The sequence below is a fragment of the Neoarius graeffei genome, chromosome 20, assembly GCF_027579695.1.
Source record: "Neoarius graeffei isolate fNeoGra1 chromosome 20, fNeoGra1.pri, whole genome shotgun sequence".
Classification (NCBI taxonomy): Eukaryota; Metazoa; Chordata; class Actinopteri; order Siluriformes; family Ariidae; genus Neoarius; species Neoarius graeffei.
This window is the reverse complement of record NC_083588.1, coordinates 46409006-46481094: the sequence shown is the minus strand read 5'-3', so window position 1 is coordinate 46481094 and position 72089 is coordinate 46409006. Positions and strand designations below refer to the sequence as shown.

At 41.7% G+C, this 72089-nt stretch overlaps 3 protein-coding genes across 7 annotated transcripts in view; 2 read left to right on the top strand and 1 right to left on the bottom strand.

The window, feature by feature from the left end:
* The window catches only part of asphd1 (aspartate beta-hydroxylase domain containing 1), an 11037-nt gene extending 5136 nt beyond the window's left edge, over positions 1-5901 (top strand). Inside the window, exons 3-6 of the mRNA XM_060902647.1 lie at positions 2006-2212; positions 2770-2977; positions 5533-5646; positions 5792-5901. Of these exons, the coding sequence (XP_060758630.1) occupies positions 2006-2212; positions 2770-2977; positions 5533-5646; positions 5792-5901 (639 nt within the window). The remainder of the gene's footprint in view (positions 1-2005; positions 2213-2769; positions 2978-5532; positions 5647-5791) is intronic.
* Positions 5902-26979: 21078 nt separating this feature from the next.
* Positions 26980-55933, bottom strand: pitpnbl (phosphatidylinositol transfer protein, beta, like). Its single transcript, XM_060901832.1, has 11 exons — positions 55833-55933; positions 55139-55169; positions 54701-54846; positions 49796-49887; positions 42796-42803; positions 42532-42606; positions 42298-42381; positions 33840-33917; positions 33619-33726; positions 33286-33408; positions 26980-27938 (listed from the first exon to the last, which is right to left on the bottom strand). Exons 1-11 carry the CDS (start codon positions 55850-55852, stop codon positions 27891-27893), a joined length of 813 nt encoding a protein of 270 aa, XP_060757815.1. The 5' UTR covers positions 55853-55933; the 3' UTR covers positions 26980-27890.
* Positions 55934-67606: 11673 nt separating this feature from the next.
* The window catches only part of LOC132868717 (uncharacterized), a 15209-nt gene continuing 10726 nt past the window's right edge, over positions 67607-72089 (top strand). For 2 of the 5 annotated variants that reach the window (XR_009650877.1, XM_060901830.1), the window contains exon 1: positions 67607-68373. Coding sequence is in view for 2 of the 5 variants with exons in the window: in XM_060901830.1 (XP_060757813.1) it covers positions 67664-68373 (710 nt within the window). In the remaining 3 variants the exon portion in view is untranslated. Of the gene's footprint in view, positions 68374-68504; positions 70826-72089 lie in introns of those variants that run through there. The other 3 variants (XR_009650879.1, XR_009650878.1, XM_060901831.1) reach the window with 3 other exon arrangements.

Below are 72089 nucleotides of genomic sequence, written 5' to 3'. Positions count from 1 at the left end.
CAATAAGAGGCTGGAAAAGTTAAAGGTACAAAAAAGGAACAGCTGGAGGACCAAATTGCAACTCATTGGTCAATTGGCAATAGGTCATTAACATGACTGGGTATAAAAAGAGCATCTTGGAGTGGCAGCGGCTCTCAGAAGTAAAGATGGGAGAGGATCACCAATCCCCCTAATTCTGCGTCAACAAATAGTGGAGCAATATCAGAAAGGAGTTCGACAGTGTAAAATTGCAAAGAGTTTGAACATATCATCATCTACAGTGCATAATATCATCAAAAGATTCAGAGAATCTGGAAGAATCTCTGTGCGTAAGGGTCAAGGCCGGAAAACCATACTGGGTGCCCGTGATCTTCGGGCCCTTAGATGGCACTGCATCACATACAGGCATGCTTCTGTATTGGAAATCACAAAATGGGCTCAGGAATATTTCCAGAGAACATTATCTGTGAACACAATTCACCGTGCCATCCACCGTTGCCAGCTTAAACTCTATAGTTCAAAGCAGAAGCCGTGTCTAAACACGATCCAGAAGCGCAGACGTCTTCTCTGGGCCAAGGCTCATTTAAAATGGACTGTGGCAAAGTGGAAAACTGTTCTGTGGTCAGACGAATCAAAATTTGAAGTTCTTTATGGAAATCAGGGACGCAGTGTCATTCGGACTAAAGAGGAGAAGGACGACCCAAGTTGTTATCAGGGCTCAGTTCAGAAGCCTGCATCTCTGATGGTATGGGGTTGCATTAATGCCTGTGGCATGGGCAGCTTACACATCTGGAAAGACACCATCAATGCTGAAAGGTATATCCAGGTTCTAGAGCAACATATGCTCCCATCCAGATGACGTCTCTTTCAGGGAAGACCTTGCATTTTCCAACATGACAATGCCAAACCACATACTGCATCAATTACAGCATCATGGCTGTGTAGAAGAAGGGTCCGGGTACTGAACTGGCCAGCCTGCAGTCCAGATCTTTCACCCATAGAAAACATTTGGCGCATCATAAAACAGAAGATACGACAAAAAAGACCTAAGACAGTTGAGCAACTAGAATCCTACATTAGACAAGAATGGGTTAACATTCCTATCCCTAAACTTGAGCAACTTGTCTCCTCAGTCCCCAGACGTTTACAGACTGTTGTAAAGAGAAAATGGGATGTCTCACAGTGGTAAACATGGCCTTGTCCCAACTTTTTTGAGATGTGTTGTTGTCATGAAATTTAAAATCACCTAATTTTTCTCTTTAAATGATACATTTTCTCAGTTTAAACATCTGATATGTCATCTATGTTCTATTCTGAATAAAATATGGAATTTTGAAATTTCCACATCATTGCATTCCATTTTTATTTACAATTTGTTCTTTGTCCCAACTTTTTTGGAATCAGGGTTGTATATGGAATTATGTGGTAAACAAAAAAAGTGTTAAAAAAGTAAATTTGTTTCATATTCTAGATTCTTCAAAGTATCCAGCGTTTACCTTGATGACGCTTTGCACACTATTGGCATTATCTTAACCAGCTTCATGAGGGAGTCACCTGGAATGCTTTTCAATTAACAGGTGCCTCGTCAAAAGTTAATTAGTGCAGTTTCATGCCTTCTTAATGCGTTTGAGAGCAAAGAGTAAAAAAATAAATAATAAAAATACAGTAAATGGCCCTATTCTACAACTGTAGTAATCCATATTATGTCAAGAACCGCTCAAAAATCTAAGAAAAGGAGAAGCAACATCCATCATTACTTTAAGGCATGAAGTGTCTTTTAATTCATAAAAAAAAGAAAACCTTTGAATTAGAAGGTGTGTACAGACAATAGACTGGTACTCGAAGTTATTTACATCTGCTACAGGAGATAGAATGCAAAACTCTAACAAACTGTGATTGTACAGGACTGGAGTCCAAATCAGGAAATTCAGGGCCCTTTTTACTTTTGATATCAGACAAACTTTAGAACATCTGAACCCTACCCCCCCCCTCTCTCTGCTTGACTCTATGCCTTCATCTTATTTAGACTAGGATGAATGATCGCTCCTCCATTCAGAAGCCCCACCTCTTCTACCTTCCCGATGTTCCCAGCATCCCTTTCTTCCCTCGAGATGCTCATCGCCATGACATAGAGGTCCTGGAGGCCAGCTATCCCATAATCCTTGCTGAATTCCAAGCTGTATACCAGAGAGGCATTGACACAAAGCTGGGGTGGATATACCAAGGACCTAAGGTAATAATAAAAATATATATAATAAAGTATAATGTAATTATATAATGTATAATAAAGTCTTATACTGGCTGTCATGCCAGGTTAGAGGATTCAAGCAATACGATAAATCCTTCAGAAATGCTTAAATAATTGAATAACGATTGTGGGCTTGAAGTAAACTGTCATCTTTAGCACAACTTTTCGAACAAATTTCATTTTGAGATTGTCAGCGATCCAAAGTTCCAGGTTTAATCTGCTGTAAATGTGGTTTGGTGGCAAAACTAAGATCTACTAAATATGTATTGAATATTTATTATCTTCATATTATTATTTAATAAGCATCTATCTATCTCTTGCTCTCTCTCACTGTTAGTCTCTCTCCTGTTTGCTTTCACTCACTCGCTTTCATTTACGTCCTCACCATCTCAATCAATAGCTGCACTGCACCACTGAAGTTTTCCTGCGTTTGCTTCATTGTACATGTAAATTCCTCAAAAAAGCTTCACTGGTGTTTAGTGAAACGCCACCTGGTTCTTTTATTCATAAATCATGTTTATGTTTGTCATTTGACTTCTCAGGGTCAAGCACTGTTTCCACTCTACAATGCTGGAGTGTGTGTGGCAAGTAATTGCCGCGCGTGCCCATGTACGTACCGTACCCTCCTCTCCCTCAGAACTTTCATCAGCAGTAACTCCCTGGGCTCAGCAGGGTTCTGGCTTTTGGGCCCTGGGGCCTCACTGGGGGGAACCTACGGGCCCACCAACACACGCCTCCGGTGCCATCTGGGTAAGTGCTAACTCCTTATATACAGTGGAGGAAATAATTATTTGATCCCTTGCTGATTTTGTAAGTTTGCCCACTGGCAAAGATATGAACAGTCTATAATTTTAAGGGTAGGTTTATTTCAACAGTGAGAGATAGAATATCAAAAAGAAAATCCAGAACATCACATTTTATAAAATATATAAATTGATTTGCATTTCGTTGAGTGAAATAAGTATTTGATCCCCTACCAACCATTAAGAGTCCTGGCTCCCACAGACCACTTAGACACTCCTAATCAACTCGTTACCTGCATTAAAGACAGCTGTCTTAAATTGACACCTGTATAAAAGACACCTGTCCACAGAATCAATCAATCAATCAATCAATCAATCAACCAGACTCCAACCTCTCCAACATGGGCAAGACCAAAGAGCTGTCTAAGGATGTCAGGGACAAGATTGTAGAGCTGCACAAGGCTGGACTGGGCTACAAAACCATAAGTAAGAAGCTGGGTGAGAAGGAGACAACTGTTGGTGTAATAGTTCGAAAATGGAAGAAATACAAAATGACCATCAATCGACCTCGGTCTGGGGCCCCACTCAAGATCTCACCTCATGGGGTATCAATGATCACGAGAAAGGTGAGAGATCAGCCTAGAACTACACGGGAGGAGCTTGTTAATGATCTTAAGGCAGCTGGGACCACAGTCACCAAGAAAACCATTGGTAACACATTACGCCGTAATGGATTAAAATCCTGCAGTGCCCGCAAGGTCCCCCTGCTCAAGAAGGCACATGTGTAGGCCCGTCTGAAGTTTGCCAATGAACATCTGAATGATTCTGAGAGTGATTGGGAGAAGGTGCTGTGGTCCGATGAGACCACAATCGAGCTCTTTGGCATTAATTGAACTCACCGTGTTTGGAGGAAGAAAAATGCTAACTATGACCTGAAGAACACCATCCCCACTGTCAAGCATGGAGGTAGAAACACTATGCTTTGGGGGTGTTTCTCTGCTAAGGGCACAGGACTACTTCACCGCATCAACGGAAGAATGGATGCGGCCATGTACCGTAAAATCCTGAGTGACAACCTCCTTCCCTCTGCCAGGACACTGAAAATGGGTCGTGGATGGGTCTTCCAGCACGACAATGACCCAAAACATACAGCCAAGGCAACAAAGGAGTGGCTCAAGAAGAAGCACATTAAGGTCATGGAGTGGCCTCGCCAGTCTCCGGACCTTAATCCCATAGAAAACCTATGGAGGGAGCTGAAGCTCCGAGTTGCGAAGCGACAGCCTCAAAACCTTAATGATTCTAGAGATGACCTGCAAAGAGGAGTGGACCAAAATTCCTCCTGACATGTGCGCAAACCTGGTCATCAACTACAAGAAACGTCTGACCGCTGTGCTTGCCAACAAGGGTTTTGCCACCAAATACTAAGTCTTGTTTGCTAGAGGGTTCAAATACTTATTTCACTCAAAGAAATGCAAATCAGTTTATATCTTTTATATGAAGTTATTTTCTGGATTTTCTTTTTGATGTTTTGTCTCTCACAGTTAAAATAAACCTACCATTAAAATTATAGAATGTTCATTTCTTTGTCAGTGGACAAACTTACAAAATCAGCAAGGGATCAAATAATTATTTCCTCCACTGTAGGGCCATTTACCCCACACAACGGCTAATGCATTAATCATGAAAGAAATAGGTGATTCTTTCTTAGAATATCATAAATAAAGAAACATATAAAAGATGTAGATTTTGAATCTAATTTGAATTCAGAATTACAAGAAATCTCTGTAGCTATTTGACTAAAGCCTCCGATTTTTTTTTTTTAACATAGCTATATGTCCATGAAGCAGACCGCCCAAAAGTGGTTATTTTTCTATACCAGCATGTCCCAAGGTGTTTTATTCCTCATATAGAATAGCATTTTTCCAACTTTCATAAATTCAAAAAATGTTCATCATATTGGCGGCATGGTGGTGTAGTGGTTAGCGCTGTTGCCTCACAGCAAGAAGGTTCTGGGTTTGAGCCCAGTGGCTGATGAGGGCCTTTCTGTGTGGAGTTTGCATGTTCTCCCCGTGTCTGCATGGGTTTCTTCCGGGTGCTCCAGTTTCCTCCACAGTCCAAAGACATGCGGTTAGGCTAATTGGTGGCTCTAAATTGACCATAGGTGTGAATGGTTGTTTGTCCCTATGTGCCAACCCTGTGATAATCTGACAACTTGTCCAGGGTGTACCCCGCCTCTCGCCCATAGTCAGCTGGGATAGGCTCCAGCTTGTCTGCGACCCTGCACAGGATAAGTGGTTACGGATAATGGATAGATGTTCATCATACATCATATGTTTTATCTATTTCCAATTACATCTGTAGCATTAAATACACATAAGACAAATGTCATGTTCACCAAGAAACAACAAAGCCATCCATCCTGACAACTTGCTTGTGTAGGAAAAGGTAAAGGAACAGCTTTACCTCTGACTATTACAAAGGATCGACATTGGCGAGGCTTTCTAAGAAAACATCATATCAACAATTACACGTTTATATTAACAAATCCCACATGTCCCTCAGGTCTCCAGACTCCTGCACAGTGTGAACTGGTGGTAGGGGGTGAGCCGCAGTGCTGGTCTGAGGGACACTGCCTCCTAGTGGACGACTCCTTCCTGCACACCATCTCGCATAATGGTAAGAGCTGAAATGACGACCGAATTAAAAACCCAGAAATAATAAGTAAACATCATTAAAATGTCAATACAGGTCATAAAAATGCATAGATGCAGCATTAGGTCTGTTGAACCTTGGACTATAGGTGTCCTATTGTGTCCACTAGGTGGCGCTGAAGATGGTCCAAGGGTGATTTTCAGTGTCGATCTGTGGCACCCAAATGTTGCTGCAGCAGAAAGACAGGCTCTGGACTACATCTTCAGTCCTGAACAGTAATCAACTACATATCTCCGAGTTCACCAGTTACATGCAGAGATGGAGCCTAAGTGCATCTCATTCAGTTTCAGCTGATCTCTTCTCTAAACTACCAAAAAGAAATATGGAGACAAATTGGACGTATCTTTCCATTACGTGATACGTTGACTGTATGTAACAGTACTGTATTTTTCCCAAAACGTACCGAAAAAGAAAAGTTTCTCTTCCCGATGAAAGTTCCTCTAGGTAGAAGCAAGACCAAGCACACATTTGTATCCAACTAAGCCTCTCTCTAGAGCTCTTTATCTAACACTTTCACAAAACCTGCGAACAATAGACCAGCTCGACTTTTCAATATCTTCATATCTCTTTTTGCTTTGTGCCTGTCTCGATAACTCCAATCTCCTGTTATATCATTTTGTGCCTGATTTGTTCACTTGATCGTGACCTTTTTCTCTGATATATATACTGTGATTCAAGCTATTCTGTCAGTACTGTATGTACAGTAGTGCTTGAAAGTTTGTGAACCCTTTAGAATTTTCGATATTTCTGCATAAATTTGACCTAAAACATTGTCAGATTTTCACACAAGTCCTAAAAGTAGAGAAAGAGAACTTAGTTAAACAAATGAGACAAAAATATTATACTTGGTCATTTATTTATTGAGGAAAATGATCAAATATTACATATCTGTGAGTGGCAAAAGTATGTGAATCTTTGCTTTCAATATCTGGTGTGACCCCCTTGTGAAGCAATAACTGCAACTAAACGTTTCCGGTAACTGTTGATCAGTCCTGCGCACCGGCTTGGAGGAGTTTTAGCCCATTCCTCCATACAGAATAGCTTCAACTCTGGGATGTTGGTGGGTTTCCTCACATGAACTGCTCGCTTCAGGTCCTTCCACAACATTTCGATTGGATTAAGGTCAGGACTTTGACTTGGCCATTCCAAAACATTAACTTTATTCTTCTTTAACCATTCTTTGGTAGAACGACTTGTGTGCTTAGGGTCGTTGTCTTGCTGCATGACCCACCTTCTCTTGAGATTCAGTTCATGGACCGATGTCCTGATATTTTCCTTTAGAATTCACTGGTATAATTCAGAATTCATTGTTCCATCAATGATGGCAAGCTGTCCTGGCCCAGGTGCAGCAAAACAGGCCCAAACCATGATACTACCAGCACCATGTTTCACAGATGGGATAAGGTTCTTATGCTGGAATGCAGTGTTTTCCTTTCTCCAAACATAATGCTTCTCATTTAAGCCAAAAAGCTCTATTTTGGTCTCATCCATCCACAAAGCATTTTTCCAATAGCCTTCTAACTTTTCCACGTGATCTTTAGCAAACTGCAGGCGAGCAGCAATGTTCTTTTTGGAGAGCAGTGGCTTTCTCCTTGCAACCCTGCCATGCACACCATTGTTGTTCAGTGTTCTCCTAATGGTGGACTCATGAACATTAACATTAGCCAATGTGAGAGAGGCCTTCAGTTGCTTAGAAGTTACCCTGGGGTCCTTTGTGACCTCGCCGACTATTACAGGCCTTGCTCTTGGAGTGATCTTTGTTGGTCAACCACTCCTGGGGAGGGTAACAATGGTCTTCAGTTTCCTCCATTTGTACACAATCTGTCTGACTGTGGATTGGTGGAGTCCAAACTCTTTAGAGATGGTTTTGTAACCTTTTCCAGCCTGATGAGCATCAACAACGCTTTTTCTGAGGTCCTCAGAAATCTCCTTTGTTCGTGCCATGATATACTTCCACAAACATGTGTTGTGAAGATCAGACTTTGATAGATCCCTGTTCTTTAAATAAAACAGGGTGCCCACTCACACCTGATTGTCATCCCATTGATTGAAAACACCTGACTCTAATTTCACCTTCAAATGAACTGCTAATCCTAGAGATTCACATACTTTTGCCACTCACAGATATGTAATATTGGATCATTTTCCTCAATAAATAAATAAATGACTGAGTATAATATTTTTGTCTCATTTGTTTAACTGGATTCTCTTTATCTACTTTTAGGACTTGTGTGAAAATCTGATGATGTGTTAGGTCATATTTATGTAGAAATATCGAAAATTCTAAAGGGTTCACAAACTTTCACGCACCACTGTATATTATATTTATGTCTGAACTGAAGATCTTGTTTTATCATATGGAGTTTTATTTTCAAGATGGATTTTATTTTCAGACGCATTCTATGAAGCACACAGCAAACAAAAGTATTTGATCCGACTGCATGCATGTGTTGTGAAGCCTGACTGTACAGCCAATGTGATGCATCGGACCCATCTCCCTTGCAAAGCAAATGTGTAATCAATTAAAAGTGTATTCTTCAAATAAAGATTTTTTTGTCAAAGCAAAAAAAAATGTTCATTACGCTACAGATAATATCTTAGCATAATTAAATGCATAATTTGGAGGTTTTTGTCAGGTACATAAAGCCACACATACGTTCAGTGGGGAAAATAATTATTTGATCCCCTGCTGATTTTGTAAGCTTGCCTGGTTACAAAGAAATGAGTGGGCTATAATTTTTATGGTACTTTTATTTTAACAAATAGAGACAGAATATCAACCAAAAAAACCCATTATATAAAGGTTATAAATTCATTTGCATTTGATCGAACGAAATAAGTATTTGGTCCTGAAGCAAAACATGACTTAGTACTTGGTGGAGAAACTCTTGGTGGCAAGCACAGAAGTCAGACGTTTCTTGTAGTTGGTCACCAGGTTTGCACACATCTCAGGAGGGATGTTGGTCCACTCCTCTTTGAAGATCCTCTCCAAATTCTGAAGGTTTCAAGGCTGTCGCTTGGCAACTCGAAGTTTCAGCTCCCTCCACAAATTTTCTATAGGATTGAGGTCTGGAGACCGGCGAGGCCACTCCATGACCTTAATGTGCTTCTTCTTGAGCCACTCGAAGTTTATTTGTTGCCTTAGCCGTATGTTTTGGGTCATTGTCATGCTGGAAGACCCATCCATGACCCATCTTCAGTGCTCTGACTGAGGGAAGGAAGTTCTCTTCCAAGATCTTACAGTATATGGCCCCGTCCATCGGCCCCTGAATGCAGTGAAGTCATCCTGTACCCTTAGCAGAGAAACAGCCCCAAAGCATAATGTTTCCACCTCCGTACTTGACGGTGGGGATGGTGTTCTTGGGACTGTATTCAGCATTTCTCTCCCTCCAAACACGATGAGTTGAGTTGATGCCAAAGAGTTCAATTTTGGTCTTATCTGACCACATCACCTTCTCCCAAGCCTTCTCTGAATCATTTAGGTGCTCACTGGCAAACTTCAGACAGGCCTGTACATGTGCCTTCTTGAGCAGGGGGACCTTGCAGGTACTGCAGGATTTCAATCCATTACGGCATAGTATGCTACCAATGGTTTTCTTGGTGACTATGGTCCCAGCTGCCTTGAGATCATTAACAAGCTCCTCCCATGTAGTTCTGGGCTGATCCCTCACCCTTCTCATGATCATCCTTACCCCACGAGGCAAGATCTTGCATGGAGCTCCAGGCTGAGGGCGACTGATGGTCATTTTGTATTTCTGCCATTTTCGAATAATTGCACCAACAGTTGTCTCCTTCTCACCAACTTTCTTGCTGATGGTCTTGTAGCCCATTCCAGCCTTATGCAGGTCTACAATCTTGTCCCTGATGTCCTTTGAAAGTTCTTTGGTCTTGCCCATGGTGGTGGAGAGGTTGAGTCTGTTGACAGGTGTCTTTTATAACCATAACGAGTAAAAATTAGGAGTACTTTCTTAAAGTGACAGACTAATCTGTGTGCCTCGTGGGCACATACAGTAACCGGTCTGTAGGAGCCAGAATTCTTGCTGGTTTGTAGGAGATCAAATACTTATTTCACTTATATCAAATGCAAATGAATTTATAACCTTTATATAATGTCTTTTTTCTGGACTTTTTTGTTGATATTCTGTCTCTATTTGTTAAAATAAAAGTACCATAAAAATTATAGACCGCTCATTTCTTTGTAACCGGGCAAACTTACAAAATCAGCAGGGGATCAAATAATTATTTTCCCCACTGTATGTGATGTAAGTGACAGTTATTTAGATTTCAGAGAAGTGAATGTGAAGTTAGCTTTCACTAGCTGTTGGTAAACTCTTTCAGTGTTTTCTCCAAAATATGTTCCCAAAAACACATGCATGTGTGCTTCCTAAACTTGAACTTTTTAATCCCAAGGCAACAAAAAGGATCTCTGATTGGTTAGATGTTGATGATCCAGGTCTTTTCTTTTCCTTGGAGCAGGTATTTTGACAGCTGCCAGAATGTGGGCTTCACTTTGAGTCCATATCTGAACGTGTTCAAGTAGGAAGAAGGAAATCACATTTTTATATAGTTTGTTTGCCACTTGGCTAACATGAACTAATGATTTTTACACCATTTTTAAGATAAGCTAAGATGGGCAGCACGGTGGTGTAGTGGTTAGCGCTGTTGCCTCACAGCAAGAAGGTCCGGGTTTGAGCCCCGTGGCCGGCGAGGGCCTTTCTGTGTGGAGTTTGCATGTTCTCCCCGTGTCCGCGTGGGTTTCCTCCGGGTGCTCCGGTTTCCCCCACAGTCCAAAGACATGCAGGTTAGGTTAACTGGTGACTCTAAATTGACCGTAGGTGTGAATGTGAGTGTGAATGGTTATCTGTGTCTATGTGTCAGCCCTGTGATGACCTGGCGACTTGTCCAGGGTGTACCCCGCCTTTCGCCCGTAGTCAGCTGGGATAGGCTCCAGCTTGCCTGCGACCCTGTAGAACAGGATAAAGCGGCTAGAGATAATGAGATGAGATAAGATAAGATAAGATAGACTTTCTTCATCTCTTGGTGGGGAAATGTACATGTTCCAGCAGCTTACAGATAGAAAGAGTCAGGAATAGACAGTAACAAAAAAAAAAAAAACCCAGAATGCAATAAAAGTATTTAATTAAATAAATAAATAAATAAATAAAGTGAAAAGTAAAAACACAAGCCATGTATGTAATATACATAACAAAATAAGAATGGAACTTAAATAAGAGTAGTACCTCACCTGAAGTAGCAATATTGCGCTCGTCGGTTGTCCATCGCTAGCGATGATGACTGCTTCATTAGGATGCACAGAAATGCAGATGGGCTGAGAGGCTTGCACCAGACTTATTCTCCTCTCCTAATGAAGCGTCTTGCACAGTAAGATAAGACAAACAATGTCATGCCCCCCATCATGTTGTCTCTCTGGACGTCTAGACCTGATGCCAAGTGGCACACAAAAGTGCCACAGACCTGACAGGTATGGAAGTTGCCCTGCAGTGACAACTGACTTGCTGAGTGATGCCATCCATTGGCTATTTGAATGGCTCTTTGCATGCCATCAGGTGGTGCGCCATTGATCCTGTTGGGTTCATGTGCCACATTGCACCAAAAAGCGCCCTGTCGCCAGCGCCTTACTGGTGATGTACTATTTAACCCATAGCTGGAACCCAGGAAGGTGCTACCACTCTGGGTCAGAGCGGACCTGGGAGCAATGGTGATTAAGGGGTAACTCCACTTTCCCCCAATACTCAAGTCCTCCTAGACCTGAGACTCGCCACCAGGTGTAGTTTAAAGTGCATATCATGGGTAAATTCAGGAGCAAGATCAATGTAATTCTCTTATTTTATATTAAACTTTGGTCAAATATCTGTAACATTCTGCATTCTCTGGAATTTTTTTACCTTGCGCAATACCAGAAAAATTCAGTTGAAATCAAGCCATTTGAGGTGAATTGGTCCGCGTCTGAAAAAGCTTGGCATTTGGATTTCCCGGCAAACATTGATTTTCGTGACGTCACGTGTGGGACGCCTCCCTCTGAATCCTATGTCAGCGCTGGTTTGTTTATGAGAAAACGACCTGGTGGTTTTCTGCAAATTTCTTCAACGTTATTGTGTAATTATTAAAATGGTTAACAGATGTATCGTAGGAGGGTGTAGCAACACCAATCTTGATGGGACTAGTACTCATCGTTTTCCAAAAAACTGGACAAAGAGAGAGAAATGGGAGCGCTTGGTCTACACAGGCTGTGCACTGAAACTGTGCAAAGCTCGAGCAGCCTGCTGGCGCTTCCGCAGGTAACGTCATGAATCTGGCTCCAGACTCCCTTGGGATTTTTCCAGACGTGTTTTGGTTTTTTTGGTTTTTTTGCCGTAGACAGATGGCCTTGTGCAAAATTACCCTTCTGGATGAGTGTGTAAAGGGACATACTTTCATATTTAAAAAAAAACAAATTGGTCCAGAATATGCACTTTAAAGTCATAAGGACTAAGCAATAACAAGCAAATAGAAATAGAACTATTGCACCAGGTAGTGAATGTTATTGCACAGCATAACATAACTAACGAGGATGGAATATGTGTGTAAAGTAACTAATAAATGGCCAAAAAAGCACGTAATTGTAAAGAACAATTATAAGAGTGAGAAATCTCATCATCTCATCTCATTATCTCTAGCCGCTTTATCCTGTTCTACAGGGTCGCAGGCAAGCTGGAGCCTATCCCAGCTGACTACGGGTGAAAGGCGGGGTACACCCTGGACAAGTCGCCAGGTCATCACAGGGCTGACACATAGACACAGACAACCATTCACACTCACATTCACACCTACGGTCAATTTAGAGTCACCAGTTAACCTAACCTGCATGTCTTTGGACTGTGGGGGAAACCGGAGCACCCGGAGGAAACCCACGCGGACACGGGGAGAACATGCAAACTCCACACAGAAAGGCCCTCATCGGCCACGGGGCTCGAACCTGGACCTTCTTGCTGTGAGGCGACAGCGCTAACCACTACACCACCGTGCCACCCAGAGTGAGAAATGAATAAGAAAATGAAAAGGATATTGTACCAAATAGTAATATTGTTGCACAGCACAAGTCGATGATGGCGATGGGATGCAAATAAATTACACCATATTCTTAAATATTCTAAATATTCACTGCTAAAGCTGGGCAGCACAGTGGTGTAGTGGTTTGCACTGTCACCTCACAGCAAGAAGGTTTTGGGTTTGAACCTCACAACCGAAAGGAGCCTTTCTGTATGGAGTTTAAGGCTTGAGGACAAAGGTTTCTCTGAGGATCCATCTTATATTTGCCAATACTACAAGTAAACAGTATTGGACAGAGTTTTGCCACAAGAAGTGTGAGAGTTATCAGTTGGCTGATACTCACTGATCATTTGGCAGTAATGTGGTCAATGTCAAGTCTGTGCTTGCATTTGACCAGCATTAAGATCTCTGTGATTACTGGCATCTCTAATGCAAACAGAAATACCCTGAAGCTTACTGGATAGGCCTATTAGCAGTTACATAATACAGACTATATATAAAGATTTTTTTTTCTCTCTTCAAATTCAGTTCCGGTATTATTCACTCATTCATGGAAATGAAAAAAAAAAAAGGTTATACACATTACACATGCACTGAGTGATAGGTTATTTTGAGATTATACATAATGGGCTTCATTTTATTATTTTATTATTTTCTATTTTAACCGTAATATTTTTAAACTATAAAACTAGCTATTTTTCTTCCGCATAACACTGGTTTCATAATCATTAGTGCCCACACTAAATATCCTGTGAAGCCTCCACTAGAGAGAATAACACTGAGCATCTTTCTGTGATGCCTTAAAAGATTGTATAACACTTGTAGGCCATGTTGGACCACTCATCTCTGCAGAACATTAATATCGCTTTTGAATAGGATTCAAATCTTGACATTGAGATCGCCAGTGTGGGTTAAAACTGTGGGTTAAAACTTTCTGGCAACACCAGCAACAAAAACACCTCAAGGGCACAAAGCATTAGTGATCTACTTCCGTATTTTACAGTGTTTATGGAGGTTTTTGTCCCATTTTTCAAAAGTGGACAGTAAGTTAGTGTTTACTCTCATTTGATGACAATTTTTAGAAGTTTGCCCTCAAAACTAGCTTGTTGTGATGGTGGCATCTAAAAATTAATTTGAAATGAAAATTCATGAGGCGGCACGGTGGTGTAGTGGTTAGCACTGTCACCTCACAGCAAGAAGGTTCCAGGTTCGAGCCCAGTAGCTGGTGAGGGCCTTTCTGTGCGGAGTTTGCATGTTCTCCCCGTGTCCGCGTGGGTTTCCTCCAGGTGCTCCGGTTTCCCCCACAGTCCAAAGACATGCAGGTTAGGTTAACTGGTGACTCTAAATTGACCGTAGGTGTGAATGTGAGTGTGAATGGTTGTCTGTGTCTATGTGTCAGCCCTGCGATGACCTGCGATGTCCAGGGTGTACCCCGCCTTTCGCCCGTAGTCAGCTGGGATAGGCTCCAGCTTGCCTGCGACCCTGTAGAACAGGATAAGCAGCTACAGATAATGGATGGATGAAAATTGATCTTAAAACTGATTTTCAGGGTTCCTTATTTTGTTTATGCATCCTCTTTGTTGTTAAAGAAAATGTACATGATAAAAATCGATTTTGTATGATACTTTTTATTCTGTCCACATTCACTGGATATGAGCAATCGTGCGCTCTGATTGGCTACTCTACTACTAGGATATCAGGTCATATACCATGAGTAGTAAAAAACAAAATGGCAAAGCGCGTTGCTGAACCAACGAAGGACGAAATAAAAACTCTACTCGAAAACAAAACCCCAAAAATACAAAAAAAGCAACAAAATATGGAATAAAAGTATTTAATGGTAAGAACGTATTTTATTTTTATTTTTCAAGAATTATTATTATAGCATTTTTCACAAATTGCTACTGCCATTTCGCTGGTTTGTTTACATTTTAAGTGGAAAATGTGCAAAGTTCTTATTTATTGAATTTGCAAAAAATTAAAATAAAAATGCTCTGTTTCTCAAAATCCAGTGAAGGTGGATAGAATAAAACAGTTATTCCACTCAATCTCGTCATACATGGCTTATAGCCGACTCGGCGTTCCGTGCCTCGTCGACTATCAGCTCATGTACGACTCGATTTCATGGAATAACTGTTTGACACACGAATATTTGTCGAATGGTATTTTTAAAATATTGTGTCCTTATATAAAGTAAATATGAGATGAGGAAAATAAAAGAAATTAGAATAGATTGCATTTTTACCTCTTAGATGTGACACACTGTATGTATCATAGTCTGGTCTACACCAAACAAAATCCATCACAGTCCCAGAATCCTGCCTCATCTGTCCTATGCCCAATCAGATTTCTTTCTCTCTCTCTTCCACTTTTCCCTCTTTCTTTCTCTCTTTGATCATTTATTGCTAGCATACAGACAGAGATCAACGTCTGATCATTTGCTGTTCAACAAAGTTCTAGCAAAACAATAAATGGGAGAATTCATCTCTGGTATAGTGAGATTTTGAATTGACAAGTGAGTGACAGGTTTCCAAAAGAAATTCTGATTCCATCTTTGGCAACTTTACAAAGATTATACTAGTGCGGCGGCTACAGTTATCGACAGGCCTTAATTATCGACACCTTTTCAGATTTACCAATAAAAAAACAATTTTACAAAGGTGAGTTTCAGTTACAACAGTTATTATTGGTTAATTAATCAACCGGAAGACCCCGCCCCCTCGCCCTTTGATCTTGTCGTCTGATGACACAGCTCGTTCCCTGAGATGGAATTTTTTTTTTCAGCACGATCAGCAATTTGAGGAAAACCTGGACGTTATCATTGCAGGTAAGCATGGTGGAAAGATCACAGACATGTTTTTACTTCTCAAATTCACCGACATTTCATGATCTCCTTGTCGAAACCTACTTTGTTTCTTAGTCTTTCATTTGACAGTCGCCATTTTGTATCTCAACGCAAGTTTGAGAAGTCACGTGAGGTGCCGATAATAGTGATCACTTTCACCGGTGTCCACCATTATCGACACCCTGTGGAACTAAGTGACATTTACAACTGTTATGGATCGATCTTTGTGTAACATTGTTGAAGTAGATGAAGTACTTTAAAAAAAAAATAATAAAAGTGCTGTGATTTTATAATAATTTTTTTTCTGATTCATAACAGAATGGAATGTTTATAGAGTATTTGGAATCCTATTACTCATCTCATCTCATTATCTCTAGCCGCTTTATCCTTCTACAGGGTCGCAGGCAAGCTGGAGCCTATCCCAGCTGACTACGGGCGAAAGGCGGGGTACACCCTGGACAAGTCGCCAGGTCATCACAGGGCTGACACATAGACACAGACAACCATTCACACTCACATTCACACCTACGGTCAATTTAGAGTCACCAGTTAACCTAACCTGCATGTCTTTGGACTGTGGGGGAAACCGGAGCACCCGGAGGAAACCCACGCGGACACGGGGAAAACATGCAAACTCTGCACAGAAAGGCCCTCGCCGGCCCCGGGGCTCGAACCCGGAACCTTCTTGCTGTGAGGCGACAACGCTAACCACTACACCACCGTGCCGCCCATCCTATTACTTCCTAGCATATAAAAAATGACATGCTTGAAATATTCAGATTTTTCTATTCCATTCAGAATTTTTTTTCAGTTTGTTGTAAATATCTACCACATATTACAATATCAATAGACATTTTATATTTTTGGCGGCACGGTGGTGTAGTGGTTAGCGCTGTCGCCTCACAGCAAGAAGGTCCTGGGTTCGAGCCCCGTGGCCGGCGAGGGCCTTTCTGTGTGGAGTTTGCATGTTCTCCCCGTGTCCGCGTGGGTTTCCTCCGGGTGCTCCGGTTTCCCCCACAGTCCAAAGACATGCAGGTTAGGTTAACTGGTGACTCTAAATTGACCGTAGGTGTGAGTGTGAATGGTTGTCTGTGTCTATGTGTCAGCCCTGTGATGACCTGGCGACTTGTCCAGGGTGTACCCCGCCTTTCGCCCGTAGTCAGCTGGGATAGGCTCCAGCTTGCCTGCGACCCTGTAGAAGGATAAAGCGGCTAGAGATAATGAGATGAGATGAGATGAGATTTTATATTTTTAGATATAAATTTAAAATTTCAATTTTAAAATATCGACCTTTGACCTGGATGTTCATGCGGTTACAATGCCAATTGCCTGTTGATATTTATTGGTAAACTACAGAGCTAGAAATTAATACAAACAACAAAGAATGATTAACAAAATGTGATCCACGAAAATACTTAGAAAGTGGAACAAAAAGATTTTCTGACGCAGGTTCAACATTATCAGTTCGTTTGTTTACAAGCATTAGAATTACTTCCTCATTTACGTAAGCACCGACATTGATATATTTATATAAAAGATATTTTGTACCAAATATAAGTCTATGTAAAAGAAATTTTAAATAAAAACTATGTTTTGTTAACTTCATACTGATTATTTTTTATAAATAATCATCTGGGTGTTGATAATTGTAGAACGGTGTCGATAATCGTGGAACAGTGTCATGTGATCTGATACACTAAGTAATCGGGAATCAACTCGTTTTTTTCCAGTGGAAGTTTAAGTAACTATTCATGTACAATTTACATATTGAAAGTCTTTTCTACTTTTGCAACAGCCAAAAGATTGTTACGGTGTCGATAACTGTAGCTGCCGCTCTATTTCACAAAATTATGAAGTTTATTTTATTTGGAAGTGTTTCTTTAAATATAACTAATGTCAGCTACATTTTTTTTATAAATAAGTGTGAAATCTTCTAGCATCTTTCTTTGAAGTCGACATATAAGGCATTTAATTCTTGACACTATGAAGAGTTTATGTAAATGAAAGAAAGCTTTATTTTCATAATTAATACCTCATGATATATTAGCACCTCATGATAAATCTGTAGTTAGATTTCTTTAAAAGAGGTTATTTGTTGTTTCTTTGTGCAGAAGATTGCTAGCCAATTTGTATTTGTAATCATACAGAATCCATATGGAAACAAAGCTATACACCACTGTTCAAAAGTTTGGGGTCACTTTGAAATGTCCTTATTTTTGAAAGAAAAGCACTGTTCTTTTCAATGAAGATCACTTTAAACTAATTAGAAATCCACTCTATACATTGCTAATGTGGTAAATGACTATTCTAGCTGCAAATGTCTGGTTTTTGGTGCAATATGTCCATAGGTGTATAGAGGCCCATTTCCAGCAACTCTCACTCCAGTGTTCTAATGGCACAATGTGTTTGCTCATTGCCTCAGAAGGCTAATGGATGATTAGAAAACCCTTGTACAATCATGTTAGCACAGCTGAAAACAGTTGAGCTCTTTAGAGAAGCTATAAAACTGACCTTCCTTTGAGCAGATTGAGTTTCTGGAGCATCACATTTGTGGGGTCGATTAAATGCTCAAAATGGCCAGAAAAATGTCTTGACTATATTTTCTATTCATTTTACAACTTATGGTGGTAAATAAAAGTGTGACTTTTCATGGAAAACACAAAATTGTCTGGGTGACCCCAAACTTTCGAACGGTAGTGTACATGTCCACACACTCGCTGTCTCGGGGCCAGGAGGAGTCAGGTGTGTGTCTGGGCCCAGCTTGCGTCTTTCTGAGAGGGAAGAACATTGTAAGACTTTAAACATACTCAAATCTCTCTGTTTCTCGCTGAAATTATGGTTAAATGTCAAATTAGATTGCGTGTATGTACAGTACCCTGCACAATTATTGGCCCCCTTGTAAAGATGAGTAAGATTAGGGTGAGAAAAAAAATCCACCTTTTTTGAAGTAGCTTAATCTCACACTGAAAAAAAAGAGGAAAAAAATCCAAGTCAAGTTTATTTGTATAGCGCTTTTAACAATAGATATTGTCGCAAAGCAGCTTTACAGAAATTTAAGGCTTTAAACATGAGCTAATTTTATCCCTAATCTATCCCCGATGAGCAGCCTGTGGCGACGGTGGCAAGGAAAAACTCCCTCAGACGACATGAGGAAGAAACCTCGAGAGGAACCAGACTCAAAAGGGAACCCATCCTTATCTGGGCAACAACAGATAGTGTGATTATAAATAACTCGCTTCTACAGTATAAGAGTGTCCTACAGAGTCACAAAGTGAAACCAGGAGATTCATTACAGTTTAACATGAAGTCTGTTTTGTTGAAGTTATAAACTGTTCATTGATGGAAACTTGAGTGCAAAACTGTTCATGACAACTGCAGTCCTAAAGTTAGCAAGTCAACTGTCGTCCTCAGGCATAAATGTATTACCGTAAGCGTCCAGAGCCGTCTTCCAAGTGCGACTTTCGACTGTCCATATAGGATCTTTACTTGGAATAGATTTATTCACGGAAAAAAAATCCCTCATCAAGAAATAATAATTTTCAACAAAAATCACATGTGCCACAATTATTGGCACCCCTGAATTTAATACTTTGTACAGCCTCCCTTTGCCAGTAAAACAGCACTGAGTTTCTCCTATAACATTTTGATAAGGTTGGAGATATAGAGCAGGACATCTGAATCCATTCCTCTTTACGCAATCTCTAAAGATCATCCAGGGTCCGAGGCTCTCTCTTGTGCTCTCTCCTCTTCAGGTTTTCAGCGGGGTTCAGTTCAGAGGACTGACATGGCCATGGCAGAAGCTTGCTTCTGTGCTCAGCTAACCATTTTTGCGTTATATAAATAAGTTTATATAAAAGTGAGTTTTATAACTTGACTAAGACTTTTTTTTATCAGTATATTATATACTGTATTTCTCTTGTAAAGAATCAAAGTTGCATTTCTATTCAAAGACTATGCAAACAATGTTTTATTTCATCAATGCGTGCGCCGTGATTGCTGCTGCTAGTTGGGTGTTTTTAAGTCAGTGCCATATAGTAGCTACATACCAGATTTGTAATTTGTCTTTCTTCACATTCACCCAAATCTGGCTTTTTATATTCTACAAAGCTTATACACTTGAGAAGGAAACAGATTTTTTTCCATTGAATGTTCTTTTAATGAAATGTGGATTAAATATTAGATAACTGGGATGAACTACTGTAAATCTCTATAATCAGACTGCAAGACCAGAAGATCCTGAGAAAAAAAGACAAAAAAAAACAAAAAACAAATAAAAAGCCCTAATAATCATGAAAATCCACTGGAAGGGATATCTGTGACAGTTTCAATGTAACATCTCCTAATAACGTTGAACATTCTGTATTAAGTTAGAGGATTTATCCTGATTCAGACCAGGATGAACTAAATCTCTGTAATCAGACTACAAGACCAGAAGATCTCATCTCATCTCATCATCTCTAGCTGCTTTATCCTGTTCTACAGGGTCGCAGGCAAGCTGGAGCCTATCCCAGCTGACTACGGGTGAAAGGCGGGGTACACCCTGGACAAGTCGCCAGGTCATCACAGGGCTGACAGACACAGACAACCATTCACACTCACATTCACACCTACGGTCAATTTAGAGTCACCAGTTAACCTAACCTGCATGTCTTTGGACTGTGGGGAAAACCGGAGCACCCGGAGGAAACCCATGCGGACACGGGGAGAACATGCAAACTCCGCACAGAAAGGCCCTCATCGGCCACAGGGCTCGAACCGGACCTTCTTGCTGTGAGACGACAGCGCTAACCACTACACTACTGTCCCACCCAAGACCAGAAGATCCTGAGAAAATAAATAAACAAACAAATAAAAGCCCCTAATAATCATAAAAACCTACTGGAAGGGATATCTGTGACAGTTCCAATGTAACGTCTTCTTAATAACATAGAACATTCTATATTGAGTTAGAGGATTTATCCTAATTCGGAGCGATTAAGCACCCACTCCCTTCCACCGAATGAATTACTCCTGCGGTAGATAAATCTAAACTGGTGGCTGACGGCTGTGTACCCTTTAATTATTTGCACGGATTAGGATAAACCTGTAATTTTAACAAATCCCGTTGTGTTTCAGAAAGCATGTGAAGCCACTGGGACAGTAGTTGATGTCAGGAGTTCAGGTCAGAGGTCAGTGGTGAGACTCAGAGATTGATAGATAGACTGAGATTCCCATTTACATTATTCAGGAAATTAGTTAAACAGGCTGGAGGCAGAAAACGTTTCTGGTCACCAGCCTACATGCCTTTTGAATCAGTAGTCAGTCATTCTGTTTAACTGGTCAATGTGTTTTCATGTAAAATACATTTTAAATCAGAAAACAAAGTTTTATGTTTCGGTGCATAATTCTAAAATATATATTACAGAGTAAACATGGACTACATTAAAACCTGAATATGGATCCAGCAATTGTTGTGTTTTTTTTTTTTTTTAGGCTAGTAAATGCTTTGGTTCTCCAAACGTTTAGATTCAGCTCTCCAGTCTTTTAGCTACACTATACGTCCAAAAGTATGAGGACATCTGACCACACACCCATATGCAGGGTTCCTGCCCAAACTGTTCCCACAAAGTTGGAAGCACACAATTGTATATGTATTTGTATGCTGTAGTTTTACAGTTTCCCCCAAATGGAACTAAGAGGCTCAAACCTGTTCATGCATGACAATAACAATGTCCCATGCACAAATTGAGCTCCATGAAGACATGGTTGGTGCAGAAGAACGTGAGTGTTCTGCACAGAACCCTGACCTCAACCCCACTGAACACCTTTGGAATGGACTGGAAAACTAACTGTGTACCTGACCTCACTAATGCTCTTAGTAAAATGTAAATAAAAACAGAATATAATGATTTGCAAATTCTTTATGACCTACAGTGCCTTGCAAAAGTATTCATCCTCCTTGGTGTTTGTCCTGTTTTGTTGCATTACAAGCTGGAATTAAAATGGATTTTTGGAGGGTTAGCACCATTTGATTTACACAACATGCCTACAATTTTAAAGGTGCACATTGTTGTTTTTTTATTGCGACACAAACAATAATTAAGATGAAAAAAAAACCAAATCTGGAGTGTGCATAGGTATTCACCCCCTTTCTTATGAAACCCCTGAATAAGAGCTGGTCCAACCAATTCACTTCATAAGTCACATAATTAGTTGATTAAGATCCACCTGTGCGCAAAGTGTCACATGATCTGTCACATGATGTCTGTATAAATCAACCTGTTCTGGAAGGACCCCGACTCTGCTACACTACTAAGCAAGCAACATGAAAACCAAGGAGCCTCTAAACAGGTCAGAGACAAAGTTGTGAAGAAGTATAGATCAGGGTTGGGTTATAAAAAATATCCCAAACTTTGAATATCCCAGGGAGCACCATTAAATCCATTATAGCAAAATGGAAAGAATATGGCACCACTACAAACCTGACAAAAGAAGGCCGCTCGTCAAAACTCACAGACCGGGCAAGGAGGGCATTAATCAGAGATGCAACAAAGACACCAAAGATAACACTGAAGGAGCTGCAAAGATCCACAGTGGAGATGGGAGTATCTGTCCATAGGACCACTTTAAGATGTACACTCCACAGAGCAGGGTTTTATGGAAGAGTGGCCAGAAAAAAATGTCATTGCTTAAAAAAAAAAAAATCACGTTTGGAGTTTGCCCAACAGCTTGTGGCAGACTCCCCAAACACATGGAAGAAGATTCTCTGGTCAAATGAGACAAAAATTTTAATTTTTGGCCATCATAGGAAATGCCATGTGTGGCGCAAACCCAACACCCTGAGAACACCATTCCTACAGTGAAGCATGGTGGTGGCAGCATCATGCTGTGGGGATGTTTTTCATCTGCAGGGACAGGAAAGCTGGTCAGGACTGAAGGAAAGATGGATGGCACTAAATACAGGGCAATTCTGGAGGAAAACCTGTTTGAGTCGGCCAGAGGTTTGAGACTGGGACGAAGGTTCACAGTCTAGCAGGACAATGACCCTAAACATACTACTAAAGCTACACTGGAATGGTTTAAAGGGAAACATTTAAATGTCTTGGAATGGCCTCGTCAAAGCCCAGACCTCAATCCAATTGAGAATCTGTGGCATAACTTGAAGATTGCTGTACACCAACGTAACCCATCTAACTTGAAGGAGCTGGAGCAGTTTTGCCTTGAGAAATGGGCAAAAATCCCAGTGGCTAGATGTGCTAAGCTAATAGAGACATACCCCAAGAGACTTGCAGCTGTAATTGTAGCAAAAGGTGGCTCTATAAAATATTGACTTTTTTTTGGGGGGGGGGGGGGGGGGATACTTATGCACATTCCAGATTTCTGTTTTTTCATCTTAATTATTGTTTGTGTCACAATAAAAAAAAAAAACAATGTGCACCTTTAAAGTGGTAGGCATGTTGTGTAAATCAAACGGTGCTAACCCCCCCCAATCCATTTTAATTCCAGCTTGTAATGCAACAAAACAGGACAAACACCAAGGGGAATGAATATTTTTGCAAGGCACTGTATATTCAATTGAATACAATACAAGGACAAGATATTTAATGTTAAAACTGAACCTTTTTTTTTTTTTAAATATAGACTCATTCTCAATTTGATGCCTGCAATATGTTCCAAAGAACTGGGGACAGGAGCATGTGTTGCATCACCTTTTCTTTTAACAGCATTCACGAAGTGCTTGGGAACTGAGAACACTAATTGTTGAAATTTTGAAAGTGAAATTCTTTTCCATTCTTGCTTGATATACAGCTTCATTTGTTCAATAGTCCAGGGTCTCCATTGTCATATTTTGTGCTTTAAAATGCACCACACATTTTCAGTGGAAGGCAGGCAGGCCAGTTTAGCTCCCACACTCTTTTACTACAAAGCCACGCTGTTGTAAAACATATAGAATATGAATCGGCATTGTCTTACTGGAATAAGCAGGGATGTCCCTGAAAAAGATGTCGTCTGGATGGCAGCATATATTGCTTCAAAACCTGTCTGTACATAGATGTGCAAGTTACCCCTTCCATGGGCATCAACACACCCATACCATCACAGATGTTGGCTTTGGAACTTTGTGCTGGTAACAACCTGGATGGTCCTTTTCCTCCTTAGGCTTGAGGATACAACGTCCATGATTCCCAAAAACAATTCAAAATATGGACTTGTCAGACCACTCTACGCTTTTTTCACTTCGGCTCAGTCTATCTCAGAGGCGCTTGGGCCGCAATAATTCGGACTTTATATAAACACCCACACAGAGCCTTGCAAAACTGTTCACATACACGCATTCACTGGTCACTCTAACATGAACAGCTGTACAAATGTGCCCAGTTGTGCAGTTATCCAGTCAGCCAATCATGTGACAGCGGTACAATGCATAAAATCATGCAGATACAGGTCAAGATCTTCATTTACAATTCACATCAAACATCAGAATGGAGGGGAAAAATGTGATCTGGTTTGAGTATTTCAGAAACTCCTGGAATTTTCACACACTTCAGTCTCTTTCTGCACAGAATGGTGTAAAAAGGCTAACACACCTTGTTGATAAGAGATATCGGGGAGGATGACCAGACTGTTTTGAGCTGACAGGAAGCCTACAGTAACTCATCTCATCTCATTATCTCTAGCCGCTTTATCCTTCTACAGGGTCACAGGCAAGCTGGAGCCTATCCCAGCTGACTACGGGCGAAAGGCACCCCGCCTTTCGCCCGTAGTCAGCTGGGATAGGCTCCAGCTTGCCTGTGACCCTGTAGAAGGATAAAGCGGCTAGAGATAATAACCTGGTCTTTTTGCAGTCTTCAACTGTCCAGTTTTGGTGAGTCTGTGTCTATGATGGCCTCAGATTATTGTTCGAGGCTGACGGGTGGAACTTCTCCTGTTGTAGCCCATACACTTCAAGGTTCAATGTGGGTTCAAGAATGCTTTTCTGCTTACCGTGGTTGTAAAGCATATTTTTTGAGTTACTGTAGGGGGCGGCACGGTGGTGTAGTGGTTAGCGCTGTTGCCTCACAGCAAGAAGGTCCTGGGTTCGAGCCCCGGGGCCGGCGAGGGCCTTTCTGTGCGGTGTTTGCATGTTCTCCCCGTGTCCGCGTGGGTTTCCTCCGGGTGCTCCGGTTTCCCCCACAGTCCAAAGGCATGCAGGTTAGGTTAACTGGTGACTCTAAATTGACCGTAGGTGTGAATGTGAGTGTGAATGGTTGTCTGTGTCTATGTGTCAGCCCTGTGATGACCTGGCGACTTGTCCAGGGTGTACCCCGCCTTTCGCCCGTAGTCAGCTGGGATAGGCTCCAGCTTGCCTGCGACCCTGTAGAAGGATAAAGCGGCTAGAGATAATGAGATGAGATGAGATGAGAAAAATTAATGAATTTAGGGCCACATGGCCCTAAATCCTCCGCTATTTTCTCCTGCTTCACCATGACCCAATTCAAGATACTACATCATGCATCAAGTGGTGGGCTTTCCCTGTTCGTGCAAGGCATTGTGGGATACAAATTTGAAACAGGAGAGAAAAATGGAGGACGTGAGTGTGCGAATGAAACATGAAAGACCGACTACACTGTAGTCGGTCTTTCATGTTTCATTCGCACACTCACGTCCAGTAACAGAAAGCGTGAAGAAAAGATGTTATGTTATATACGAAGGAAAGGAAACGCAGGACCAAACTAATAAATATCGGTGGTCAGCGAGCACCTCGGTGTGATCAGCTGTTTGTTTAGCGACAGAATGATGCAACTGTCAGTGCACGGTCAAAGGTAAACCTGTAGATCACAGTAATGCAACACTGTGGATGCCAGCTGCCGTAAAACGCAAAAGAAGAAGAAAGTAAACCTGCGCATGCGCACATGGACTTCCTCTGTCTGCTTGACTGCGTAAAGTGAGCGATTTCATGCACATTATTTGCTCAGGAATCCCCTCAAATTAAATAACTTCCCAGCCACAGAATGGCCTGATATTTTGTGAGATATTACAGAAATAAACGTATATCACAATGACCAAATTTCAGAAGGAACTAAATTTCACTGATTTTATGAAATCGAAAGGCCGTTTAGCTTTAAGAAATATTCCTCAATCCATGCCATGATCAAAGTCACAGATATCACAATTTCTTTCTGATGTTAACATTAATTGAAGCTCTTGACCTGTATGTGCATTTTTATTTTTTTGAATTGTGCTGCTGCTACATGATTGGCTGATTGGATAACAGCATAAATTAGGTGTACAGGCATTCCTAATGAAGTGGACAGTGAGTGGGTATATATAAATATAAAATTACACACACACACCTTGACTGTAGAGTGGGTGTTGGTACCCTGGGTAGCTTGAGTATTTCACAAACTGCTGATGGTATTGTCACACACAACCGTCTCTAGAGTTTATACAGAATGGTGCAGAAACCAAAAAACATCCAGCGTGATGCAGTTCCACAGGCAGGAGAGCCTTGTTGATCAGAGATGTCAGAGCAGAATGACCAGACTGGTTTGAGCTGACAGGAAGACTCGAGTAACTCAAATAACCACTCATTACAACCATGGTGAGAAGAAAAGCATCTACCACTCACTGGATGTTGCTCCTCCCCACAGTATTTTGTGTAAACCCGAGCCAGGAGATCTCCGTGGATCAACAGTTGCCGAAATACTCAAACCAGCTTCTCTGACACTATCAACATCATAAGACCAACATTTGTTCTCCATCTTGATGTCTGTAGCTCTTGATCTGTATTCGTTTGATTATAGGTGACAAATTAAAGGTGACGTGTGCCGAGAGTGATGAAAAATCTCACTCCTATCACGACAGAAATGTTTCATGATCTGAAAAAAACTTGACCAGTCAGAAAAGCTGTTGATTTGCAGTGGGGGGCGGCACGGTGGTGTAGTGGTTAGCGCTGTCGCCTCACAGCAAGAAGGTCCTGGGTTCGAGCCCCGGGTCCGGCGAGGGCCTTTCTGTGTGGAGTTTGCATGTTCTCCCCGTGTCCGCGTGGGTTTCCTCCGGGTGCTCCGGTTTCCCCCACAGTCCAAAGACATGCAGGTTAGGTTAACTGGTGACTCTAAAATTGAGCGTAGGTGTGAATGTGAGTGTGAATGGTTGTCTGTGTCTATGTGTCAGCCCTGTGATGACCTGGCGACTTGTCCAGGGTGTACCCCGCCTTTCGCCCGTAGTCAGCTGGGATAGGCTCCAGCTTGCCTGCAACCCTGTAGAAGGATAAAGCGGCTAGAGATAATGAGATGAGATTTGCAGTGGGGAAAGTTCACGCCCAAAACAACCCCACATCATAACCGAGCCAGTTTCTCCTTTAATTTGTCACCTTTTTGTACACATTTCAAAATATGATGAGATGAGATGACAGACGAGTCTAAAGACAGACAGCCGATGAATTACAGTCAATGATGTTGGTTTTTATTTTTGTTGTTACATTATTGTAAATCAGACTCAGCTCCAAAAGATGGGATTTGCCTCAGCCAAGTGGCGAGGCTCGGCATGCCACATGTCAGTCAAAAGTCGGAAAGATTCTTCAGGTTAAAAAGAGTCTCATCTACAAACAGCTCCTCTCACTCAGCAACGAGGACACACACAATAACTCAAACCTTCACTGCAGAGAAGAATCCAATGAAAAAAATAAGAGAAAAAAAAAATCTAACAGAATCTCTGTCCATCGTGCTTTGAGTTTCATATAAGGAAAACAAGCATTATGCACACATTTTGTTTCAATGACTTGTGTATTGGTTTATTACACATGCCCTTTTCTTGTAGTGTACATTATTAATTTCCCGTTGAAAATTTTACAGACAGAATTAAAATTTAATTGTAATAAGAAGTAAATTACTTAGTTGTACAAGTTTAGTGAAATTCACCTCCAAACCGTCTTTGTAAAACTTGATTGGCCCTTAGGACCCCACTGGCACGCTCCGTATAAAGCAGATGGTTGCAAAATAAGCAAAAAAAAAAAAGTTTTTAAAATTGTAGAACAGTTATAATACTTAATTATAAAAAGAACTGCTGACATTATTAAACACATTTGAAGTAAAATCCAAAAGAATTTGGCAGCAAATGATGAGGTCATGTAAGGCAAACCGCACCGGCACAAATGCGCACACACATTTTTACACACACGTGCACGCACGTACGCTCTCACACAAGATAACGGACACTTCCTGGGTAAAAGATGACAGTTTTCTGTTCAAAAGGGCTTGGTGAAGTGGCACACTGTGATCGGCCATGTGAGGACTGAAGGAGGTAAAATTAAAAGTAGCCCTGGGTTTCTTTCCATTCCTCGCTCGTTCTTGCTCTAGTCATCTCCTGCTTTCATTCCTCTCACCGATCCCTGGTTACGCATCTGTAAAGGATACATTTTTAAATATATATAATATAAATAAATAAATACACATTATATAGATACAAGTGTTTTATTGGGAAATACACCACTTATGGTTTTTCATATGAACTACATCTGGGACATTGAGTAAAATTTTCCTAAAAATCTGGAAACTGATGAATTGTTTTGATAAATTTGGGTAGCTTTTTTTTTGTGAACGTGTCTATATAATAAAAAGAATATTATTCTTTTTATTATATAGACACGTTCACAAATAATATTCTGATTATCATCATCATCATCATACTGAAAATATGAAGTTCTTCTTGCAGCTGTGTAATATCCCCCCCAACACACACTCATTTTACTTCTATATTATAAACAGTTATTCCGTGAAATCGAGTTGTACATGAGCTGATAGTGGACGAGGCGCTTAGCTCCAAGTTGGCTATAAACCATGTACGATGAGACTGAGTGGAATAATTGTTTTATTCTATCCACATTCACTGGATTTTGAGAAACAGCATTTTTAGCAAATTCGATAAATAAAAACTTTATACAAAATGTCAGACAAAATAATTTCTGCTTAGAATGTAAACAAACCAGGAGGCACGGTGGTGTAGTGGTTAGCGCTGTCGCCTCACAGCAAGAAGGTCCGGGTTCGAGCCCCGTGGCCGGCAAGGGCCTTTCTGTGCGGAGTTTGCATGTTCTCCCCGTGTCCGCGTGGGTTTCCTCCGGGTGCTCCGGTTTCCCCCACAGTCCAAAGACATGCAGGTTAGGTTAACTGGTGACTCTAAATTGACCGTAGGTGTGAATGTGAGTGTGAATGGTTGTCTGTGTCTATGTGTCAGCCCTGTGATGACCTGGCGACTTGTCCAGGGTGTACCCCGCCTTTCACCCGTAGTCAGCTGGGATAGGCTCCAGCTTGCCTGCGACCCTGTAGAACAGGATAAAGCGGCTACAGATAATGAGATGAGATGTAAACAAACCGGCAAAATGACAGGAGCAATTTGTGGAAAAAAAAAAGCTACAGTAATAATTCTCAAAAAATGGGGGAAAAAAAACAAACAAACAAACAAACAAACAAACATTCTTACCATCAAATACTTTTATTCCATATTTTGTTGGATTCTTTTTGTATTTTTTTGGGGTTTTGTTTTCAAGTAAAGTTTTTATTTCATCCTCGGTTGGTTCAACAACATGCACTGCCATTTTATTTTTCTCTACTCATGGGATACGAGTTGATTGGCTACTACTAGGCTATCAGAGCGCACGAGTCCTCATATCCAGTGAATGTAGAAATATTTTATTTATTTTTATATATTATATATAAAAAAATACACACACAAAGAACTTGAGCTGTGTTCATATTTGTTAGAAAACCATCGCTGTATGTCGCTGATGTGTCATGGGCGTGTTTAAGTTAGTGACTGATTTTGTGCTATAACCAAATAGATTTGGATACAGCCCAAGTGTGCTGGGTTGAGTCTCACTTTAAGCTGCCTTAAAGATTTTTAGCATTGGATCACACCGCTCTGCATGCGAGCTGACAAACATCAGTGTGAATCACTGAAACCTTGCCTGGACTGTCTCCTATTGGCTGATGAACAGCAGCATCAGAGTCGATTTCATCCAAAAAAAAAAAAAATTTCACTGGAGTCAAACTTATCAGATGAGGGAGCATAATTTTAAAACACTTCTGCATGCTTGTGCTTGTTATCTGTGAACATGCTGTTCTCATTTAAATCTACAGCCAGAGGTATGTTCTCTACAAATCGCTCGTGAGTGTAGCTTTACAAACCTAATACCGTATTTTTCGGACTATAAGTCGCTCCGGAGTATAAGTCACACCAGCCAAAAAATGCATAATAAAGAAGAAAAAAACCATATACAAGTCGCACTGGACTATAAGTCGCATTTTTTGGGGAAATTTATTTGATAAAATCCGAGACCAAGAACAGACATTTCATCTTGAAAGGCAATTTAAAATAATAATGGATTAGAGAACAACAGGCCGAATAGGGTTACGGTATGCTAACGTAACACATTCAGCTACATGACGCATAGACAACAAACTGAGCATGTGTCTGGTATGTTAACGTAACATATTAACAGTTATTCAGATAACTATAGCATAAAGAACATGCTAACAAGTTTGCCAAACCATCAATCTCACTCCAAAATCACTAAATCCATTGAATTCTTCATCCTCGGTGTCATTTCTAAACAAATCCGCCAACTCCGGAGGTAGACGAAGCGCTGCTTCCTCTTCCGCGTTGCTTTCGTCAGACTCGTCGTCAGTTGCAGTTCCAATTATTCCGGCCTTTCTGAATCCTGACAGGATGGTTTCGGTTGTCACTGAAGCCCATGCTTTGTCGATCCATCCAATGACTTCCAGGAAAGTTGCGTGGCGCATTCTCACGGTTGCCGTGAAGCCGTGCTCTCCATCCATCATCCACTGCTCCCACAGGTTACGCAAGACTGCCTTAAAGCTCCGGTTCACGGAGATGTCAAGTGGCTGGAGTATTTTGGTTAAGCCTCCAGGGATGATGGCAGGTATGGAGTTGAAAACTTTTAATTTATCTTTGAACTGTGGCGTGATGTGCGCTCGCATGCTGTCCATCACAAGCAGGGCTTTGCGCGTTCTAAAGAAGCCATCCGGACGCTTAGTGTAGCACTTCGTAAGCCATAAGTTCATCATTTCTTGATCCATCCACCCTTTCTCATTAATGGCGATGGCAACTGAGGGGGATTGGATTTTTGGCATGGTTTTTCGTTTGAAAATGACCATTGGTGGCAATTTTGATCCATCTCCACAACATGCCAGCACCACTGTGAAGTGTGATTTCTCATGACCAGTTGTTACTATATTCACACTCTTTAGCCCTTTCTCTGCGACACTTCGGCCCATGGGAATGTCAAGCGTGAGGGGGACCTCGTCCATGTTAATAATATGATCCGGTGTCACATTGTGCTCAGTTACATGCTTTTCAACGAACTCACAGAAACTGTCGACCTTGGCTTGGAAGTCTGCTGGCAGTTTTTGGGACATCGTTGTCCTTGCTCTGATAGAGAGGCAGTTGCGTTGCATGAAGCAGTAACACCAAGAAGGTCCTCCCACAAAGTCATTTATATTCATCTCCTTGGCAACTACAACCCCGATTCCAAAAAAGTTGGGACAAAGTACAAATTGTAAATAAAAACGGAATGCAATAATTTACAAATCTCAAAAACTGATATTGTATTCACAATAGAACATAGACAACATATCAAATGTCGAAAGTGAGACATTTTGAAATTTCACGCCAAATATTGGCTCATTTGAAATTTCATGACAGCAACACATCTCAAAAAAGTTGGGACAGGGGCAATAAGAGGCTGGAAAAGTTAAAGGTACAAAAAAGGAACAGCTGGAGGACCAAATTGCAACTCATTAGGTCAACTGGCAATAGGTCATTAACATGACTGGGTATAAAAAGAGCATCTTGGAGTGGCAGCAGCTCTCAGAAGTAAAGATGGGAAGAGGACCACCAATCCCCCTAATTCTGCGCTGACAAATAGTGGAGCAATATCAGAAAGGAGTTCGACAGTGTAAAATTGCAAAGAGTTTGAACATATCATCATCTACAGTGCATATCATCATCAAAAGATTCAGAGAATCTGGAAGAATCTCTGTGCGTAAGGGTCAAGGCCGGAAAACCATACCGGGTGCCCGTGATCTTCGGGCCCTTAGACGGCACTGCATCACATACAGGCATGCTTCTGTATTGGAAATCACAAAATGGGCTCAGGAAGATTTCCAGAGAACATTATCTGCGAACACAATTCACCGTGCCATCCGCCGTTGCCAGCTAAAACTCTATAGTTCAAAGAAGAAGCCGTATCTAAACGTAATCCAGAAGCGCAGACGTCTTCTCTGGGCCAAGGCTCATTTAAAATGGACTGTGGCAAAGTGGAAAACTGTTCTGTGGTCAGACGAATCAAAATTTGAAGTTCTTTATGGAAATCAGGGACGCCGTATCATTCGGACTAAAGAGGAGAAGGACGACCCAAGTTGTTATCAGCGCTCAGTTCAGAAGCCTGCATCTCTGATGGTATGGGGTTGCATTAGTGCGTGTGGCATGGGCAGCTTACACATCTGGAAAGACACCATCAATGCTGAAAGGTATATCCAGATTCTAGAGCAACATATGCTCCCATCCAGACAACGTGTCTTTCAGGGAAGACCTTGCATTTTCCAACATGACAATGCCAAACCACATACTGCATCAATTACAGCATCATGGCTGCGTAGAAGAAGGGTCCGGGTACTGAACTGGCCAGCCTGCAGTCCAGATCTTTCACCCATAGAAAACATTTGGCGCATCATAAAACGGAAGATACGACAAAAAAGACCTAAGACAGTTGAGCAACTAGAATCCTACATTAGACAAGAATGGGTTAACATTCCTCTCCCTAAACTTGAGCAACGTGTCTCCTCAGTCCCCAGACGTTTACAGACTGTTGTAAAGAGAAAAGGGGATGTCTCACAGTGGTAAACATGGCCTTGTCCCAACTTTTTTGAGATGTGTTGTTGTCATGAAATTTAAAATCACCTAATTTTTCTCTTTAAATTATACGTTTTCTCAGTTTAAACCTTTGATATGTCATCTATGTTCTATTCTGAATAAAATATGGAATTTTGAAACTTCCACATCATTGCATTCTGTTTTTATTTACAATTTGTACTTGGTCCCAACTTTTTTGGAATCGGGGTTGTACCTGGGCGTGGAGACGCAACTGCACTGTTGACAAGCCTCTCCCGGCAGCACGTTGTTCAAGCACCCATGTGCAAACTCATTCCTCTAGCTGTGGCCACCTAGCTTTTAGCCCGCGATTAGCTTTTTTTGTTTTCTTCATTGCAGTAAGAGTAACCTCCGCTTTTCGCCAGTCCCTCACAAGTTTCTCGCTCACTCCAAACTTTCTTTCTGCTGCTCGATTACCGTTTTCGGCTGCATATTTCACTACTTGCAGCTCGTAATCTGCAGAATATGATTTTCTTTTTGATGGCATTTTTTTTTCAGCCCTTCTCAGTTGTCTTTATAAGTTACCGGTAATGTTGAAATTTAAAATTTTCAGTGGTAAAGAAGTAGCAGGTACAGGTACACAAGCCTAGAGCGCCCTCTTGCGGATGTCAGTGTGAAAATAACGAACATGTGAAATTATAAAATAATGTGTTAATAATTTCACATATAAGTTGCTCCAGAGTACAAGTCGCACCCCCGGCCAAACTATGAAAAAAAGTGAGACTTATAGTCCGGAAAATACGGTACATATGGCATTTACGCTTATTGTATTAGAACGAAAGGGACAGGAGGTCACGTTTTACCTGGTCCAGTTCCCGCTGTGTCTCCTCCTCCATCCTGCGGATGTCGTCCATGGTCAAGTCCACCCAGCGGTCCAGCCAGCAGAACAGCTGCCGGTGAAAGTTAGTAAACAGCCTCTTCTCCTGCTGCTCAGACAGCATGACGAAGTGGGAAAAAAATAAGGGTAGAGACGTGTTATTACACTGTGCTTCTCTTACACTAATATAGCTTTAGACACACAGACATGATTCACACGGAATAACACAGAAAAGAATATTCGCAAATCAAAAGTCCAGACTGAACAGCGGACAACGTAACTTCGCCGTGGGCCAAAGCGAAACGAGAAGGTTTATTACCTTGTGAATGAAGTTCTCCACACGGCCCTGCAGACCCCACCAGCGAAAATGCACAGTCACCAACTTATACGCAGTCATATAGGGACAGTTACTGTTATGAAGTTCTTTCTACAGAAGAAACAGCGAAAAGTATTTCAATCATTTAGGAAATTTTGTCTGTGTTGATGAAGAGTGCGAGTGCACGTGTGTGTGTGTGTGTGTGTGTGTGTGTGTGTACACACCTTCCATCCTGGTCCCAGTGGCCCTCTACCAGTCTTCTCAGAGTGAAAGAGAGCAGGATCCTCCTCTGGCTTATAGTCCTGAAAGACAAATTTATATGAACTATTAAATACGTTTTTTACAGATAATTTCAGAGGCTTGGATGGTTTGAACAGAGAGGGGCGGTAGAGCTTTTTACCACCAAATAGTCTGCAACAGAACAGTACGGTTTAGAGATGTGCCATCTGTTTAAAATTTATTATTCATTATAATGGCGATGATACACGGGGCAACTTTTTGGGCAATGTTGCCGAGCAATGTTGCTGGCAACGGGCAACTAGGTGAGACACAGGGCAACTTTTCAGGGCAACTAACAATGGGCAACAACAGTTAGCAATGGCAGTTTACAGTTAGCTAAAAAAAAAAATCGATGTCTTAATTTTTGCTGTGACCATTTAATCAAGCTGTCTGTTGTTTTTTAGAGCTTTGGTGAGGTAAATTCCTCCATATAGAATATTAAAATAACAACTTACCGGCGTAAAAACAGATGAGGAGTCTCTCCATCTCTTCACTCCACTGACACTGAGCGGCCGCCATATTTGTTTGAAATTTCTGATCCGAACCTCACCGGAGGTCACATGACTCGATACTCGCGTTCTGATTGGCTTATCTCAAAAAGTTGCCAGAGATTATCAAAACCATTCAGAAAGAAACAATGTTGCCCAATCTCAATAGAAAAGAGTCAAAACGCAATTGCCCAGCAACATTGCCCAAAAAGTTGCCCCGTGTATCATCACCATAAGACTTAAATGAATGGATATTCAGTAAATAATTAGGAACGAGGAAAAAAATCATATTAGTATGGTGCAATCAAGTAGAATTTTTCCACAGCAAATAAAAAAGTTCCTCCTGTCAATGGACGCACATATTTATATGCAATACAGAGAAACAGAAATTTAAAACAATAAACCAACCAAAGAACGTCAGGAAAATATTTCAACCTGAAGCAGTTCTGCTTTTCTTTTTCATATTTTCCCCCCCTGACTTATTCTGGACCTAAAGAATACTGAGGACCTGAAAGGTGACTGCAGTATTTGAATACTGACATCTCAAACTGTTAACCAGATATTCTAATACCTGCGCACATCCCTAATATAATTACTAAGCCGAAACAAGAACCTGGTTGACTATCCGCATCTGTTTCCAATCTAATAACAATGTCCCTGTGAAAGTAGCAGTATTTCTCTGGAGGATGCACAGTGGTGACCTGTGATTAAGTTCCGAGACATATTCAATTCGTAAAGTATTATCTGAAATTTGCGAATGGATTTTATTTTACACAAAACAGACCTATGGCTTGTTTTACATTACAATTATGGGTTGTTTTACAATCAGGGTACGCAAGCTAAAAATCACATTTAACACTTATTATCTTCAATATCAAAAGGCTTGACTAAATAAACTTGGTTGTTTATTGTAGCCCTGTGACAGCTCTATTTACCATGCAAAAAAAAAAAAAAAATTGGTGATAATGTTATTTTTGGTGAATGTATGGCAATATGTGTCACATTTAGCAAAATTACTCGTGTCATTTAGAAAATGTGCTTTTTTGACCACCGGTAGCTCCAAAAGGGATGCACTTAAATCATTCTTTATATCATAAAACACATATTTGGTTCCATATCATTGGAAACATAGTTAAGTTTTAATGTTGAATGCCAGTAAGTTTTCAGACTATTTTGATCAAATTAGTATGTAATTGTATCAAAAAAAGGTCCTTTCCGAGACAGCTAATTTTTCAATATAAAATAACATATCTAAAATGATTATTTTCATCCGAAAATGTGGTCAAGATATTGGGACATAAACATTAGAGACAAATAACACAAAGCTTACAGCCTTATATTTAAAAGCACTATGGAAGTCGTGGATTCTGAATTGTCAAAAAAAAAAAAGTCCTCTCTGAGAATCACTTCATTTGTTTCTCCCAGCCCTGCTTAAAGCTACACTTAATCTTCTTTATCTTATAGCAGATTACACAAAACTACCATACACACACGTCAAAAAATTACCTGAAATCTGTTCTTTAACTTGTCCTTCACTTAAAAACTGGTACAAGAACCAGTTTGAATCAATTTGAATTTTGGACCCCTGTGACACAAACTTTGTACCCTGATTGTAAAACAACCCTTATGTGAGGAGCTGTCAGAGAGGACAAACGACTTGGCACCAGTCAGAGCGAGTTTGTTGGCTTGCAGTAAAGTTGGCAATTGACCCAAGTGAAGCCAAGTACATAAATGTTTTGAGTGAACATTTTCATTCATCTCTCTAAATAACTGATAATGTGAATTTTAATATTTAGTCTCCCGAGTGGGGCGGCACGGTGGTGTAGTGGTTAGCGCTGTCGCCTCACAGCAAGAAGGTCCAGGTTCGAGCCCCGTGGCCGGCGAGGGCCTTTCTGTGCGGAGTTTGCATGTTCTCCCCGTGTCCGCGTGGGTTTCCTCCGGGTGCTCCAGTTTCCCCCACAGTCCAAAGACATGCAGGTTAGGTTAACTGGTGACTCTAAATTGACCGTAGGTGTGAATGTGAATGGTTGTCTGTGTCTATGTGTCAGCCCTGTGATGACCTGGCGACTTGTCCAGGGTGTACCCCGCCTTTCGCCCATAGTCAGCTGGGATAGGCTCCAGCTTGCCTGCGACCCTGTAGAAGGATAAAGCGGCTAGAGATAATGAGATGAGATGAAATAGGAAGCCATTTCAGATTCAGCCAAACTTGATGATGAATTTTATTAGGGCCGGGTGATAAAATGATAATCATAACTATCGCAATACAAGAGTGCTCAGAGCACAATATCCCCCGCTGGCAACTGTGCCATAACTCTGGTAAAATGTGACTGAATTGAACGAAATTGCAATATGCGCATTACTGACATATAACAAAGAATCCTGCCAAGTTTTGTGAAATTCTTCCAAAAATTTGTGAGAGGAGTTGATTTCAGAAGGTGAGCACCCTTCCCGAGACGGACAGACATCGCCATGACATAATCCCCCTTCGGGCCTTTCAGCCAGCGGGGGATAATAAAAATCGTGAGGGAAGTTGATTTCAGAAAGTAAGCACACCTTGATGAAACTGCCAAAGTACAAGTTTGTTAATAACCAAAGGCGTAACTCTGGTAAAATTTGCCCAAATTAAACAAAATTTCAATATGCGTATAACGGTCATATAACAAAGCCTTCTGCCAAGTTTGGTGAAATTCCTCCACAAATTGTGAGAGGAGTTGATTTCAGAAGAACGTACACCCTCATGAAAGTGTCAAAGTTATTTAATCGAGGGTCAAAACTCTGGTAAAATTTTCACAAATTAAATGAAATCGCAATCTGCTTATTACCGTCATATAACAAGGCCTTTTGCCGAGCTTCAAGAAATTCGTCCAAAAATTGTGAGAGGAGTCGATGTCAGAAGGCGAACACACCTTCATGAAATTGTCAAAGTATAATTTTGTTAATCAAGGGCTGTAACTCTGGTAAAACGTGACCGAATTTAACAAAATTATAATATGTGTATTACCGACATATAACAAGGAATCCTGCCAAGTTTCATGAAATTCCTCCAAAAACTGTTAGAGTTGTTGATTTCAGAAGCTGAGTACCCTTCCCAAGACGGACGGAAATCGCCGTTTGGGCTTTTCAGCCAGCAGAAGAGAACAACAAATCTTACATACATCTATCGGGATAATTATCTATATCGACTGATATGAAATTTATCGTGATAACTTTTTTGGCCCCATCACTCTGCCCTAGATTTTATGTAGGTTGGGGAAAAGAAAAGTAAAATAAATGCTGGAATTTCCTGTGTGCAAGTAATAAAATGTTACCTTAAATATCAGCAACAAGAAAACATGTACAGGGTTTTTTCTAAAAAAATTTAGTATGAGGGCGCTCACCATGGCGAGGGAGCGAAGCGGGGGGGGGGATGGTGCCGGTTGTCCCCCCCCCCCGCCGTGCAAAGCCTTTGAAAAATGCTCCAATGGGACATTCTGAGGCTATCTGAGAGGGAAATTGTAACAAATTGTCTGTCAACATTGAAAAAGAAAGAAGTAATCTTCTTCTGCCCCGGACAGTCTTTGGCTTTCTTCCGCTTCGTGCCGCAGGATGACATCTTTAAATGCCCAAGTGTCAATAAAAACAACTCGCCAACTACTTCTGTCAAAAGCTCCCGTGCCGGTGGGTGAAAGGTCATTCAGTCTCGAGAAATCTCACGCTACAAGTCAGCTGACCTTGTATGTAACCCATGTCAAATCTCGCGAGAGCAGCCGCGACAAGTAAACAACTAAACAACATGGCGCCTCAGTCTGGAAAACGCCAATTCGGATTGTTTTTGCACCGTCTGGCGGTGTATCTACCATGATTGGAATATTTTTGGAGCAATTATAACGTATTTGATGATCAGACACATTGTCACGTAGTGTTGCTGGGATGTTTTCACGGAGTCGGTAAGGGGGCGCACGCCGAGAGTAAGAGGGCGCAGCGCCCCTGTTCCCCGGTTTAGACGAAAGCCTGATGTAGTAAATTCATTTATGTGAGTAAATTATTTAAAAGTGAAATATTTAACTGTGATATAATATTGAATTGAATATGAATGATAAAATTGTGATCTGGCGTCCTAAAGCAGTGTTCTCCACTACCTGAAGTTATAGCTCGGCGGTAGTATTGAGCGGCCATCGCCGGGGGGTTCGCGAGGGGGGTGTCCCCCCTCGCACCAGAAGATTTTGAAATAAGAAACCCCTCAGATGCCATTTCCTGGAATGCTTCAGCTGACCTAGGCTACATCCACACGACAACGAGATTTTTTTTTTTTTTAGCGGGTAAAAAAAAAAAAAAATATCGCGTCCACATGGGCAACGGATCAGTAAAATATCAGGTACATATGGCAACGCAACGCTTGCTGAAAACGATGCAATACACATGCCACACCTCTACGTGCGCTGTAAGACGGTCCCATCGGAGACACCAGAACAATAGAAGAAGTAGGACGCATGCGCATAAACCCCTTCTTCTACCCAGCGTGCTGCTTGTTCTAGTCATGTGGTTGTGACGTCATCGTAAACAAATCTGTTCTATTCATCCAGACGACTTCGCAACGGCGCCGTTGCCAGATTTTTCCACTCTGGAAACCGTTCTCAAAAAATATCGTTTTGGGGCACCCAAAATGCCGGTGCCGTGTGGACGCCAGGCCGAAACAATAAACAATTTTTATCGGATTCACCTGAATCCGTTGCCGTGTGGACAGGGCCTAAGTTGCATGTTATTTATTTCGCAAGTAGCTGCTTTTGTGCAAAATCTGACAGTGGGAGCCAACTTTACATTTATTTTGTCACTCCGTTACTGAAATATTTATTGAATAGAATCTTTGTTTTTAGTTGAATTCTACACAAAATTACCTTTCATTTGATGTGCAGTATGTGTCTTTTCTTTCCACTGTACTCCTCTCGGAGGTCTGAGGCAATCGGAGCCACTTAACTGACACGCACTCCTCTGTCGCCGCACTACACACGCGTAGTGACAAGTGAGCAGGCAAGCGTTAAGGGCCTCTGTTGAACCTATTGTAAAGTAAAGCGCATCAACGATCTGTGATCAGAGAATTACTTTGGCGTTTGTATTGGCGTGTTTTTTTTTTTTACTTTTCTTTGAAGTAAACTTTATTTTTTTTGACTGGGCGGCCAAAAATTAAGGCTCGGCGGCGCATTAATGAGCCGGCGGTAATAGCAGAGATGCCTACCCCAAATTTTGAATTTCAGTATTCTTGAAAACATTTTTCAGTATTTTGGAATGACTTTCAGTAACATTAATTTATGCGCATTTACATTATAAAGAGGTGTATATACCAATATGTTTAACATTTAAATTATTAAAAAGAACTGTTTTGTGTGAACTGAATAAACAAAAACGCGAGCAGCCATCTCAACTGAATTTCCACTCAACAAATTTCTAGAGCGTACAATATATCACATTTTTATAAATACAATAGTGTTCCCTGTTTGCAGACATTACGGTTGACTACCAATCATTGGTATTGAATGTAACTCCTCAAAAGTATTATATTATATTGCCTGGCAAAATGTTCTACCTGTTAACGGATTCTAATAAAATAAAAAAAATAATAATTTCTTATTTCATGCCAAAGAGAGTCCGACATTGTTATCTTAATGTCCCAATATATAAATACTTCAGCATAATGCTTCAGAAGAGACATTGAATAAAATGACATTTATAATTGTATTTAAAACAGTGGAATGATCAATTTTTTGCCACAATCCCAACAACACTAATCATAAAATTCTGTTTTTGATCATACTACATGCACATTTGCACTTGCAACACTGAAAAGACTTTGAATTAAAGAAGTACAGCCAGTGTTTGATATTTCAGTGAATAAAAATCAGACATGTAAAAAGAAACTGAATAAGTTTAACTCACATTTCATGGCACTAATTGGCAAGTTCAACTCCAAGCATAGGTCAACCATCACCGCTTCAGCACGTGTCATGTTCCGTGTCTTTTCATCCACAGATTTCGTAAAAAACTGCTGGATACCCCCAGATTTACTTTCCGCCTGACTCGCCATTTCAGCATACTCCATATGTTTTTTTTTGTAGTTGACATGCCGCCTGCAGTCATCGCGACCACCATGAGTGATGTTAATGTCAGTTCTACACAGTTTGCAGTGCGCGTATCCATTGCCCTTTTGACTGGGTGTAATGCACGGCCATTCTACCGTATCGAAAATAGCGCGAACAAATGTGCGGAATCTGCGCATGTCACACACAGCATGTGCGGAATCTGCACATGTCACACACAGCATGTGCGGAATCTGCGCATGTCACACACAGCATGTGCGGAATCTGCGCATGTCACACACAGCATGTGCAGTTGTCGTAAAAATAAATAGCCTAGCCGTGAATTGCGCATGGATTGAAAAAGTCGCTTGGACATTTAAAAACAACTCACTGGAATTTTTTAAGACTTTATAATAATTCCGTACAGAATAACACTGTTTGCCGTAACATCGTATTTACGTAACTTTTCCGTACAAAATACGGCCAATACGTACTAGGGGTGGGCAAAAATATCGATATGGCGATATATCGCGATACTTTGTCTTCCGATTCAATATCGATACTCAAAATTTGAATATCGATATTTTGTCAAATAATAAATCATGTTTCAGACGGGTTGTAAATCCAGTACGACTTCCGCACCTCTGCTCCGCAAGGTGTCGCTGTGCCGCTACCTCACTGCAAAGCACTCTTCGTCTTCTCTTTTTTTCCCGGTGGTTGCAGTGAGGAAAAAAAACCCAAGCAAACATGGCTGTTAACGTAAGCCTAGGGGCGCTGCCGAACTTTAAGGCAGATGTTTGGAGGCACTTTGGATTCCAAAGGAAAGGAGAAAAAAAAAAAAACTAAAAGCAAACTAAAGCAAACTACACTGGACAGCACCAAAGTCCTCCCGTCTACTTCAGTGATGTGTGACTTACTGTAACTGTGAACTTAATTTTGTCACTTTATTTTGCATTTTCAATTTTAGTGTGTGTGAGACACTGCATTTTATTTTGAGTATTTACTCAAAGTTCAGAAGAAACATGATTCACTGAGGTTTCAATTCAGTTTCAGTGTGTGGACACTGACCCACACCGCACTTTTCAATGTGTTCCAGACAGTGTGTTGTTCCTGCAAATATGTTGTAACTTGCGCTTGTATAGTTACAATAAAATGGCATGGATAATTTGAATTACATTGTTTTGACTCAGTTTGTCCCATGAATTATCACTATCATCTGATGTACATACAACTCGGATTTTAAGATGCATAATGCGTTTACATTTTTCAGTGAACTATGTAGAATATCGCAATATATCGCAATATCGTATCGTGACTCAAGTATCGTGATGCGTATCATATCGTGACTCAAGTATCAGGATGCGTATCGTATCGTGAGGTCCTTGGCAATACCCACCCCTAATACGTACTAGTAGGCATCTCTGTAATAGCTTCTCTAGCCGTTATGACTCCGCGGGCCGCCAAGTCATTAACGATAGTGGAGAACACTGCTAAAGCCGTTGTGAAAAGGACATTTGAAGAGAGAAAGAAACTTTCGTAGGGTCACTACACCAATCCTGAATACCATCCTGCTAGAAAAGCCATTCTGGACATTGAGTGTTTCTCGAAATGGTGATTGTCAGGTTTGAGTGACAAATCATGACAAACCGGTTATTATTGCTAATCAACAGTCTGCCCCATTTCTGGCTTCACCCATAAATCCACATTCGGTACTCTCAGTAACCAAACTCAGCATGGGAACTTAGTTACAGGCGCCCTGGAAACAGAAATAAAGATGAAATACGGGATTACAGATTTGTACCCTGCTGTACCACCTGGCAGAAAAGTGCTTTGCTAACCAACTCAAATTTCCGCGTCTGACTTACTGCATCATCCACCTGAGAGCGATCAGCGATATCGATCGGCACTACTTCAGTTTCCTCCCACTCTTCAGAAGGAAGGCCATGAGGCTAGAGAAGAATCAGAGAGAGGAAAATCAGTATCAGGGTGTCTTTTTTTTTTTTTCCCCTCCCTACTAGACACAAGTTCTTCAGGATCTTTTGGATATCGAAAACATGTTCTGTAGTCAGTACAACATTCACTGACTCTTATTAACTTACATTATCAGTTGTTCCCAAGTCAGGTTTGTGCCAGGTCTCGATCTTAATAAAAAAGTCATCTTTCATGTACTCATTCTGGGAAAGAAAAAAAAAAAGGATACGAGTAATCACAAACAAAAGACATGGATATTTCATAACTCGTTTTCCCTATACTGCTTGATGAAGCTGTGATTTCTTTACCTGAGGAAATATTCAGATATGATGTTCCAACATAAAATACGAAGGAAAACAATTACAAATTTAAAAAAACAAAACCAGACTCACTGTAACGACTGCAGCAGAGGTAATCCAGCAGAGGAGAGAGGAATGAAAGGAGAAATATGATTAATTGCTACTTATACTGGACTCCGCTTATTGTAGTATTATACAGTACTGTGCAAAAGTCTTAGGCACCCTATTTTTTTCATACAAACTTATAGATTTCTAGTTTATGACTTCTACGTTATCAAGTCGGTACAAAAACATTTTAGAGTCCAAACGTTCGTTTTCCAGCACAAAATTAAATGTTCCAGAAAAATGTTTGTATCTGAGCAGCATATTACATAAGAGAGCACTTTTTAGATTAAAAAAGAAAACATAATGAAGGCTGCTGGGTTTTGGTGCAAAATGAAGAAGCGAGTGTGACAGTCAAAGTGTCCAGAAGAACTGGGGCTGGTTCTGTAAGACGCTCAGTAAAACCTACAGCTCATTTCCTTATCAAACTGCACTCACTGTACCTCAGAATACTGTTTTTAAAGCAAAGGGTCGTCTCACACCAAACATTGACGGCTTACTGATTACAGTATTTTTTTAATGTTGGACATTTCATTATTTTTTAAAGCCATTTTTGGTCTACGGCTTTTCTTTACATGTGCCTCAGACTTCTGCACAGAACTGTACATCTGGAAACATTTCATTTCAGCAATGAGAATCAATATGTTAAAGTAACAGCTGAAAGTAGGGCTGTCTAACATACTGTCATAAATTACATCATGCCTGGCTTCGCTGGAGAGTTCTCAGGTGATATCAGTACCTTAAAAATACTGAGCAACTGAAGCGTCCGGCTTCTTAACCCTTTGATGCAAAACATATGTGCACCCCTTCTGACGCACAACATGGGTCAAAAATGACCCGCATTCATTTTCCAGGTTATTTCATGCTGACTGAGTTTTTCTTTGCTCTCTCTTTTGAAATCAATTTATTTCATGATTGAATATTCCAAGTATTCTTTAAATATCTTGTTTTTAATTACCACAAATCATTAATTTAAATTTTTCTTTCCTACTTTATGAACAAAAATACTTTTTATATATTACTACACATGGGTCATCCAAGTGTGATTTAAAATTAATTGTCTTAATACTATAATAATTTGTTTCAAGTAACTACTTTAGCAGTGAATGGGGCCAGTTATTTATTAACTATGTAGTTAGCTAAGCCAACTATAATAAAATTAGCTAACTAAAGTAGAATGTCAACAGCTAGGTAGCTAATAGTAATTACTTGTAACTTTAGATTAGATTCACTTTATTCATCCCACATCGGGGAAATTCACGTTACAGTAGCAAGAAAATGTCAAACAGATAAATAAAACAAATAAAAATTAGACAAACGAAGAATTAAATACAGAGGGCTATTTGCATTATCTACCGTGAAAAAGTATAGAACAATTGCCTTATTGAGAGGCTCGGAAAAATTGCACATTACAGGTAGACTCTGTATATTTTATATATATATATATACATATATATATATATATATATACATACATACATATATATATATATATATATATATATATATATATATATATATATATATATATATATATATATATACACACACACACACACATACATATATATATAAAAAAGTATGCATAAAAATAGTTTAGGGTCTATATTATTGCACATAATAATTGCATCGATGAGAGATGGCAGAGGTAGTAGTGGTGAAGTAGTACAACCCCGATTCCAAAAAAGTTGGGACAAAGTACAAATTGTAAATAAAAACAGAATGCAATAATTTACAAATCTCAAAAACTGATATTGTATTCACAATAGAACATAGACAACATATCAAATGTCCAAAGTGAGACATTTTGAAATTTCATGCCAAACATTGGCTCATTTGAAGTTTCATGACAGCAACACATCTCAAAAAAGTTGGGACAGGGGCAATAAGAGGCTGGAAAAGTTAAAGGTACAAAGAAGGAACAGCTGGAGGACCAAATTGCAGCTCATTAGGTCAACTGGCAATAGGTCATTAACATGACTGGGTATAAAAAGAGCATCTTGGAGTGGCAGCGGCTCTCAGAAGTAAAGATGGGAAGAGGATCACCAATCCCCCTAATTCTGCGCCGACAAATAGTGGAGCAATATCAGAAAGGAGTTCGACAGTGTAAAATTGCAAAGAGTTTGAACATATCATCATCTACAGTGCATAATATCATCAAAAGATTCAGAGAATCTGGAAGAATCTCTGTGCGTAAGGGTCAAGGCCGGAAAACCATACTGGGTGCCCGTGATCTTCGGGCCTTTAGATGGCACTGCATCACATACAGGCATGCTTCTGTATTGGAAATCACAAAATGGGCTCAGGAATATTTCCAGAGAACATTATCTGTGAACACAATTCACCGTGCCATCTGCCATTGCCAGCTAAAACTCTGTAGTTCAAAGAAGAAGCCGTATCCAAACATGATCCAGAAGCGCAGACGTCTTCTCTGGGCCAAGGCTCATTTAAAATGGACTGTGGCAAAGTGGAAAACTGTTCTGTGGTCAGACGAATCAAAATTTGAAGTTCTTTATGGAAATCAGGGACGCCGTGTCATTCGGACTAAAGAGGAGAAGGACGACCCAAGTTGTTATCAGCACTCAGTTCAGAAGCCTGCATCTCTGATGGTATGGGGTTGCATTAGTGCATGTGGCATGGGCAGCTTACACATCTGGAAAGACACCATCAATGCTGAAAGGTATATCCAGGTCTGGATATGCTCCCACCCAGACCTGGATATGCTCCCACCCAGACGACGTCTCTTCCAGGGAAGACCTTGCATTTTCCAACATGACAATGCCAAAACACATACTGCATCAATTACAGCATCATGGCTGTGTAGAAGAAGGGTCCGGGTACTGAACTGGCCAGCCTGCAGTCCAGATCTTTCACCCATAGAAAACATTTGGCGCATCATAAAACGGAAGATACGACAAAAAAGACCTAAGACAGTTGAGCAACTAGAATCCTACATTAGACAAGAATGGGTTAACATTCCTATCCCTAAACTTGAGCAACTTGTCTCCTCAGTCCCCAGACGTTTACAGACTGTTGTAAAGAGAAAAGGGGATGTCTCACAGTGGTAAACATGGCCTTGTCCCAACTTTTTTTGAGATGTGTTGTTGTCATGAAATTTAAAATCACCTAATTTTTCTCTTTAAATGATACATTTTCTCAGTTTAAACATTTGATATGTCATCTATGTTCTATTCTGAATAAAATATGGAATTTTGAAACTTCCACATCATTGCATTCCGTTTTTATGTACAATGTGTACTTTGTCCCAACTTTTTTGGAATGGGGGTTGTACAAATTAAACGACAAACAGGTTATTGGTGCTACGGTACAAGTTGTGGATGTTATACAGTCTGACAGCAGTAGGTATGAATGACCTGCGGTACCTCTCCTTCTTACACCGTGGGTGTAGCAAGTGTGTACTTTCTGACAAGTAATCTACTCACTCTCAAGGGAACCTAAACATAATCAATTTTTTTCTAAGGTAATGTTAGAACAATTGAAAAACATTACTTGCATGTATTAGATGGGCAAAGGGCGCTGTGCTGAGCTGTGAAATGTCTGACACAAGCACAATTCACAGTTCCCACCAAACGCTGTAGGAAATGCATGCGGGTCGGTTCTGACCCATGTGTGTAAACTTGATGTAGAATTACAAAAGCTGTGCTTGTTCATAACTTAAGAAAGGAAAAATAAAAATGATGATTTGTGCTAAACAAAAACAAGATATTTACTGCATATTTGGAAAAGTAAATGACAAAATGAATTTATTTCAAAAAGTATATCATAGAAACACTCAGCCATACATGAAATAACCTGGAAAATGAATGCAGGTCGTTTTTGACCCATGTTGTGCATTAGAAGGGTAGTGATACAAAAAGGGTTTTTATTCAAAAAGTAAGAAAGGAAAAAATAAAATAAGGATGTATGATGATCAAAAACAAGTTAATTGAGGAATACCTTGAATACTGAATGATGGAATTAATTTATTGCAAAAATATAGAAGATAAAAACTCAGCCGGGTCACTTTTGACCCATGTTTTGCATCGAAGGGTTAAGAACTAATTCCATTTACATTTTCTTCTTTTCCAAATGAGTATAATACAGTAAACTGGAAACCGAAACATTTTATGCATAGTGAAAATGTCTGAAAGTGTCGTTATTTAGTATAAACACGCAGGTGATTATTGAAAATCGTACATGCTGATTGGTCGAAAGAGTCAGATTATTTCTCGATAATCACCATGAGCAACTGTAACCGCGAGTTGGCCTAGTGGTTAGCATGTCCGCCTCTCGATCAGGAGATCACGAGTTCTACTCACGGTCAGGTCATACCAAAGACCATCATAAAAATGGTACAGTGGGGCAAAAAAGTATTTAGTCAGCCACCAATTATGCAAGTTCTCCCACTTAAAAAGATGAGAGAGGCCTGTAATTTTCATCATAGGTACACTTCAACTATGAGAGACAGAATGGGGGGAAAGAATCCAGGAAATCACATTGTAGGATTTTTAATGAATTAACTGGTAAATTCCTCTGTAAAATAAGTATTTGGTCACCTACAAACAAGCAAGATTTCTGGCTCTCACAGACCTGTAACTTCTTCTTTAAGAGGCTCCTCTGTCCTCCACTCGTTACCTGTATTAATGGCACCTGTTTGAACTCGTTATCAGTATAAAAGACACCTGTCCACAACCTCAAACAGTCACACTCCAAACTCCACTACGGCCAAGACCAAAGAGCTGTCAAAGGGCACCAGAAACAAAATTGTAGACCTGCACCAGGCTGGGAAGACTGAATCTGCAACAGGTAAGCAGCTTGGTGTGAAGAAATCAACTGTGGGAGCAATTATTAGAAAATGGAAGACATACAAGACCACTGATAATCTCCCTCAATCTGGGGCTCCACACAAGATCTCACCCCGTGAGGTCGAAATGATCACAAGAACAGTGAGCAAAAATCCCAGAACCACACGGGGGGACCGAGTGAATGACCTGCAGAGAGCTGGGACCAAAGTAACAAAGGCTACCATCAGTAACACACTACGCCACCAGGGACTCAAATCCTGCAGTGCCAGACATGTCCCCCTGCTTAAGCCAGTACATGTCCAGGCCCGTCTGAAGTTTGCTAGAGAGCATTTGGATGATCCAGAAGAGGATTGGGAGAATGTCGTATGGTCAGATGAAACCAAAATAGAACTTTTTGGTAAAAACTCAACTTGTCGTGTTTGGAGGAGAAAGAATGCTGAGTTGCATCCAAAGAACACCATACCTACGGGGGTGGAAACATCATGCTTTGGGGCTGTTTTTCTGCAAAGGGACCAGGACGACTGATCCGTGTAAAGGAAAGAATGAATGGGGCCATGTATCGTGAGATTTTGAGTGAAAACCTCCTTCCATCAGCAAGGGCATTGAAGATGAAATGTGGCTGGGTCTTTCAGCATGACAATGATCCCAAACACACCGCCCGGGCAATGAAGGAGTGGCTTCGTAAGAAGCATTTCAAGGTCCTGGAGTGGCCTAGCCAGTCTCCAGATCTCAACCCCATAGAAAATCTTTGGAGGGAGTTGAAAGTTCATGTTGCCCAGCGACAGCCCCAAAACATCACTGCTCTAGAGGAGATCTGCATGGAGGAATGGGCCAAAATACCAGCAACAGTGTGTGAAAACCTTGTGAAGACTTACAGAAAACGTTTGACCTCTGTCATTGCCAACAAAGGGTATATAACAAAGTATTGAGATGAACTTTTGTTATTGACCAAATACTTATTTTCCACCATAATTTGCAAATAAATTCTTTAAAAATCAGACAGACAATGTGATTTTCTGGATTTTTTTTTCTCATTTTGTCTCTCATAGTTGAGGTATACCTATGATGAAAATTACAGGCCTCTCTCATCTTTTTAAGTGGGAGAACTTGCACAATTGGTGACTGACTAAATACTTTTTTGCCCCACTGTACCTACTGCCATCTGGCAAGGCACGCTGCAATACAGATGCGAGTGGGGAGTCAAACTCTTGTGGTTACCAGAGGACTAGCCCCCCACTGTAACCCTAGCTATGTAATAGGCGAAAGGCCGAGGGCTACGGAAACGGAGACCGGCATCGCCCTATGCGCCACATGGTGTGGGAAGGACTTTGATTTTTGACCATGAGCGACTCGGCAAAATGGCAGCCAATTGCTTTGTCATCATAAGTGAGGAAGAATTACAAATTATGAAAGAAAATGCTGTTCCTAAAAGCACTAAAGATGCTACGAAGTTTGGTCTAAAACTATTCAAAGGCAAGGTGGAATTGTGATTTTTTTTTCATCGATTTCAAAACCAAGTATTGTGTGACTCGGCGTAGATAAATCACAAGTCTGTGCCGCGCCGTTATTACATTCGCGTGCCACTTTTGAAGTTTGAAATAAATTATTTTTAATAAATCACCTGTGTATTTATACTCAAATCATCCATCTCAGGCTCAGTGAATATTCACTTCCCCTTTGGCGAACAATTATTACATAATATAAAAGTTGTATGTAGCTTTTCTTGTATGAATTTCTCTTAAAACAAATTTACAACTGACATTCTTTAGAACTAAGGAAAGTAATAAGCTCAAATGTAATATAAATACTACAAATTATTCACGTGCCTTTTACTACCAACCAAGCATGTCCTTGTGGACTAGGGTTCGGTTCTTTAGCATTAAATACTGCTAAAGAAATAGTGATTTTCAAATGGATGTACAGGTCTTGCATACATCTTAAATATGTCCACTTTTAAAATCTGTACATTTCAGATTCTTCTATTTTTTTTATTCTATGTATATAGCTACTTTTATCTTTGCTAAAGTCTTCTATTTTAACTGCTCAAGCACCAAAGCAAATTCCTTGTAGGTGAGAACATACTTGGCAATAAACTTGATTCGGATATATACACGTGGAAGTACATGCGGTAGTTACGGACACCACCTCTAAGTTTTAAAAAGATGCCTGGTTTGTAAAATACTCACTGGTGCGGCAGTAAGGATAGGCGTTCCAGGCTTTCTCATGAAATACCAGCGCTCCCTCTGGGGCAACCATCTGAATGAAAGTGGGCACCTTGCTGCAAAACAAAGAACTGTTTACAACTGCAGGTCAATTCTAGGAAGATCAATGCTAAATTTGACCGTATGTGGCATTAAGACAATCTAAAACATCATGTAAAGTCGACAGAATAATAACAATCATAATAGTTAGTTTTGTTATGACCTGATCAATCTGCTGGCCTGATTTGAAAAAGGTGGTGTGTGATAGCTGGCAGAGTTAAAGCAAAATGTGAAGGATGCACAAAGATTGGCCAAGCGACCTGGCAGAGTTAGAACAGATGTCGAAAAGAATTAAGGGGCAAGGATTACAGCCGAGAGGATCCAAAAGCTGCTTAGGGCACGTGGAAAGACGCTGGAGACAAACCGTGGGCATCTGAAGAACATTAATCACATTCAGAAAGGGAGATGCTATTGAACTGATATTTTGGGGTTTTGTTTGCATTTGTAATATACAAGTAACACACTTTTTAACCTGTTTTGTAACAATTCTGGACATCCATGTGGGGTGCACAAATTTTTGCACTCAGCGATAATCTACTGTCTATGCAGGCCTCGAAATTAACGGTGTCCCGATGGCCACTGGCCACTAAAATTTAGGCCGGGACAACTAAAAAAAAAAAAAAAAAAATCACTTTGGAACATTTTTGGGACAGGAGAAAAATAATCAACATCAGAATGTCAGCCCTTCATACGTTTGTCAGGCGCGCGACCCAGCTTTCGGCTCCCAAAAAGCCCCCCGAATCTGATCTGTGCTCTGCAATTACAGCGCGCGTGGGAGCCAGAGATGCGCTGATTCGTGACTCCGCCCATCGCCTTTGATCTGTATTCAGCACTATTACAGCGCGCGTGCGAATCACTTTCCCGCCAGTTCGCCGACATTCTATCCATGTAAACAACATTCAAACAATCACAGCTTCCAGCCAATCAAGGCATCCACAAAATATGGCAAACTGCAACTGTTTAACGTTCGGATATTTCCGGAATACGTTCGGTAAAACTCCCTAGCACGAATCATCCCGAATCACGCTTTCCGGACGATCTTCGTAAAGAATCGTGAGCTCGGTGATGTTCGGGAGATCAGCTGACAATGCCAAATATGGTAAACCGGCAAAGCTCGGGAATGTACGGTGTAGTTCAAGCTACCTCGTGAGTTTCGGTAAACTTCGCCAAGTTTCCCACGAAATGACGAATGGAATTGCCGAAAACAGAAATATCAGTATGTTGTGATGTTGGGTCATGGCGCAGAGGACAATTCTCAAAGAAAGAAAATGTATATGTTTTTTTATTTAAACAATTTGTCTTTGGTAAACATTTGTATATTGTATTAATAGTACTGCAGAGTCCACATAGGCTACGTTCACACTGCAGGCTGAAGTGACTCAAATCCGATCTTTTCGCCCATATGTGACCTGTATCCGATCTTTTATTGACAATATGAACGACACAGATCCGATTTTTTCAAATCCGACCCAGGCCGTTTGGATATGTGGTCCTAATTCCGATTCCTATCCGCTCTTTTCATATGCGACTTCAGTCTGAACCGCCAGGTCGCATTCATCCGACTTACACGTCATCAACAAGCCACAAACGTCACTATTCTGCGCTGAAGTAGGCGGCGGGTCTCTCAAAAAAAGTTACAACAACATGGCGCATAATCACGGGCGCAGATAGAGGGGGGGGACGGGTGGGATTCGTCCCACCCAGATTTAAATTCACTTCGTTCGGTCCCCCCCCACTTATAGGGAGGAAAAAACGTCTATGCTGTCTTTCTTTGCATAAGGCAAACCTCACGGAAAAATCAAAAGACTAATTACCATTCGGTTTATTGAGGTGCACGGCAGTGTATACATAGTTGCAACAACTCACATAAAACAAAGACTGATATTCGGTTGGTTGAGCTGCGCAGACTGCACAGGTTGTGAGCTCGAGCTTGGTTGCTATGGTAACCCACAACAAGTTTGACAGGCATATCGGGGTTGGGGTTGGTTTGCTGGCAGCTTTGTCCCCCCCCAGTTTTTTGTCCCCCCCAGTTCAAAAAACGTATCTGCGCCCCTGCGCATGACATCAATGCGAGGGACGCTTCGGGCTGTGAAGGTTCTGAATCTTCTCAATGGAAGGACGCAGAGGTTAGGGAGCTGATTTCCATTTGGGGGGATGCAGCTATTCAAGCTAGATTGGATGGGTCATACCGCAACCGGGCGGTTTTACTTCCGTAAACACTGGCCATGCTCACTGCGTGTGACGTCGTCGTATCCTGCAATGCGCATGCGGAACACTTTTAGGTCGCTTTTCGTTCATACTGAGGATCACATACAAGTCGCATATATTTGTTAATGTGAACGACCTCACAAAAAAATCGGAATTGAGCATTAAGCCTTGCAGTGTGAACGTAGCGATAAATTACAGGGACCACTTGCTGTATCCTATGTAACAAGTGGAAAGTCTAGGCCAGAGTTTCTAGACTAGTGTAATATATGTTTCTTTACAAATGTTTACCTAAGACAAGTAGTAGACTCAGCATATATCCTATGTAACAAGTGGGAAGAAAGTTTGAAAAGAAAGTATGTTTGGTTTGTCTTTGGTAAATTTGTAGACACAAGTCTAATAATAAACCGGACAAGACAAGTTTGAATTTGAGTTGATTTTGAGTTTATTTCAACTGACAATTAGCTTACACAGCAATACTGTACTCTGACTCAGCTTTGTTGTTGTTGTAAGACATACTTCCTGAAAACCAGGTTGGGACAGTCCATCCTCACTTTGGGACAGTTGGAATTTATTTTTGGGACAGTTCTGGGACAATAGGGGAAAAAAAAGTTCATTTCGAGGCCTGCGATGGATTGTCTAGGTCTGTGGATGCTCAGTCTAAAGGTCTTTACACATACAGCGTGATTTGTCATTACGACTTTTATCAAACAACTATCCCAGAATTAAAGACGAATGTTTGTGTGCAAAGAAGTGATTTTTTTTTTCGCAGCAGCAGGTCCAATTTTCTATTATTTCATCCACGAAAGGAACACGTTCAACCGATCAGGATGCAGGCTGTGGAGATGTGATCAAACTGCTGCAGGCCTGGTGGAGTCTCACATGCAGTTTGGGTCTCAAAACCCAGTGCTGTTTGACAACGGCAACAAGAATTATACAGATAACGACCTTAAAAACAATGTCAGTGTAAAAAAATAAAAATAAAATAAGGGAGGAGCTTGGCAATTAAAATGGTGGGTGTACAGTTCATGGTCTGTAGCCTACTTGAAGCTCGTTATCAGTCTTGGCAACTCCCGAACCAAGCAGTAAACACCCCCCCGAGTTCTCACCTACTGCTCACTATTGAGGCTTTTCACCCACGTGACCAAGTCATGTGATGCATCGTTAGGCTGCCATTTTGGACGGCACGGCTCGAATCAGTTTGAATGCGAGGAAGGCGACAAACGAAAAACGTAAAAGAAAAAGGAGCGAGATGCAGAAAACACCTTCACTATCCAGCGACGTAGGGCATTTACAGGGCGAGCAGAGGGAGAGGTATTTGAAAAAAGTGAGGTTAGCAGGCTTAGAGAACGGCGTTTACCTGCTTCCACCAGGATTGTTCACTGACGTACGGAAGTACACGAAGCCCTCGTCTTTACCTGACTTCGGCCCACATGATCTGTATACCTATGTCGTTAAAAACCCATCGCCATACACAGGTATTGATCTGAAAGCGTATAAGAGTTTGGATGCCTACAAATATTTGTGTCAGGCTGGGTAACATGCCTACATCAGCGGGTCGTCCCTGGAGCCGGTGGTCGCCATCTTATTACAGCTAAGGTTTGTTCACATTTTCATTTACTTTCGGTCCTCAGGATAAACAAAATGTTATTAAATGTCATTGAAATAACTTCTTAGTCTGTTGAGACATGGCCCGTTATAAATTTGCTGTTACCAGGCAATGACCAAGAACTGCATTATTAGGGTCGGTGTCTGTGTTGTAGCAGTGTACTAGCAGCTAGCTGTTAGCACTAGCTAATGTCAACAACATAGTAGCTAGTATGTTACTGTAGCAATGTTTACGTTCAGTCATTTGGATGACTGTTAAAACCTTTCAGCCTCAAGTTTTTCCTTTACTGGATTTACTAGTTTACTGTAATTATGATCCGGCAGCTATTTACACCGGATCCAGTGCAAGCCGGAGCGCGCTGCTTAATTTGAGGGGGAGCAAGCCGGAGCGCGCTCCGGAACCTCGGCCGGAGCACTCCGGGAGCAAGCCGGAGCGTGCTGCTTAATTTGACGGGGAGCAAGCCGGAGCGCGCTGCTTAATTTGATGGGGAGCAAGCCAGAGCGCGCTCCGGCAGCTATTTACACTGGATCTGGTGTAAATAGCTGCCGGATCATAATTACAGTAAACTAGTAAATACAGTAAAGGAAAAACTTGAGACTGAAAGGTTTTAACAGTCATCCAAATGACTGAACGTAAACACTGCTACAGTAACATACTAGCTACTATGTTGTTGACATTAGCTAGCTTGACCTTCAAAATGGCAGACACCGGGGCGTCACGTGACCCTGTGACGTCAGGTGAAATACCTCAATAGGACGTACCCATAAATCCCTTTTTTTTTTTAAAGAATAACCACCAGCTCATAATTAATCAACTCTATCGTCATACAATTGTTTTTGTAAAATTCTCACATAATTGCATAGCATTTAATATGCATATTAGTTAGTCAACGAATTCTTTTTTTGCACTTTTGCATTCACGTCGCGCTGTATGTGTAAAGCCGTTAAAACTACACCGATTTCCAGATTTCAGCACAGACACTGAAGAATGATGTATGTATGTATGTATGTACGTACCTGTGTATGTGGTAGATTTTGTGGGTGTACTGACCCTTCTCCCCTTCTTTCTCATATGGTTCATTTCGGAGGACTTCAATCCCTTCACCTCCTCCTGTGTTGTTCTTACTGGCCTCTGCAACCGAGTACAGCTGGCCAACCTGGTACTAATGAGGATTACACAAGCAACAAATGGCAATGAAGCACAACCACTTCAAACATGAAGGTGCACAAAAGATCAGAGCGGTCTCTCAGGAGCCAAAAGGCCATGGTGGCACAATCTTGACACGGTGTCCGGAATCATAGTGCTTTCTTTCTACGCTAGAACATCCATGTTACACTCATCAAGCTGTTGGACAGTGCATTAACTCGAGCATCATATACTGGAGTAAATAGCTATCTATTCAGCTCTCAAAATGAGCTGATCTGAAGGTCTAAATTCTGAATTTTTTAACTTACCTCTTCTACTGAGCATGGCAACACCACCTGACTGAAAAAGATGAACAGAAATAAAACAGATCACTTGTAGAGACAATGGCTAGCTAATATATTGACCAGTGTTTATTTTTTTTCCCTACCCGCATTCTTATTAGTCCCGCCTCCTATACTGGATTGGCTAATATTTTATCTTCGCAGCCAATCAGAATCTCGGAAAATTAGTTTATGAGCTGATTGACAGCGGGTATAAAGTATTATCCAATCCTAGTCCAAGACGCGATATTTCCCGGAATGCGGGTGCAGGAGAAATAACCCGGCCACTCCATCCCAACGCCTTGCTCTTGCCAGTACCGGGTGTGAAGCCGCTTTCCGCCCCGTTAGCTGGTTAAGCTAGCTAACGGTGTTTATATTTCCGTTATTTATATATAGCGGATAATTTCTAAATTGTTTATTCTGTGGTTTGCCAAAACGAGCAGAATATATGGAACGGATGAATTTGCTCCCAGGAGCTTTAGCCAGCAGGCTAACTCTCTCATTCTAATGTTAATGCTAATGCTAGCGCAGGACAAATAAGCTGCCCCCCACCCCCCCAGTCACTGACTTGCATTCATTGTTATGTAACGAGAGGCACAGAATTAACCCGGAAACAGCGCGCGCTCCTTATCAAAAACACATAATTAATATTTCTGTAAAGTGATAAATTAGAGTCACTCACTATTCTTTGACCAGTACCATACCGAATCCGCACAGAACCGAACATCGAACGAGAAGCTCTCGGTCGGCGGAAATTGGACAGTCGCGTCTGCGCGTGTCATCAGGAAAGTAGGCGGGACGTAAAGGGGCGGGGCGCTACAGAGACTCGTGTATATAATGTACTGGTGCTGCATTATTCAGTATAATAATAATCTGGGTGCGATTTGCTGGGGGGGGGATCATCCCCCCCCTCTGGTTTTTATCTCTACTGAAAAAAAATCCTCGGGGACAACCCCGTCAATAAAACAAACAAACCAAAAAAAAGTTGACATGACAGGCATGTTGTGACACAGTTTTCTATGGTCTACATTGCACTCACTTTCAAAATGACCCGAAGTGGCAGCTTTGATGTTCACGAACGTCCCCAGCAAATAGATACATTGTAGATAATAACAATATCTTTGCGTTCTCATAGAACGCAAAGATATTGTTATTATCTACAATGTATCTGCAGGGATGCAAACAGCGCGCCTTTTGGCGGATGCCGCCTTTTCACGGCCGATTTTTTTTTTTTTGGGGGGGCGTTGGAGTGTCTGATTATAATTTCAAAGTAAATTCTGTATTAAAATTACTAAATAAGCAAATCCGTTACAGTCCATGAAACAGGAAGTATAAGGATGAGAAAAAAAAAACAGTTTAAATCGGAAAGCTGCGCACAATGTGAACTGCGCCATGAGAGCAAACTGTTCATTTAGTATTCATGTATTTTAGTGATTTTCGAGTCACTGTCCATTTAATCCGGAGGGAGAGAAACATCACAGCAACGCGACAAGCAATGCGAACTTTGTTGTGTGTTAGTGTTCGTGTATTTAGTCAGAGAGATAGGAAGATGAATTTACTATCTCTGGTTTAGTGTTCGTTTTCACTTAGTGTTATTCATTTGGTATCGGATGTTATTGAGCTGTTAGCCTATTGTTACCTTAATTTTGTGACGTTTCATGATTAAAAAAAAAATCCCCCCTTCTGGTTTTTTGACAAATCACACCCTGATAATAATAATAATAATAACAATAATAATAATACCCCAACTGAAGTGCTTTAGCTACTACATCTACTACATCTTCCTTCATCTACTCAATTCATTTATAAAGACACCATGCACCACTGTTGTATGTGTTGGTGTTCATCCATCCATCCATCCATCCATCATCCATCCATTAGATTAGATTAGATTAGATTAGATTAGATTAGATTAGATTAGATTAGATTAGATTCACATTATTCATCCCACATCAGGGAAATTCACGTGTTACAGTAGCAAGAAAATGTCAAACAGATAACAAATAACACTGAAATAAAAATTAGACAAACGAAGGATTAAATAAGGCGGCACGGTGGTGTAGTGATTAGCGCTGTTGCCTCACAGCAAGAAGGTCCTGGGTTCGAGCCCCGTGGCCGGCGAGGGCCTTTCTGTGTGGAGTTTGCATGTTCTCCCCGTGTCCACGTGGGTTTCCTCCGGGTGCTCCGGTTTCCCCCACAGTCCAAAGACATGCAGGTTAGGTTAACTGGTGACTCTAAATTGACCGTAGGTGTGAATGTGAGTGTGAATGGTTGTCTGTGTCTATGTGTCAGCCCTGTGATGACCTGGCGACTTGTCCAGGGTGTACCCCGCCTTTCGCCCGTAGTCAGCTGGGATAGGCTCCTGCGACCCTGTAGAAAGATAAAGTGGCTAGAGATGATGAGATGAGGATTAAATACAGAGGGCTATTTGCATTATCTACCGTGAAAAAGTATAGAACAATTGCCTTATTGAGAGGCTCGAAAAAATTGCATATTACAGGTAGACTCTGTATATATACACACATATATACATAAATTAGGATCTATATTATTGCACATAATAATTGCGTCGATGAGAGATGGCAGAGGTAGTAGTGGTGAAGTAGTACAAATTAAATGACAAACAGGTTATTGGTGCTACGTTACAAGTTGTGGATGTTATACAGTCTGACAGCAGTAGGTATGAATGATCTGTGGTACCTCTTCTTCTTACACTGTGGGTGTAGCAGTCTACTACTAAACTAGCTGCTTAAAGCCCCCACAGCCTCATGTAGGGGGTGAGAGGGGTTATCCATGATTGAGGTTAGCTTGGCTAACATCCTCCTCTCACCCACCACCTCAGTGGAGTCCAGAGGACAGTCCAAGACTGAGCCAGCCCTTCTGACCAGTTTATTAAGTTTCTTCCTGTCCCTCTCTGAACCTCCACAGCCCCAGCAGACCACAGCGTAGAACATCGCTGATGCTACCACAGAGTCATAAAAAGTCCTAAGCAGGGTCCTGCACACACCAAAAGACCTCAGTCTTCTCAAGAGGTGGAGACGACTTTGGCCCTTCTTGTATAGGACATCTGTGTTGTTAGTCCAGTCCAGTTTGTTGTTGAGGTGAACACCCAGGTATTTGTACTCCTCCTGGATCCATCCATCCATCCATTATCTCTAGCCTCTTTATCCTGTTCTACAGGGTTGCAGACAAGCTGGAGCCTATCCCAGCTGACTACAGGCGAAAGGTGGGGTACACCCTGGACAAGTCGCCAGGTCATCACAGGGCTGACACATAGACACATTCACACATCTTCACATTCACACCTACGGTCAATTTAGAGCCACCAATTAGCCTAACCTGCATGTCTTTGGACTGTGGGGGAAACCGGAGCACCTAGAGCAAACCCATGCAGAAAGGCCCTCGTCGACCGCTGGGCTCGAACCCAGGACCTTCTTGCTGTGAGGCAACAGTGCTAGTGCTTATGACATTGCTGGGTTGTTGTTTTTTTGTGAACACTATGTACCAGAGGCTTGGGGGTGGGTGGGGATTTCAGATTGAATCCATAAAGTTCATGTTCAAAGTTTTTACTGTCATATGCACAGTAAGGACATGTCCTCTTGCACAATGAAATTCTTAGTTTGCTGTCCACTCTGAATGCCTATTACCCATCCATCCATCAATCCATCCATCATCTGTAGCCGCTTAATCCTGTTCTACAGGGTTGGAGACAAGCTGGAGCCTATCCCAGCTGACTACGGGCGAAAGATGGGGTACACCCTGGACAAGTCGCCAGGTCATCACAGGGCTGACACATAGACACAGACAACCATTCACACTCACATTCACACCTACGGTCAATTTAGAGTCACCAGTTAACCTAACCTGCATGTCTTTGGACCCATGCGGACACGGGGAGAACATGCAAACTCTAAAGGCCCTCGCCGGCCACGAACCCGGACCTTCTTGCTGTGAGGCGACAGTGCTAACCACTACACCACCATGCTGCCCTGTTGGTGGTCATGTGATTGTATAAGGTGCAGTAGCATTGCTGTGCTGTTTTTTTGTTTGTTTGTTTTTTGTGAACACCATGTACCAGAAGCTTGGGGGAATTTCAGATTGAATCCGTAAAGTTCAAGTTCAAAGTTCAAAGTGTTTATTGTCATATGCACAGTAAGGACATATCCTCTTGCACAATGAAATTCTTAGTTTGCTGTCCACCATGAATGCCAATTAAAAATACAAATAAATAAATAGGTGGAAGAAATAATACAAAGTAAAGGCAATGTAGTGCAAAATAAAAGCAAAAAAAACCAGTATAGTACAAAATAAAGGTAAATATAGTACAAAATAGGCAGTATAATACAAAAATAAGGCAATGATCAGACGTAGCAGCAAAAAAGGGCAGTAATGTGCAAATATGTGCAAACAGATGTAAACAGACAAGGACAGTTTACAGGAAGATAATCCATGGTTATAGACTCCTGTCAGCTGTTCAGGAGTCTGATGGCTGTAGGAAAGAAAGAGTTCTTTAGTCTGACAGTTTCTGCTGTAAAATGGCACCAAAAAAAACTTTGTAGACACCTGACCATCACACCCAAACGTGAGCCTTCCCCACGTTCTTTCCGCAAACCTGGAAGTACACAATTGTATAGAATGTCTGCTGTAGAATTACAATTTCCTTTCACTGGAACGCTTCTGTTTTCAGCTGCTCCTGACACAACCCTCCCCAATCTATCCAGGCTTGGAACTGGTACTAAGTATACACTGGTTGGGTATTTTTTTACCTAACCTGCATGTCTTTGAACTATGAGGGAAACCAGAGCACCCGAAGGAAACTTGAACAGGAACTTCCACACAGAAAGCCAAGGCAAGTTTATTTATATAGCGCATTTCATACACAGTGGCAGTTCAATGTGCTTTACAGAGGTAAAAGCAAAACAGTAAACAATAGAAAATAAAATTACATAAAATAAAGGGGGAAGAAGAGAGAAAGTTCAGTAAAAACAGCAGAATAAAATGGAATAAAAGTTAAGTAAAGTTTAAGACATGCAAAGACTGTAAAAGTTAAGTAAAGTTTAAAACATGTAAAGATGATGATATTTATCAGTTAGCAGAAAGCATCTGAGAACAGCTTGGTCTTTAGTCTAGATTTGAAGCTGCCAACGGTGGTGTAGTGGTTAGCGCTGTCGCCTCACAGCAAGAAGGTCCGGGTTCGATCCCTGTAGCCGGCGAGGGCCTTTCTGTGTGGAGTTTGCATGTTCTCCCCGTGTCCGCGTGGGTTTCCCCCAGGTGCTCCGGTTTCCCCGACAGTCCAAAGACATGCAGGTTAGGTTAACTGGTGACTCTAAATTGACCGTAGGTGTGAGTGTGAGTGTGAATGGTTGTCTGTGTCTATGTGTCAGCCCTGTGATGACCTGGCGACTTGTCCAGGGTGTACCCCACCTTTCGCCCGTAGTCAGTTGGGATAGGCTCCAGCTTGCCTGTGACCCTGTAGAAGGATAAAGCGGCTAGAGATAATGAGATGAGATGAGATGAAGCTGCCAACAGCAGGAGCATTTTTGATGTCCTCTGGGAGTTGGTTCCATAGCTGTACTGCATAGTAGCTAAAAGCTGCTTCACCACACTTTGTTTTAACAACAGGTTTTACCAGTAAATTTTGCTGTTGCGATCTGGTAGATCTGATTGGGTTAGGCTGCTGCAACATATCAGAGAGGTAACTGGGCCCTGTACCATTTAGAGATTTGTACACCAGCAGCAATGCTTTAAAGTCAATTCTGTAGCTTACTGGAAGCCAGTGAAGGGACCTTAGAATTGGAGTAATGTGCTCTGTTCTTTTTGTTCGTGTGAGAACCCTCGCCGCTGCATTTTGAACCAGCTGAAGTTGTTTGATGGTCTTTTTTGGCAGGCCTGTGAAAAGGCCATTGCAGAAGTCAACCCTACTAGAGATGAAGGCATGTACAAGTTTTTCCAGATCATTTTTTGACATAAGTCCTCTTAGTTTGGAAATGTTTTTTAGGTGATAAAATGACGATTTAGTGATTGCTTTCATGTGACTGTCAAAGTTTAGCTCGCTGTCAATGAAAACACCAAGATTTTTAACCATATCTTTTGTTTTAATCCCCTTTGTGTCAAGAATGGTGGTAATCCTGAGAAAGGCCCCATCGGCCACTGGGCTCGAACCCAGAACCTTCTTGCTGTGAGCTGACAGTGTTAACCACTATACCACTGTGCTGCCCTGACCTACAAAGCCTTTGCTAAATTCTAGTGCAAGATAAACACAAAACTGTATGGTGAACACATTCCCCCTTGATTAGAACAGACTTTGTATTGATTTCCAAGTTGCTAATCAGGAAAAGGGCCACATCATACAGAACAGATTTACAACGCCATGTATGTCCTAACCTGCGGGATATCAGACATTTGGTCAAAAAGAAAAACCTTCACCTTTGATGAATAGTTGAAAATTGAATATGCAGTCTTTGCTCCAGAAACCACCAGAAAGATTCTGGATTTGGGTATTTGGGAACCTATAGGTAATATTTCCTCTAGATGTTTTATGAAAGAGTTTAGTCTATTTAAATTGAACCCAGGGATGGGTTGGATGCAAGCTGCTAAATTGAGCCATAAGTCACAAACTGTGCCAGTGGACCAAGCTGTAGAACTGCAAAAATACCACGTGTTCTGGATATTTGGACAAACAAAACATCTCATCTCATTATCTGTAGCCGCTTTATCCTGTTCTACAGGGTCGCAGGCAAGCTGGAGCCTATCCCAGCTGACTACGGGCGAAAGGCGGGGTATTTTTGTGTATTTTATTTATTTATCTGTTTGTCTAGTTGTATCTATTTTTCTAATAATAATATATTTTTTGCATTAATAGTTTGTTTTTTCCTATTAAAATAATCTTGTGTTCTTGTTATAACTTTATTTATCTGACTGTTTAGTTGTATCTATTTTTGTTACAATTTCAATATTTTTAATATAGAAAGTTTGTTTTTTTCTATTAAAATGTTCTTGTGTGATAACTAGTTCTTGTGTCATATTTATTGTAGTTGTATCTATTTTGTATCTCAGACTTAAATATTTTTGTAAAACAAGTGTTTTTCTATAAAATATTCTTGCGTTCTTGGTAACTATGTTCTATGTTCTTGAGTGGGTTCTTTTTTTTTTTTTTTTACAGAAAAGCCGTTCTGCATGGACATTCATTGAAGCCCTCATTGTTTTTTAATGGTTATTTATGAGCGTTTAGGGGTTACAATAATGTAAGTCTAGGTTGCTTTATATAAAAGGTATGTCCAGAAATATTGATGTCACTGTCTAAGCAGAGGGATCTGGCTTCTTTAGACGCTGTCTTCTTAAAACTGAATAAATATTTAAAAAGAGCCAAATGAGCCAGTCTTTTGAACGGCTCTTTTCAAAGAACGGATCACAAAGATGCGGATCCCATCAAAGAGCCATAAATCCCATCTCTAATCTGCGCTCCGATATTGCACGGGTCATCCAGGTACGCTGGCATTGTCTCTAGAGGAAATGTCGGTGGAGAGGTGGTGTTTAAAAAGGGTGTGGTTAATCGGAAACCTTGGGTTAACCAAGAACATAACCTGAGACGAGCAGGTTTGAGATGCAGCATAAATTGCCATGGCAGCATAGTACCTCGGTTTGAACATAGCCAACTTTCATAGTATGGGTTAATCGGGAAGTTACGCTGCACGTTATCAAGTTACTCTCGAAGTTACCCTGGTAAGCCAGAAAACCCGCTTCGTAGTACAGGGCCCTGGGAAGGGAATAGAATATATATATGTTATTTACCAGCTGGGAGGTCCGTATCATGAAATACCGTGACCGAGGTCTTGAAAGTACTGAGCGAGGCCCTCTGAGCCGAGGTCAGTATTCAAGGCCGAGGTCACGGTATTTCACCATACGGACCGACCTTAAGCTGGTAAATAATATATTTATTCTTTTCTTTAACAAATTCTAACAGAAAACGAGAGCGCCCAAAAGGGAAAACCGAGCCGAGCCACCATTTTGAATCCTCATTCACGACTGTAATGCAAATGGATTCCTCCTCGGTATACAAGTGCACTTCCATGGCAGGAAAAAAAAAACTACATTTTGCCGTCTATGTAGTCCCCTATTTATACAAAATTGAGTCATTCAGGATTCAGCCATGTTTTTGCTCGGCGTTAGCAAGTTAGAGGTTTTTAGCTTTCTCCTGAAATGTTTTATTTTATTTCTTCTTCTTCAGGGTAGTAAAACTCACTTTCGCTGTAAAGACTGTCGTTATCGCTATCCATGCTGTAAAATTAATGCTATTATCCTGAGAAATGCGAAAATAAATGTTGACAAAAATTGCTTATGTTTGTTGTTGTTGTGAATGAGCAAGTTGCCAGAGGTCCGTAACCAAGGTCAGTAACTGGGGTCTGTATCGTAGGATACGGACCTGCTTGGCGGCCAATCAGAGCGCAGGATTTGATGGAAACTGGACCGCGAAAAAAATTAATGTTTTTTTTTCCGTGGTCCGGTTTCCATCAAATTGTGCGCTCTGATTGGCTTGCGAGCGGTCTGGAATCCTACAATCCGGACCCCGGTTACAGACCTTTGGTGACTTGCTCGTTCACAACAACAACAACAAACATCTCATCTCATCTCATTATCTCTAGCCGCTTTATCCTGTTCTACAGGGTCGTAGGCAAGCTGGAGCCTATCCCAGCTGACTGCGGGCGAAAGGCGGGGTACACCCTGGACAAGTCGCCAAGTCATCACAGGGCTGAGACATAGACACAGACAACCAGTCACACTCACACCTACAGTCAATTTAGAGTCACCAGTTAACCTAACCTGCATGTCTTTGGACTGTGGGGGAAACCGGAGCACCCGGAAGAAACCCACGCGGACACGGGGAGAACATGCAAACTCCGCACAGAAAGGCCCTCGCCGGCCATGGGGCTCGAACCCGGAGCTTCTTGCTGTGAGGCGACAGTGCTAACCACTACACCACCGTGCCACCCTACCATGACCTCAGCCTTGAAAATGCTTACCGAGGCCCAGAGGCCTCGGTCACAGTATTTCACAACACGGACCTCCCAGCTAGTAAATAATATATATTTATTCCATCGAAAAGTGTCCTGTATGTCAAAAAATCACTGATATTCACTTCATTTTCAGCGAATAATTGTTAAATACCTACTCTTTTCCATAAGACGTAAATATAAGAGAGCTGTGTCACTAGTATAGTGTATAGACTGCTGTTTACATGACTCCTTGAGAAAAAAAACAAAACAAAACAGCAAATAAGTATAGCAAGTGATTAACAAATAATGGTGTAGTGGTTAGCACTGTTGCCTCACAGCAAGAAGGTTCTGGGTTCGAGCCCTGTGGCCGGCAAGGGCCTTTCTGTGTAGAGTTTGCATGTTCTCCCCGTGTCCGCGTGGGTTTCCTCCGGGTGCTCCGGTTTCCCCCACAGTCCAAAGACATGCAGGTTAGGTTAACTGGTGACTCTAAATTGACCGTAGGTGTGAATGTGAGTGTGAGTGGTTGTCTGTGTCTATGTGTCAGCCCTGTGATGACCTGGCGACTTGTCCAGGGTGTACCCCGCCTTTCGCCTGTAGTCAGCTGGGATAGGCTCCAGCTTGCCTGCGACCCTGTAGAACAGGATAAAGTGGCTAGAGATAATGAGATGAGATGATATGGAACCAAATATGTGTTTTATGGTATAAAGAATTATTTAAGCGCATCCCTTTTGGAGCTACCTGTGGTCAAAAAAGCACTTTTTTCTAAATGACACGAGTAATTTTGCTAAATGTGACATATATTGCCATACATTCACCAAAAATAACGTTATCACCAATTTTTTTTTTTTTTTTTTGCATGGTAAATAGAGCTATCACAGGGCTACAATAAACAACCAAGTTTATTTAGTCAAGCCTTTTGATATTGAAGATAATAAGTGTTAAATGTGATTTTTAGCTTGCGTACCCTGATTGTAAAACAACCCATATTGTAATGTAAAACAAGCCATAGGTCTGTTTTGTGTAAAATAAAATCCATTTGCAAATTTCAGATAATACTTTACGAATTGAATATGTCTCGGAACTTACCCAGATAGCAAGCTGACATTGAATAGATATTGATTTTCCATCTGAATCATCAGAATGGTCGACACTGAAATCTTGATGCAAAATAGATGTTGAATCACCATTGTTAAACCGATGTAACCCGACCTAAAATAAAGTTGACAGCAGTGATATTGAAACAACATTGATTCATAGTCGTCCTTATTATGATTGATGATTGATATCATTGATATTTGGTTTACCGGGTGATAACAGTCATGTTGAAAAGTCATTGATTTTGTGTTGACCAGGAAATCACGTATGGTCGAAAAGCCATCGATATATAGTTGACTGGGAAAGATGATTGAAAAGTCATCGATCATTGTTGAACGGGACAGGGGACAGCGTGAGACAAAGACCGGCAGCGGCGCACAGGCACCCGTTCTCGGATCCGGGATCAATTACAGGTAAGCAGCACTTTCAGCATTTAATCCTTACACATAGTTCAATGTATAGTTCACGCAATACATAGACTGCCACAGCGTGCTGTCACGGCCGATTTCCTCCGATCAACTCCGATCAGCAACGCAAGCTGTCAAGTAGGCTAGCCTGCTAGCAAGCTTGATAAACTGCAGGTTCTAGTTAGCTCAATGACTTCACTGGTGTCATAGCCCATGTTTACATTAGACCATATCAGCAGATCATCAGATTAATGTTTTTAAAACGATTAGTGTGCACACAGCAACACCAATACACGATTTGCGTGCACATAGCAACGCCAATACACGGATACGCTCGGCTCCGCAGGCATCCTGCGCTCCAAATCACTCCGCCCTGAACAGCGAGTGCCCTCTGGAGGGTGCGCACTCCGGCCGCACGCGAGTGAAGTGCACAAGCCACGATTCGGGACTGAGCCGCTGTGTGTGATCCTAGCGCATATCACTTACTACAGCCTATTATTAGTAGCAGTAGTCTCATCTCATCTCATTATCTGTAGCCGCTTTATCCTTCTACAGGGTCACAGGCGAGCTGGAGCCTATCCCAGCTGACTACGGGCGAAAGGCGGGGTTCACCCTGGACAAGTCGCCAGGTCATCACAGGGCTGACACATAGACACAGACAACCATTCACACTCACATTCATACCTACGCTCAATTTAGAGTCACCAGTTAACCTAACCTGCATGTCTTTGGACTGTGGGGGAAACCGGAGCACCCGGAGGAAACCCACGCGGACACGGGGAGAACATGCAAACTCCACACAGAAAGGCCCTCGCCGGCCCCAGGGCTCGAACCCAGGACCTTCTTGCTGTGAGGCGACAGCGCTAATCACTACACCACCGTGCCGCCCAGCAGCAGTAGTACAATGTTTTGTGTGTGTTTCAGATGCCCTCACTCAACAGCCTGGCATGAATGATCTGGTCTTCACCCAGGCTGTGCAGAAATGGCTACAATATGCGCCAGACAGAACTGGAGGTGTCGCTCGCGCCGAAAGACATGAAAATTAAATGAACTTAAAATAAAAATCTTGTTTCTTAAAAAAAAGGCATGTGTTTCATATTTACTATTTTAAGCAATTAAAATGGAGATCCTGGCTGTAGATAAAGCAGGATATATGAGCCAGATATTTCTGGTAGGCTATCAGTTGAAATAACATTGAAAGCGCATTGATTTTTAGTTATGTCGAAATTTCAATGTTGTTTCAATATCGACGCGAATTGAAATACAATTGAAGTTACGTGTGTCCATAGTTAATAAATCAACATCGTTTCAATGTTAGCGGAGGGTGCAAACTGATGTTAAATCAACATCGAAATCTGACGTTGATTCAATGGTTTAACGTCGACAATGCAATGTTGATTCTACATCGTTTCAATGTCAGCTTGCTATCTGGGTAATCACAGGTCACCACTGTGCATCCTCCAGAGATACTGCTACTTTCACAGGGACATTGTTATTAGATTGGAAACAGATGCGGATAGTCAACCAGGATGTAGTTCTTGTTTCGGCTTAGTAATTATATTAGGGATGTGCGCAGGTATTAGAATATCTGGTTAACGGTTTGAGATGTCAGTATTCAAATACTGCAGTCACCTTTCAGGTCCTCAGTATTCTTTAGGTCCAGAATAAGTCGGGGGGGAATATGAAAAAGAAAAGCAGAACTGCTTCAGGTTGAAATATTTTCCTGACGTTCTTTGGTTGTTTATTGTTTTAAATTTCTGTTTCTCTGTACTGCGTATAAATATATGTGCGCCCATTGACGGGAGGAACTTTTTTATTTGCTGTGGGAAAATTCTACTTGATTGCACCATACTAATATGATTTTTCCTCGTTCCTAATTATTTACTGAATATCCATTCGTTAAGTCTTATAATGAATAATAAAAAGCCTACATGACGTCACTACTCTAACCCGGAAGTGAATCCGTTGTAGTAGATGGACGTGATGTAAAAATCTCAGCGACCTGCTGCTGATTAAACATGGAGTCTTGGTTTTGGTCGATGGTTATTTTGCAGCTTTTATTGCTGCAAATGTCATATAACACCGCCCTTTTACAGGCTGCGTCCATTTTGTTATACAGGCGGAGGAGAGTGTTTGCGGCGCGCGCGGCCGCGGCTCTGGGGCTCAGTGCGCGTCTGCTTCCGGTACCGACAAGAAGCCGCTCGTGCTGGATGCGCATGCGTAGTCGGGACTGGTGGGACAGAGTGGTGCTGCAGGAGTTCTCCGACGCGGAATGGAGAGAGCACTTCAGGATGGGCCGCAGATCGTTTGTGAAACTGTGTGCCCTGATGAAAGAGGTCATGAGCCCCGGGGAAGTGACGGTGCGTCCTGCGGTACCGTTAGAGATGCGGGTGGCGATCGCGCTGTCCAAGCTCGGCGCGTGCGGGGAGTACCGGTCCATCGCGGTCCGCTTCGGCGTCCACAAGACCACAGTGATGAAGTTTGTTTACATGTTCTGTAAAGGCATGGTGAACCAAGCGATGCAGCACTTCATCCGAGCCCCGGGCCTGCAGGAAGCCTGCGCCATCGCTGAGCGCTTTGAGAGCAGGTTCGGTATCCCTCAGGTTATCGGGTGTGTCGATGTGACCCACATCCCGGTTCTGGCGCCCAGTGATGGCTACATGAAGTTCCTCAACCGTAAAGGTTGGACATCTTATGTGCTGCAAGGCGTTGTTGATGACAGTTCCTGGTATGTGGGTTGAGGGAAGAGTTTTCAGCTTTTGTACTGTACATGGTGTGCAATTCTTTGCAGGAGGCATCACGTTCGTTTTGCAGTAGAGAGGATTTACTGTATCCTTTTTGTGTCGTTATGTTTTGCAGGACACGGTGCTGTAGTGGTTAGCACTGTCGCCTTACAGCAAGAAGGTCCTGGGTTCGAGCCTGCCGGCCTGTCCAGGGTGTACCCCGCCTCTCGCCCGTAGCCAGCTGGGATAGGCTCCAGCTTGCCTGCGACCCTGTAGAACAGGATAAAGCGGCTACAGATAATGGATGTATGTTTTGCAGGGTATGGTGGTGTAGTGGTTAGCACTGTCGCCTTATAGTAAGAAGGTCCTGGGTTCGAGCCTGGTGACTTGTCCAGGGTGTACCCTGCCTCTCACCCATAGTCAGCTGGGATAGGCTACATCTTGCCTGCGACCCTGTAGAACAGGATAAGCGGCTACAGATGATGGATGGATGGTCAAGGGTGTACCCCACCTCTCGCCCATAGTCAGTTGGGATAGGCTCCAGCTTGCCCGTGACCCTGTAGAACAGGATAAAGCGGCTACAGATAATGGATGGATGTTTTGCAGGGTATGGTGCTGTAGTGGTTAGCACTGTCGCCTTACAGCAAGAAGGTCCTGGGTTCGAGCCTGCCGGCTTGTCCAGGGTGTACCCAGCCTCTCGCCTGTAGCCAGCTGGGATAGGCTCCAGCTTGCCTGCGACCCTGTAGAACAGGATAAAGCGGCTACAGATAATGGATGTATGTTTTGCAGGGTACGGTGGTGTAGTGGTTAGCACTGTCGCCTTATAGTAAGAAGGTCCTGGGTTCGAGCCTGGTGACTTGTCCAGGGTGTACCCTGCCTCTCACCCATAGTCAGCTGGGATAGGCTACATCTTGCCTGCGACCCTGTAGAACAGGATAAGCGGCTACAGATGATGGATGGTCGAGGGTGTACCCCACCTCTCGCCCATAGTCAGTTGGGATAGGCTCCAGCTTGCCCGTGACCCTGTAGAACAGGATAAAGCGGCTACAGATAATGGATGGATGTTTTGCAGGGTATGGTGCTGTAGTGGTTAGCACTGTCGCCTTACAGCAAGAAGGTCCTGGGTTCGAGCCTGCCGGCTTGTCCAGGGTGTACCCTGCCTCTCGCCCATAGTCAGCTGGGATAGGCTACATCTTGCCTGCGACCCTGTAGAACAGGATAAGCGGCTACAGATGATGGATGGATTGTCCAGGGTGTACCCCACCTCTCGCCCATAGTCAGCTGGGATAGGCTCCAGGTTGCCTGCGACCCTGTAGAACAGGATAAAGTGGCTACAGATAATGGATGGATGTTTTGCAGGGTACGGTGGTGTAGTGGTTAGCACTGTCGCTTCACAGCAAGAAGGTCCTGGGTTCGAGCCTAGCGTGGAGTTTGCATGTTCTCCCCGTGTCTGCGTGGGTTTCCTCCGGGTGCTCCGGGTTTCCCGACAGTCCAAAGACATGCAGGTTCGGCTAATTGGTGACTCTAAATTGACCATAGGTGTGAATGGTTGTCTGTGTCTATGTGTCAGCCCTGTGATGACCTGGCGACTTGTCCAGGGTGTACCCCATCTTTCACCCGTAGTCAGCTGGGATAGGCTCCAGCTTGCCTGCGACCCTGTACAACAGGATAAGTGGCTACAGATGATGAATGGATGGATGGATTGTCCAGGGTGTACCCTGCCTCTCGCCCGTAGTCAGCTGGGATAGGCTCCAGCTTGCCTGCGACCCTGTAGGACAGGATAAAGCGGCTACAGATAATGAGATGAGAATACAAACTGTCCCAAGTCTCCCTGCTCTTCCTTATAGATACAAATTGCATCAAAACACAGAAGATTTTCCCAATGAACACTTGCGAGCACACACTCGCTCACCGTCCACCTGAAAAGGAACATCTGTACCCCTGCTTATTTGTTCCATTCGCCAATCAGCCAGTCATCTGACCCCAGTGCAGCGCAGAAATTCATGCAGATACAGATGAAAGGCTTGAGCTTCTTCTGACCTCTCTCTTCAACATCAACCAGGTGTTCCCGCATGCTATGGGGAAGTTTTTTGTTTCGTGCACCTTTCTGTTTGAAGTTTTGAGTGTTGTGCATGAAAGTCCAAAGGAAATCAGCAGTTTCTGAAATATTCAAACCAATAGCCAACATGTGGCACCAGCAACCATGCCATAGTCAAAGTCACTGACATCATGTTTTCCTTATTCTAATATCTGATGTGAACATTAACTGAAGCTCATTAACTGTATCTGCATGATTTAATGCATTGTGCTGGTTGCATGAATGAACATGGCCTCCTATTGAAGTGGCTAGTGAGGGTGTGTATAGCACGTTTAAGGACAAGTGCTGGCCGAGGTGCTGTACATATCTGTAGCCGCTTATCTGTTCTACAGGGTCGCAGGCAAGCTGGAGTCTATCCCAGCTGACTATGGGTGAGACACGGGGTACACCCTGGACAAGCCGCCAGGTTAGCGCAGGGCTGACGTAGAGACAAACAACCATTCACATTCACACCTACGGTTAATTTAGAGCCACCAATTAGTCTAACCTGCATGTCTTTGGACTGTGGGGGAAACCGGAGCACCCGGAAGAAACCCACGCAGACACGGGGAGAACATGCAAACTCCACACAGAAAGGCCCTCGCTGGGCTCGAACCCAGACCTTCTTGCTGTGAGGCGACAGTGCTAACCACTACATCACTCTACTGCCCCAAGCAAATTCAGACAGCAACATATCAATAAATACATTAAAAAGCATATTAAAAGACAATCTCAGATGAAATGGCAGGACAAAACCAAAGACCTGTGAGAATAATAAGTTTTTATTTTTAAAGCTCATACCCAGTATACAGTATAATGTCAGCTATGTAGGTACCAAAATGTACTTCTCCTTGTGGTTATAGTGGTACCATCACAGGTGCACCTTTTGTACCTTTTAGTATATAAGTTTTACCTGTGACAATTAATGTTATACATTTGATTAGCTTTTAGTCAAGCTTTAAAGGCACATCACTCCTTAAGATTCAGTTTCATACCTTAAATTATAACTTTGTTTCCAAAAAAGTTGGGACACTGTGTAAAATATCAATAAAAACAGAATGCAATGATTTTCAAATCATTGGAACCCTATATTTCATTGAAAATCATTCAAAGACAACATATCAGATGTTGAAACTGAGAAATTTTATTGTTTGAAAAAAAATGCTCATTTTTAATTTGTTGCCAGCAACATGTTTCAGAAAAATTGGGACGGGCATGTTTACCAGTGTGGTGTGTACTGTTTTTTTTTTTTATAAACAATACTCGGTAAATGTGTGGGAACTGAGGAGAGCGATTGCTGTAGTTTTGAACATGAAATGTTATCCCATTCCTGCCTGATATAGGATTGCAGCTGCTCAAAAGTTTGGAATCTCCTTGCTCATATTTTTTTTTATTTCAGAATGTGCCGAAAGTTTTAAATGGGAGATGGGTCTGGACTGCAGGCAGACCAGTTTAGCACCTGGACTCTTTTACTCTGAAGCCATGAAGTTGTAGTATGTGCAGAATGCAGTTTGACATCATCTTACTGAAATAAGCAAGGCCTTCTTTGGAAAAGATGTTGTCTGAACATCCACATATGTTGCTCCAAAACCTGTGTATATCATTCAGCATTAATGGTACTTTCCCAGATGTACAAGCTACCCA

Bases quoted from the DNA above. Each gene is read 5' to 3' on its own strand.
- pitpnbl (XM_060901832.1), bottom strand. From the start codon at position 55,852: ATGGTACTGGTCAAAGAATA. The intron at 54,847-55,138 runs GTAAGTTAAAAA...AATCCTCATTAG, and splicing joins TGCCATGCTCAGTAGAAGAG to TACCAGGTTGGCCAGCTGTA. The intron at 33,727-33,839 runs GTGTGTACACAC...TTTCTTCTGTAG, and splicing joins CACTGGGACCAGGATGGAAG to AAAGAACTTCATAACAGTAA.